Raw genomic sequence first — 60,948 nt, 5'->3', positions numbered from 1 at the left:
TGCCTTACTTTTAACACCATTATGTAGTTATGTTATTGATGTGTCCTCATCCACTTCATTAATACAACTCACAAACCTGTGATATATATTTTGTTATGATTCTTTACCATGTGATTTGTGTTATTCTGCTTCTTTTATCGCTTATCAATAAAATATCACAGCTACCAGCTCTCTTTTGTCACAGCTTTGTTTAACAAAACTCATTTTTAAATTGGTTTAAATACTTTTAATGTGTACAGACAGAAACAATCCTTCATTACTGAAAAAGAAGAAACAAAAAAGAGAGGAACAGTTTAGTTAAGGATGGTAACACATCCAGTGTTTAAGCTTGTCAGAGACGTAAAACACACAATCAGTATAACACAAATGTACACTCCTCTCTTATCAAACATGGAAGTAGATACTGAAGCTCCAAAGAACTTCACTGACAAGCTACCAAACATTTTAACAGCAATAATAACACAACATGATTCATAAAAGTGCATCACACTGCATTTGTGTGCCACATGATAACAGTGCAAGATCATATGTAATGCTTCCCATTATGCTCCCTTATCATACATGCAAAAGTTTTTTATTATTGAAAACCACTGCCATTTTGCGTTCTATGTTGTAAAAATTAAGAATTTACAACAGTCCCAGTTGCTCCCAGAGAGCAGGTTTTCCCTTTGTTTTCCTTCCTGAGCGACAGTCTGTATATGTCCAAGAGGCCAGTGGGCCCCGTGAGCTGAAATCCACTAATAAAAGAGAGCTGTTAAGCGTTGAGAGCTTTGGCTACATCTGTGAAGACCAGACGACTGGGCCTCTGTGTGGTCCCCTGGGAGGTTGTGAGCGTCTGCAGAGGAGACGGACAGCAGGACAGAGAGGAGATAAAACTGTTAGTGTCATGTAGATCACGTAGTGACTTCAGCCTGGTAGTTTTAAGAAGCTGTGATAACTGCAAGGTGTCCCATTATAACACTGGGTTATGTTGGCTTCAAAACAGATAGATTGAGTTAAGATTATCAGATATAAAATGTGATCAAAAACTGAACCAGAGAAATATAGTAAGAACAGGGACCACATGTATAAAACCAGAGTATGCAAACTGTTAAGGTTCCTTTTCTTCGCTCTGCAAAAAATCCAAAATATGTAAAAAAGAAAAAAATCTATAAATTAATTGATTGGTCATTTTTGTTATGTTTCACTTATTTAGTGTTACAATGGTCATTATTAAAGAGATTTTGTCTGCTTACCAACTATGAAACAGGCTTTCTCACTCATGTACCTCATCAACAAAATGGTGAGAAAGGTGAGAGCTGAAAAGTTACTCTAATCTCTCTACAAAACTGAGAGTTACAATTGTTATGTAAGTGCTGTTTACTCTGGCTTTCATTTACTAACCAACATTTTTAATATTTAACAGTGTATTTTGTCAACACTTTTAATAGGATGTGATTATTTGAAAACTTAACCAAAAGTTGATGTTTTGCGTACTTTTGTGCACATGTGGGACCTGAAATATTTGACACTCAGGTTTTAAGTTCAAGGTAAAAACAAGGAAAAGATGAAAGACAAAATAGATGTAGGTATGAAGGTTAAGACTGTAATGGTGTTATCTATTTTAATATAGATTAGTTATGATAAAATTGAGTCAGATTATGATCACTTACTAACATCTACCATAAAGTAGGGATGCACCGATCCAATCCTCGTATTGGATATTGGCTAGATCGGACTCAAAAAGCTAGATCGGATATCGGTGACAAAGGGCCGATATATAGTGCCGATCCATATGGCAGATCTATTCATCTCAGTTCTATACTTTTCTGTGTTTACAACAGCCATGTGCGTCTCAGCAATGGCCGGTCTGTGCATTTTTGCCCGGTGGAACATGATGGAAGATAACTACAGAGGCTCTGCAGTTTAGGTGCATGTCACACTTCTTTTGCTAACAACTCCGCTGGAAACTTGCAACATGTGCAGCGGTAATGTTTCGACGGATGGCAGTCGCACTGAAAAATATAATGGGAGCCCAAATGAAGAAGTTTACGTCAGCTGTAGCCTACTGCAAAGAAGCAAGAAACCTTCCATTAATGGATTCAAAGTGTGAAAAAATGGACAGGTTATTGGATTTAATTGTTTTGGATCCTTGAAATTAAGGGATTCCAGCCTCTGGTTTAGCACTTGGAACCCAGGTACAGTTCACCATCAAGTCAGAAAAGCTTGAAGTTGTCAAAACATGATTCTATCCTCACATTAAGGAATAGAGATTGTTAAATCAATACCAGGATCGGATCGGCTAGTATCGGTATCGGCAGATACCAAAGCCCAGGTATTGATATTGGTATCGGGACCTAAAAAGTAGGATCGGTGCATCCCTAACATAAAGATAATTGTTTGAGACTGAAATAATGACAGCATGAAAGAATGAAGATTGTGGGGGGAAAATAGGTTAATAGAGATGAAGTTAAAAAAAAACACAAGTGATACTTTACCATGCTTGTCTTTACCTCTATGCCATTGTCAAAACTTAAAAGAAATAAAAGCAAATAAAGATACATCATGACAATTACAGCTGAACAGCCAATAATGAAATAAAAGCAACCGACAGCATGCAACATCAGCCCTCGGTACAGGACAGATGAGATGTGAAATGGCTGAAACAGAACTTCCAACATTTTAACAACAAAGTATACAAAATATACAGACTGATGTTATGAAAACTACAATACACACCACAAAAATCTCTTCAGTGTATTTGAAGTGATATGAAATATATGGCATCATACTTTTTGCAATGTTAAAAGTATAGTGTGAAAATTGTATAAGCCATGACAAGAGACCTAATTTCTGTTCATTAGCATAGACAAATATTAAATAAGGCTGTCATGGAGAACTTTTACTCAAGTTAAGACAGTGTCCACAGACACGAATGCTTTATGTGCCAAACATTACACTTTCTACTGATGACTTTAGAGCTTACCTTTGCATTGGGACCTGTGAGGCTGCCTTCCCGGCCGTGGTCGAGTAGTTCCTGTTCCAGCAGGTCATCTTGTTCTTCAGCCGGGTCAAAGTTGTACATGGGCATGAGCTGGTGCCTCAGCTTCTCCAACCTGCATGACAAGAGGTTAGAAGGGAAGACCGTTTAGCATTTAGAAATTGAAAAAATTATACCTGATTGCAGTAATGGAGTTACTGAGTAGGTTTGATATGAGCAGGCATTCTGTGCAAAATGTATACATCCTGCTGTCTCAAATTCTCTTGAGGACTCTGATGAATCATTTTATCAAAGCAGCACTGTACAACCAAGCGGCAACCTCTGGTCTAAAAATACGAGTCCGGACGTGCTAAAAACTGCAGTTCATCGAGGATCCGCTTGAGGCTGGCTCCAGAAGTACCGGAAAAACACATACACACCAATTCAAAAAAGATGATCTTTACAGCAGAAAAAACATGTTTACAGCCTGGTACAAAAGACGAGTGTAGCCTGGATAGCTAATTTCTCAATCGGCACATACTGTACGAGGGGTTGAATTATTTTCTAACGTGGCAATTTTGAAGATATTGAGATTACGAGTCTTTCAATGAGAGGCACAATTGACTGCGGGAACACTGTAGCTGTTGGCTAGGAGGCTCAAAGCCTGCCTCTTCTTCACGTCACACTCGCTCGACAGCAGCAATATGGCTGCCACTGATGATTGGCCTCAAAACAGCGCTTCAGAAACAGATGGGTGACGTCACGGATCCTACGTCCATTTTTTAAACAGTCTATGTGTACAACCAGTGCTGCTTTGATAAAAATGATTCTAGAGCTGTGTTATTTTGAGTACAATAAGATGTACTATGGTTTATAAGTTCAAGACGTCAGCACACAGCAGTGCAGCAGCTTCTCTATCTCTTATATTGCTCACTATTAGTATTGGAATCTTCATTTACTTATTAACATTACTATTATTGAATTTAGTTCTTTTTAAGTAGAGTGTCCCTGAATTCTTACATCCTTGTGTCAACAGTGTAGAATAAAATACTGTTTTTTTTTTAAAAAGACAGGCACATACACAAGACACAGGGTCATTATGTCCTGATACTGCACAACTTTCTCAAGCTAAAGATCTCTGTTTAAGAGATGATTTGAGGTTTATAAAATCAACTTCTAGAAATATATTTTTTAATGTTTTTCCACATAAAAAAGGTAAAGATAAATCTGAAAAGGGGGTTTAAGCACATCTACTCTTTCTCCCTCTTTTAGAAATTCCTCACACGATCCTGCTCTGAACAATTACTGCTGTTAGCTTGAGGATGAAAATAGCATCTCTATCTAGCATTAGAGATAACACAGAGAATTCCATTTCTGAAGGCTGTCTGAGCCTTAGTCATACCCAGACTCAGATGAAGTGTCTGTTGTCCACCAAACCATCAACTAGCATGGATATTTTATTAGTCGTTTTAAATAGCTTTGTCTACATTGTTTTGTTAGCTTATTAGCCTGTAACTGGCAGTGGCTAACTCAGCGTTAGTGGTTTTGAAACATTTTTAATGGTTGTACAATGAATCTTTGTGGATAGTGGAAGAAAGCTCCAGGGTCTTGTTTATGTACAACTGCTCACACTGCCATGTTTGTTGTCAAAATGTTCATTATGCTAATGAAACTGCCCTGTCTCTGCTGAAGGTTTTATATTTGTTGATGTTGTCATGCATTAGACAGAGATTGGTTTTTCATTTTTTGTGCATACCAAAGCTAGCTGAATAGTTGAACATTTCAAACTCAGAACTTAGGGAAGTGCACAGACATATCCATCAACAGTTTGCAAAAATGACACTAGTAGAAAACCTAAAATAGACTACGCATCGTATTCAAAGTCAGATATTTTAGATAAATATAAGGTGGAACACTTTTAGATGAGAAGATTGAGTGCTACGTTTCATGGTACAAATACTGTAACAATTTTAAAATGACACATAGTAATTTATGAGCTCCAAGAATGGTTGTGCCCCGCAGATAAAAAAAATCAGTAACTTACCGCTTCCGTTTCCGAATATACAGCATCTAGGATTAAAGTAAAAAGATACAGTGAGAAAGAATATTATTGGTCAGACATAACTTGTCCAAAAGGTGGGTCTAAGTTTGCCAAGGTCTGATGAGTGTGAAGCAAACCTATATAACATGCAATATGTTAAGACATTCAAGTTAATTCAGAGAGAACCTATTTCCACTGAAAAAAATACTTTCTCAAAAACAGTACTTCCGTGATTCCTTACGATTGCCACTGCTAAGCCAATAACAGTGATGATGCCGAATGGCACGAGCACCATTCCCATTCCCGAGCTCTCAATAACCGCCTCTGGAAATGAGGTGGCATTGAAGCTGGTCTCATTCGTTGTTATAGTAACAGTCATTAATGTTGTTCTGGTGGTGATGTTGTCTCTGGCGCTCGCAGTCGTCGAGAGGAGGGAGGGGACTGCGGTGGTCGTGGAAGTTGTGGAGAGAAAACTTGAGGTTGTCTTTGCTGCAGTTACAGCCATGGTCAGGTGTAACTGTTTCAACTGAGGGATGTGTTTCCAGTCTGCGTGTGTGGATTCGGTTGTCGTTTCTCAGCCTCTAGTGCGTCTCATGATGGACGCAGCTGTCTTCCCTCTGGTTTGAGGTCTGCTGTGGCTTTGGTGGTATTTTAGCCATAAGATCATCAGGTGTATAAAACTGAAACAGAAAGACGGATAGTTGATGTTTAATAAATGATTTGTTGGTTATTTTTAGCCTTAAATATCAAAATAATAATTATTAACTTTATTATTATTGCTTATTACAAAAAACTGGTCCTAAGTATTTTACATGAAAAACAGAGAAAAAATAACAAACCAAAATCCATAACAAGCTAAGCAATTAAAGCATACAAAGAGTGAACATTTAAACAATAAACAAAAAAGTTTAAAGATAACACAGGTAAAGGTAAAAACCAATGTAGGGAGAAAAACTAAAGGTGTAAGGATCCTTAAATTCTAGTTTAAATGTTAAAATATCAATGCAGTTTCTGCCTCGGTGCAATGCTTAATGTTTTAAATATTTGAGTCAGAAAGTCAAAATAAAAAAGGTACATTTTGGCACAGCAAAACCCTCCTTTCATTCAAACCTTGGCTGACAGTGCCAGCAAGGTTGCGGTGGGTGTTTTGGGCAGGATGTGGGAAGCAAAGACACAAGAGGAAAGTGGCATAACAAACTTGATAAAATACCGAGGAATAGTAACCACTCAAACTGTAACCTGCACTGTGAGGAAATGTGTTGGCAGCGTGTTTGTACGTCAAAATCAAACCCACACACGTACACTACCTTACACACATTGCTTCCATAAATATCCACTGCATCCAGTGCTGGGTGCATGCACCTCCCACCCACACACATCCCATGAGAGTGAAGAGCAACATTTACATATATGAGGAGTTTTAAAACATGAATGTGCTTTTTATTTTTAAAACTGTTATATATACATGGTGGCTCAGGAAGCTAGTGAAAATAGACACATGAGCCATTCCTCTCCCCTTAGTACATCCTGTCTGCTTGTGCTCCTAATGAGGAACATGTGCAGCTGAGGCAAACAACCAATGAAATGCAAAGGCTGGATTTAGCCATTGCTGTTGTCTGGTTAAGAACCCCTGCACTGCAAAAGAGACAATGCCTGCACCGTTTTACTCTGCATCTTTGTATTTATCATGTTATGGCTCTACTTGTGTGTGTGATACTGAGACACAAATTTTATTTTTAGTCCAACTGTTGTCTCTCAGTTGTCCTGCACAAACAGCTGATCCATAATCCTTCCAACGTGACCAGTGCGTCCACTCAGATTAAAGATGCATACGTACCTCAACATACAACATGCATGGCTTCTGAGGTGAGCTGCAGCAGGCAGGCCGGGGTTAGCTAGATAAGGGAAAATATCATTGGAAGAGGCAGCATTTCCTCCAGTGGCTGCTCCTCCTCCTCCTGCTCTTTTTCCTCCTCCTCCTCTTCTGTTCCCCCCTTTAGCAGTGCAGGTAAAGCTCAGGCTGTTTACATTGAAGAAACAGCCATTTTCTCTGAAGATAACCTCCACATACCAGAGTAACCCTATCCCGGCAGACTCAGAGAGATCCCTATCCCGGTCTCCAGTTGCCTCCTGGCAGATACCGCCCCCGTCTTGCCCTTTCTTGTATTTCATACAACAGAGGCTGCTCCAGGGATGCTGCAAACAAGAGATCCGTGCAGCTAAGTCCCGCCCCTCCGCCCCGCTGATTGGTCTAACGGTTTAAAGATAATGCACGCGGTTGGCTCTCTATGCTGTCTGTTCGACTTTGCAGGGGTAAAAATGGGATTTAATGGCTCTGTTCAGCAGATGCTGTCAGACGCATGTGAATGACTGCATCCGGGTGGCAGGTCTGTGGAAGTTAACCCTGTGCTGTCTTTTCTCTGGAACTACTTTGACCTAAATTTGTGGTATAAGTTATAACAAATAAAAAAAATGGAAGAAAAAAATAGCAGAATATTCCCAGATTTTTTTTGTAAAAGACTTGTTCAGTTTCTTTTACTGATCACACAGATAAGTTAATGATTGCACACATCTCCAACACTGAACAACAAGAGATATGTTGGGAAAGAAAATTATTTAATGGTATGGAAATAATGCTTTATGGTACCATATGATAACAGCAGCTTCAGAATGTCCACAAGCTCAGTTTATCAAGACCCAAATCATCATGGACACAAAATCTGACTTCAAATCAGCAGCACCTTTTTTTCAATTTACTGTTGTACTTATTACCCATTATCATGTTTTTTAAATATTCATTTCAAATGCTCTAGTTATTGAAAAATGGACATTTTGTTTTTGTAAAAAACAATATATAAAATGTTATTTTCACATAAAAATAAACAAGAAATAGCATGAAGTTTAGTATGCATTTTATCTTGTAGTTTTTTAATTATTTTAAACTTGCCATTCAAATTAAGAGTGGACAAGACAAAACTTACAAGTATGTTACTTTTTAAGCAAGAATCACATTTTTTAATGATGGCTGTAGCATTAATAGCATATAATTCAACATTGTTAACCATTATTAAAATGTCTTGCAGTAAGTACATGTTAATAAGGCCCTAAATAGACCTTGAAACATGTTTGTTAATAACAGGTCACTTAGGTTTCTTGATAAGAGCTTTATTATTGTTAAACTTTTGCTAAGCTTTTTGATGCTTTACTAGAGTTGAAAAGTTGTTTTTTATTTCATTAAAGGTTAACTGCACTAAAGTGAGAACTGGAGGGATATCGTATGTGTTCTTTATGATGCAACACGTTTCTTATAAACACACATAATTTATGAATAACTAGATTTGATGATGCTTTTAACATTTATACAATCTTGTTAACAGAGTAATGTTTACAAGCATTGCTGTCATTACTCTCTGTTTGGCTAATCAATACCATATTATGCTCTTGCCGGGACCCTTGAATTGAGAATCAACTTTTACAGTCTGGGGTTGATATTAAATACACATCTGCAACCAAATTCAACTTATATCTGTGTCAGATGTAATTAAATATGCCTTTACTTTGACTTCAAATAGTTGAAACAAAATATCCTGATACCTCTGTTACTTAGTCCAACACGGTTTATTGTAAAGCATTTATTGTGGAATAAAACCTTGAATACCCAAAAATTCTCAAAACAGCACCTTTGTCTTTATTGTTTTGTCCATTATTTTTATTTTCTATTTTTCATAAGAAGATGCACAAAGAGTAAGGTTGGGAACAATAAGAAAAAGTAGATTATGTCCTCTAGCTTTCTTTTTTGTATGTGTGTGAGGGGATTTTTATTATGACCACAGTGATGCCAATAAACTATTTGTTGTTAATGATGGACTCATTGTTTAGACTAGCTGTAAATAAGAAAGAACATTAAACATATTGAAGTAACAACGCCATACTACAATCAGCTATGACTCCAGCTTGTTCAGTTAATTAGTTGAACTGGAGCGTGTGTATGTGTGATTATACGTGTGTGTGTGTGTGTGTGTGTGTGTGTGTGTGTGTGTGTGTGTGTGTGTGTGTGTGTGTGTGTGTGTGTGTGTGTGTGTGTGTGTGTGTGTGTGTGTGTGTGTGTGTGTGTGGTTAAGTGGTTGGGGACTTACTGTTAAATACATATCACACATAGTGAAATACTGACACCTAGTGACGAGGGAGGTAGCCTGCAGTATAACACAGTGCTGCAGTATTAGATAATATGCTTTTTATGCATTTAGGAAGATGTTAAAATGTAGCACATTAGAATCCACTTTGGAAAGCTTAGTCTTACACCGATTTTTTTTTCATTCAATAGAAAAGTCAATTAGTAGCAAGGGTAACTTACAAGTTTGATGGAGGATATATTTATCTTAACCTTATCAGGACAAAGGCCAAACATCCCCTAAATAAACCTTCCAGCCCACTACTTCATGTGAATGGCAAGCTTAATCTAATGTGAATGACTGGGCTATCATTACAGAACCCAATTAAGGACTTTAATTAGAGACTTGGTTCAGGTTGACCTTTGGGTAGATAAAGCATCTTTTTCCATCCTCACCTCCAAGTGCAGCTCAAAATATTGAAACCATTACTTACAGGCGTTTGAATGCATTGATAAACACAGCAAATTAATGTATATAAAAAATGTAATACACAAAGGCATCTCAATGTGCTTCACAAAAATTTAAAAAACATCAGAGGGAAGATTAAAAAAAACTCAAACAAATTGAAAGGCATTAAGAGGAATGGCTCAATGTACACAAATAGAAGCATCTTACAATTTAGAAGAGTAAAATACACTGTCCCAAGAGAAGAATTAAATCAACAGCTTTCTAACACAGTGTTATAGAGAATAAGGAATGTTTCAAAAAGACATACTGTATGTGGAATGATTATTGCCCTGGGATATATTTTATTTGCATATTTAACTTAACAAGTAGAAGTTCCAATGTGTTACCAGGTTGCATAATGTATCAACATCAAAAAATGTTGTGGACTCATGTCAAATGAACAGTAACAGATACGATAACGAAAAGCCAAAATATGGGGTTGCAGTGGACCATATTTTAATTTAAAAAAAAGAATAGATTAAATATAAAAAAGATATGTTCTCAAGGTATCCTTTAACCACAGATTGTGCTCACATCCATCAACTTCCTTGCTAACATTACTGTTTGAAGATATTGTGTAAAAGGATAGGAAAGGTGTATATACAGTACATTGCTATCAGAAATGTCAGTAGGCTTGTTGTAATGTTAGCTGGCCAAAGTTTATGTTTACAAGCTAACTACAATGCTAGCTAGGTTAGGAAATAATGATAAGGGTATTATCCCACGGGAGCCTATAATACAATTTTCGTTTTTTTCGTTTTACTAAATATGATTTGTATAATCAAGAAGCAATTTAATGATATTTTTAAAAGCTCATCAATTAATATGATTTGCAAATCTGAAATGCAGTTGTAGAACATAAAAACAGTTGAGTGTGTTATCCTGAGTTTTATGTTAGGAGAACAATCACTTTCTGAATTTGTTTGATAAGAGTTGGAATAAATGCTAAGCTCTTTCTTTCAAGGATTGATTCCAATCTCTATTTCCCTCTCTGACGCTCAACATTTTAAAACCTCCTTTATGCTCAGTGATCAGATATTGTATTAACTTGACCTGGAAGAAAACAAGGGAGTCTTGATGAGGGTTGCACTATCTAATATGTATGGGATAATGTGTGTTGTTATAGTGGATTTGAACCCTTATACTTTATAGGGGGCTCATCTTGAAAGGGGTCCTCCATTATAACAACCTGCTCACTATACATTATCCTGCTGATTACACAGCTAAGTAACATTGTAGATATCAAGTCTGCCTTGGGTTCTGAGAATAGCATCTTCATTTAATCAACTCTACCAAACCACTCATCTAACTATAATTGTGCTGTTTACTGTTTGTCAGTGAAGGTCAGTATCCAAATAATCCCCATAGGTAAGCAAATCCAACGCCAAAGTGCTATTAAATGTCTTAAGATGTACCTCTGTAAGCACTTTGTAAAAGATAGGAGTTATGACACTGGGATATCATCTCAGTTGAGAGTAGGTGTTACCAGAGAAAGGTGAACTGCATTAAGAAATGTTTATTTTCAAAATTAGCATTGTTAAATACTTGATTGTGATTGGTCTACCCAATGGTCTGTTATTTCTCTACCTCACATCATTACTAGGGATGTGGCTGATGGAATGGAATATGGGGGTGCTCCAGGACTGATAAACGGAAAAGAAAATATCACAGACTCTGAAAGAGACTTGGCAAAAATAACTCAATTATGTGCAGCACTGATACATGTGGTCCTGTCACCTTGCTTTCTTTCATGATCATTTGAAATGTTCAGATTAATGTGAGCAATAACAGTTAAATCAGAATCAGAATCAGAATCAGAATCAGCTTTATTCGCCAAGTATGCTTGAACACCAGTTGAACACACAAGGAATTTGACTTTAGTAAACTGTGCTCTCTTTGTACAAGGCATAAGAATAAGAATAAGAATAAGAACTACAATAAGGAATAAAAATAAAAATAAAAATTAGTAAATAATAAATTAGCTAATTTAAAGAGGACCCTAGAGTAACTATGGACCTGGCGGGCCAGGAGCAGGTGTTTGTGCACCCCCACGTTACGCTTGTAAACGCAGACAACCAAAGAAAGAGGCACTTAAATACAAGAAAAGATTTTCAACATAAAAAAAATAAATGCTACATTTGTTAAGAACAGAGCTATGAATGAATGTCATATGCACTCTGGCCTCTGTGATTTTTGCTGTGTGAATTAAAAACTAAGAAAAAGGGAAACTAGAACACATGCTAGCAGAGTATATTATTTTACTGTAAATATAGCAGTAAGCAAATCATTTAAACCCTGTATTAAATTGAAAATAGTGCAACGACAACATATCAAATATTGAAATTGAAAAATGTTTTCATTTAATGAAAATTTATGTTCATTTCAAATGTGATGCCAGATTTAAGAAAAAGTTTAGACAGGGACAACAAAATACTTTAAAAGTTGTGTAATGGCAAAAAATCACCTATGGGAACATCTCTTAACAAATTAGGTTAGTTTGCAACAGTTTTATAATTATGACTATGTGTAAAAAGGGCCTTCAGGCACCACTGAATGAAAAAAACAGACATGACTCCGTAGTGGAAATCGCTGCATTGGCACAAAATCACTTCCAAAAACCATTGTCTGTGAACACAGTTCGTCACTGCATCTGCGAAAGCATGGTTAAAATGCAATGTTACCATGCAAATGGGAAACCATATATGAATATGATCTGGAAATGCTGATAACTCTGGGCTCAAGCCCATTTATGATAGATGATGCAAAATGGAAAAGTGTCCAGTGGTCTGAAGAATCAAAGTTTGACATTCTTTTTGGAAATCATAGACCCTGTGTCCTCCGCTCTAGAGGGGTTACCCGGCTTATGATCTGTGCACAGTTCAAAAGCCAAGATCCATGCTGGTAGGTGGAAGCACAAATGCCTCCAGTGTTAATTACACATCTGGGAAAGTACCATTGACGCTGCACAAAGTATACAGGTTTTACAGGTTTTGGAGCATGCTGCTTTAAGCCAATTTCAGGGAAGACCTTACATACTTCAGCAAGACAATGCCAAACCACATCATAAACATATCACATCAACATGGCACTGTAGAAGAGTCTGGTCTGCTTGTAGTCCTGACTGCTCACCCATTGAAAACACTTGGCGCATCATAGCAATGAAACATTACAAAGGAGACCCTGAACGGTTAAGCTGTTGAAAACCTGTATCGGGCAAGGATGAGAAACAGTTTCACTTTCAAAACTCCTGAAACTGGTATCCTTGATTCCCAAAGGTATACAGGGTGTTGTTAAATGAAGAAATGATTCAACACTACAGTACACATGCCCTTGTCCCAACTTTTTTTTTTAAAAAACGTTGCTGGCATCAAATTTCAAATGAGTATATATTTTCCACAAAACAATCCTTCATATTCAGCATTTGATGAGTTATCTTAGCACTTTTTAAAAATTAATTTCAGGTTTAAATGATCTAAAAGCCATCTAAACTTGTTTTTCTTAACATTTTACAGTGTCCTGTATTTTTATCTTTTAAATGTGTCTCCACATTATTCAAAATTACATAGAACAGAAAAAGACATCCCCCCAAAAAAAGTTATAACTAAAAAAAATCAACAAGCATGATAAAAGAATATGGATATACATTTTTTTTTTAAAGAGACAGACATACATGGGCTGGGGGTCATTAACCCCAGAGTGTTGAAGATGGATAGAAAGGATTGCCACCTACTGTATAGCTTTTCAGAGTTACATCTCAGAGAATATTTTATCTTTGTTGGCTTTAGAAAGGACTTGACACCCTTGAGCCATTGAGTGCTTTAGTGGACTTCCAGGGAAGAAGGAGACGGCATCTCGCCAATAAGGAAGGGAAAGCTATAACATCTAATGCTTTGAGGAGTATCAATGGTAGTCATCAGGACATCTAATTATGGCAATACGAAGGGGAAACAAAGCAAAACCTAGATAATAATGAGCAAGAGTAAAACGTATGAGTTAAGTTGCAAGAAAAAGCATGGCAGTCAGGAATTATGGGATAAGTTAGTGACAAACACGCTTTAGAAAAATGAATCCTAAACAACACCTTGAATTGTATGAGAGTGAGACAAGCACAAATTCAGCTTGTGGGAACTTTTGCAAAAGCAGCATCACCACCAGTCATTCTTAAAATTCAACCTTCAACTCCAAGTCAGCTTTGACTTTAGTGGCTAATAAGTTGTTGCAAGAGAGGCATCTGTATTAAACCTTTTAGATAAGTGACTTTTGAATAGGGTTGAGGTTGAGAGGTTCATCCCACATTTGGCTTGTTTGATATATGTGCAAAGATACAAATAAAACCATTCTTGTAGAAATCTTTAAAGCTTGTTAAATCTTTGTCAAGGCATAAGGAAAAGGTTGAATCTGCCAATGCAGGCTTAAATAAATACCTTTCTGTAAAGGAGCTGAGGTAGACGATGAAGTATAGTTTGAAATGTCTATATGGTACCGGATTTCGAGAGTTACTTCGTTATAGCAAAGCGGGAGGGGATGAGCGGAATAAAAGAAGTAAGCAGGGATTATAAGGAGGATGATCATGTTTTTGCCTTCAACTTATACCAGGGGATCTGTTGCTTTTAATCAAAACACATTTTTATAGCTGTGTGCAGCCCAATTGAAAATCTGAGAGGGACAATCAACTATTTAATTTGACCCAACTGAGGTACATACTGTTTGATTGATGGATGATAGTTAAAAATAACATGAGGGATGTCCAGGACAAAGGAATCACTTCAGTCAAACATCATGCAACAAAACATTCTTAGCCTCATATATTTCTTTTTTTTACATGTTTCTGGTCCTTTTCATTTCCGCAATTAACCTGGAACAAATTAAAGATGAAGTTCAAGAGAAAATTAATTCGCCAAGTGGAGTTTAATACTGCGGCTACAATTCTTAAAAATATGAAAACATAAAAAACACTTTGTTAGGTGGGGTTGTTTTGTAATGTCAGTAAAACAAACAGTCTCTAAGAAAACAAGTTATAGTATAAACTTATGAGCACAACTGTAATTTGTATTCTAACTCAGTGCATGGAACTGGTAAATACAGGACAACACAAAATAATTAACACACTGTCCCTTAACCCTCCTGTTATGTTCGTTTCCCTGGAACTACAATAATGTTCCTGGGTCAATTTGACCCGGGGTGTATTCAAGATTCTAAAAGTGTCAGAACCCCAAAAAATCCCAATAAACATTTTTTTAATCTAATTTTTAACTCCATTACTAACCATTGAAATCAAGGTTTAATCCATTGGTGTTCTTTAGTTAGTTCAATGAGGATAACTCACTTGTTTTTCATTAAAGTTAATGTTAAACTTTTTTTAATGTACATTGGAAATCCCTAAATATAAATACAATAGTTTTACATGACACAGATTTTTGTGTATTTTATTTTACAACTTGAATTTTTTTTTTTTTTATGAAGTGATGATGATAAATTAACACAACACCTCTTCTGTCAAATGCTGCCAGTGGTGGATAGTAACAAAGTAAATTTACTTGAGGACAGAACTTCAGTACATTTTTTGAGTATCTGTACTTTACTAGAGTATTATTTTTGGAGGGTACTTATTACTTTTACTACACTACATTTCTATCAGTGCTCTAGTTATTCACTACTTTTGCTTTGAAGTCTCATCATGAATTTCCCTCTCTTTTCTGAAATCTGATCCCTAAGACAGTAAACTGTGTTTGTGTAGTTCTGTTTGTCTCAGTGGTTTAGCCGCACCTGTATATCGTGCAGACACAGAGCAGATTTCACTCAAATCAGTTCATGTAGAGGTGGTAATGATGGCTATAATTCTCCACCTGAGCACCCATGGCCATATCTTCAGCCCGTGTTAGAGGTTTTGAAATGAAGAATGATACGTATCGTTTGAAATGTTCTCCCTGTTTCCCACTCTGCACAAACATACAAACATTCACAGTCCAACCTGAGAAAGCGTGTTGAGCTACATAACATTTGTTTCATTCCAGATTAATATTTCAAACTAAATTGTCTGTGCTTGGAGTAACTTAGTTCCTGTTTTTATTCCATGGTATAGTTTTTAGAGATTTCAAGTAATGTTTTTTGGACAAACATGATGTAACCGAATGTACTTTTATGTACTCTTGACTACACTTATGTATTGTGACAATACAACGTTTGGAGATCTTTTTAAAAATACTTTGAATACCTAAGTATTTTTAAAAGCAAGTTCTCCAATAGTTTAACTCAAATAATAATTTGACAGAGACACTTCCACTTGTATTGGAGTAATATTTGACATGAAGTATCTATTCTTTAACTTAAGTAATGAAGCTGTCCACAACTGCATGCTGCCCAGATTTACATGCTGCATTTAGCTGGTTTGGAAGGCATATATTGCATAAAATACACTTTAAAAAGGGCCAATTTGACCCGCAACATAACAGGAGGGTTAATTAGCTAGGACGAGCTTGTGCTGTTGACACTGCTATTATTAGCTATGCTGAAATCATTAATATCACTTCCTACTTTCGGAGCCAAGACGATCTCTTGTCTTACTGACAAACTGACTCAGCCTTTTACATAGACAGGGGTTGAAAGAAGGAAGACAGACAAACGGACACCATGTTCTACTTCAATAAAATGCACATATAACATTTGAGAAGTGCTAATTAAACACGGTTTACAGAGAATGATAAGGTAGATAGATAGATAATACACCAATCGACAGTTCTCAACCCATCGCTGCTGCAGCGTGGGGTTTCCCAGCGCTGACTGCAGGGTTACCGCGCCCATCTCGTCGTTCGATGGCAGGACGAAAGTGTTTCTAGGGAAAGGGCAAATGTTAAGCTTTGCAAACGGGGTACAGTACACGGTTTGGTTTAATGAATTGTAGCGACTTTATAGATTAGCTTTTTTTTGTCTGTCTGAGCAGTTACATCAGTACAGGGCTATAGTGGGTGTGATCCCCCCCTCCTCCCCTCTCCGGTTGGTTGACTGAGGTTGTCAAGCTCCCTCGCTGCTGCTGCTGAGTTCTCGAAGGGCTGCTCCTCGGAAAAACCAACGCTAGCTGGCTAGCTAGTTAGTAAGCTAGCGCTGTGGTGTTCGTTGATGCGTGGATCGGAGGTTTATGCCGTCTTGTTTTCCAGTCAATGCCAAAACGCAAAAACAAACGCAGATTGAATCAGGTAAGGTGAAACAAAGTGATTATCGTGCTGTTTCTTCATCTTTCACTGTAACTGTTAACGCCATTAGCTGATGAATTGTGGCGGAATTGAACGGTCCGGGGGTGGGGTAGAGACTGCTAGCTTCCTAGTCGTTTAGTTAGCTGCGGATGGCTAACATTTAGTTAGCTGTTTTATGTAGAGCGAAGAGGAGTTATTTAAAAAGTGGCTCTATCAGTGAACCCTGGCGCTTATATATGCACCACATTGTTTCCAAACTTATTCCTACATAACTAGCTTGTGCATCCACTCAAGTGAAATAGGTGAAATACAGAAAAAAGCCCCGGCAGCGTTAATATCGGTCAGTAATGCTTGATATCAGTGATGGCCCAGCGGAGCCGCTTCTTGGCCTAATATCCACTACTTAGGGAATAAAAAAGTTTTTTTTAACCATAACTACACTTTAATGTAGCAGCTGAGACATATTAAGTTCTCTGTGGGTTGCTTTGTACTCGAAATGTTACACATACAGATACTGCTGTCAGTTGATGATGACACACTGGGTTGGGCTGGAACAATAAACGTCCCGTAAACAAATTAACAGCAAATATTGGTTATTGGTGGTTACCACAGCACCCTACATGACTTGTTGATTTAAAAAAAAAGCTCATTATCTTCATATCGTTGTAACAGCTCTACCTAATTAACGTGATGTATTGTAGCTGCGTTAACACCCTGTTTTCTTACTGAGTCGAACTAATATGTTAGCACATTGCTGCCTTCCTGCAACGACTCGGCCGCGCCGGTGCAACGCCTTTTACTTGGGTTAGTAATGGTAGTTATTTATCACCAGCTAGCTGATTGGAATGTATGCAGCAATGGATGAAGTATGAGCATCTACTTTGTCAAAACTCGCTACGGTGTATTATTGTGTATTTCCTTTAATTACCTTTCCTTTCCTTTTTTTTCGCTCACTGAGTTGAACAGGCCATCGCCGCCCGACCTTGCAGTTTTACAGGCTTAGTTACACTACGAGATTAGAGAAGCAAATAAATATACTGATGCGTCTTAATTAAATCAACCTTACTCTGACTGCTTTAACGAGATTGTTAGTACATAGGTAAGTGGATTTCTGTAGGCCAAGCTATCGCCGAGTTTCACACTATGTTGGCTTTAAAGCTAACTACATAGCACTCCATATAATTGCGGAAGAGCTGCTTAGTCCTCCCCTGAGTGGCTGTGGGTTCTTTGCATTAGAAGCGACTCTCTCCTACATTTATGTCTTGGTATTCAGCGGATCTTACGGAGGATCATCTTCGTACCGGGTATTTTTTAATGACTCCTTTTAATATTAAAAAGTAATTTGGCGTAACACATTTTTTGAATACTAACTCAGCCCTGCCAGAAGGCCCAGACAGTCAAGCCTGCTAGCAAGCTAACTAGCGGATAGCAGTCTGTAAGATGGCGTTTAGCTGCATCGTCTCAGATTTCCATCAGTGCAAGTCATTTTATCATTACCCTGCACGGCGTACAGTATATGCACAGATTAGATTAGACATATTCAGATACTAATATAATATGAGGTACTTAATGGCGACAATATTCTGCTTATTTGCAACAAAATGTCTCTTTAAATAAGACGAGGTCTTTGTAGTCCAATCTCCTGAACAAATTAGATTAACAAACAGACTGAAACAGCTATCCAGGGGCTATTCAAATCCAATGCAAACTATTCATCTGTTGTAGGCAAATCACAGTACTGCACACAGTGACTAAGTAAACTAACTCAGCTCCACATACTAGGCTGGATAAACCTGTGCAGACAGCACTTGGAATACATTCACCCACTGATCATTCCTGTTTACATTACTGGGTATGTTATTTTTCAACTACATTATTTTGTACACAAATTCCCTGGAAATGCAACTTACCTATGAAGCAAAGATGACACCAATTACACAATTTCTGGTTGCACTTGCTAAACATAGAGGGTCTGTAGGGGGCTTGTGATAGTATCAGCTGTGTTAAAATCCAGGCACTTACTTTAAGCATGTTGTGTGTAAAAGAATTAAGATTAAACTCATCCTTTTATGATTGGGGAAACATATTTCTAATGCCTGGGCTGGATCTGCCAGCTGTTTATGTTAGTGGACATGGATAGGATTAGAGACTCATTGACTGAGGATTTTAGCTTTTAGGATTATGGAGTTGCTCAGTGATATTGCTGGTTATGGCTTTTTCTATGATCCAGCTTTAGACCTGTGAAACATTGCATTATCATCCTTTAACAGTGCAGATAAGCTGACCTCCCCTTTGAGAACAGAGTGCAGAGTCAGGGGATTATTTTTTTAAATGTTAACTGTAGACGCAGGAGCCACCTTTGGAAAATAGCAGGCACAGACTGCCCTTAAGGGACCTGAGTGAAGCTAGTGAGCTCCAACTGTAGGCTGTTTGCCACTGCTCATTGTTTATCATGCAGTCAGCTGACCCTGATCAGGCGCTTGGAAAGCAGAAGTGATGAGGGAGAGGAACTCCTTGCTTGTAAGCATCCACAGAGGTCAATGGGAAATAGTACTTCTAAGTGTGGATTATGAAGGGTAGCTCTAAATATGATTCAAGTTTACACCACTTTTTATTTTACTTTTACTTTTACCCTGTGTAGAAAGATGGTTTAGGATGAAATGGTAAGGATAAAATGACTTGCATCTTGTAATGTTTGATTAAGAGCAACATTTAAATTGGATGTATAGCTGACAGTGTTTTGTAATGCGTAGCTCTTAAAGGTTGACCCTTCAGTTGAGACAGAAACCTGTCAACTTTAACTCATAGTAATAACCAGAACTGGTTTAATCAGATAGGACTATTATGCTGCTAACTCTTGTTGGAGACACAAGTGTGTATATTTCTGCTAAACCCAAACAAAAGTTACTTTGGATCCAGTCTTCACCTCTAAATACCAAAAAACACATTTAAACATGAATACATCTACATGTTAATCAAAAACTACCATGAGAATTAGTGAACTTCATCTGAAATTACAACCCAGCACAACTGAATCAACTTAATTTGAACCTATATACTGAAAAAATAATTAATATCTTTGAGGCAAGTGGTGAATATTTCTCTGAAATATCAGCTTTATCTTCCAAAGTTCAAGGTTAGAAGGAGATTCTGCTATCAGCTGATGATACTGCATACTAATTATATTCCATGACACGTTTATTTAGAGATTAATCAGGGTAAGAGGATAACCTGTGTTTAAAAAGGTCAGCCAATCAGAGGACCTAAAGGATAACATAGCAGAGGCCCAATGCATTGTGTGGCTTGTCTCTAAACCGCCATTGTCATAGGCCTACTGACTGACATACAGCAGGTAAGGTACCTGGGAGGGAGGTTGGTCATTTCAATGGGCTTTATCAGAGGTGCCTACTATCTTTATTTCTTTTTTACATTGCAATTATGCACATTGTGTTATATGCAACATGTTATAGTGTTTGTTTTTCCAAGATACAAAGCGGAGTTGTCTTTCAAGGTCTTGTTAAATATCTTTACAAAGTTGCCTTTTGAGTGTCCTGTTTCAAAAACGGATGTAAAGGTGTTGTTACCTTGCACTTTGGTGAAAATTTGCAAAATTGCATTTTTTTGTAAGCTAACCAGTTCTCTGAATGCTATGGTCAGTACCACAGAAACATCCCGTACCATTTAAACATGCACACTGACACACAATACAGTACAATCAAAAGTGTATGTACTTCTCGTAGACACTCTTAAATAATACATTAAATGGATCTGAGCACAAGGGTATCCATTTTCCAGGATATCTGCAGTTGGTAGATAAGTGACTATGTCTACTTAACCAGCTACAGACCTTATATTAAAAGGGGCTGGATATTTGTTGAACAGATTTACTTGCTTCCAGTATTTTGCATTGTGATACTTTCACACGATAAGTCCTGGACTGTGCATGTGTCATCAAACATTGGAATGATGTGTGTTAGTATGTAATACAAAAATTATAAGCAATTAAAACAACTTGAAAACTTGATTTCTTTGCGTGCCCTTAACTTTAACCTTTGTAATACATTATCTAAAACGATAATTTCCATTGAGTTTTTGGTCTTGCGTGTCCAAGATATGACAGTCGGTGTGAACAAAGTCATTGTTTTGTACAGACGAGTCATTAAAGTTGGAGTGTTTGCTGTCAATCTTCTAGGGCCCCTAAAATAACTGTCTTGAGGTTCCTTCAAAATACCATTGATCTGTTTGGATAAATGAGACTTAGTGTTGTCCAAGATATAGTCTTAAATTTGGGAGAATGCCAAAGATTTTAATTGTTATTTTATCACACAAACTTTTAGACTGCCTTGAGGCTATGTATAAATATAAGTGGCTTATTGATCACTCGGCTAAAATTCTGAGTATCCCTGGGATTGAGGTCAACAGGATAACGACTGCTTTTCGGATCATTGGAAAGTCTTGCCTTAACAGGATTTGTCTGGCAACCTTAACTGTGTGTCAGGATTATGTTAGCGACATTGAGGTGTGAAAGTAAGGTTGAACCATGACCTGTGTTTTACATGTGCTGTAGATAAAAATTAAAAAACAAATTAAACTGATTGGAGCTCCTCTATTGTTAGTCTGCTGTTAAAGAATCTGGTTCTATCAGGGCCAATTTGTTTTAGAGGTGTGTGGATGATTAATGTGCTTCTCTTCATTCTCTGTTTCAGATCAACAAGTGCCCTGGTATCTGGAGTAAGGTAATTGAAAAAGCAGGATAAAATGAGTGAACTGGACCAGTTGCGCCAAGAGGCAGAGCAGCTCAAGAATCAGATCAGAGTGAGTATCAAACACATTTTTTTCACATCATTCCACCCATCATCATTTCAATATCATTTATACTTAAAATAAAAGTTAAAGTCAAAACAATAGAGATGCGTGTGCGGTGAGAATTCCTATCTTAAAGATTTTCCCATTGCTTCCTTTAAGGATGCCAGGAAAGCGTGCGCAGATGCCACACTATCACAGGTACCTTTAAACACTGATTTATTTCTTTGTTCAAAAATCATTTGGGCTGAAATTAACCAGTATACTTGATATTTTGCAGATCACGGCTAATATTGACCCCGTTGGCCGAATCCAGATGCGTACAAGACGAACGCTGCGGGGTCATTTGGCAAAAATCTATGCCATGCACTGGGGAACAGATTCCAGGTAAATAGACTTATGAATGAGCCATGATGTAAAAAGACATATTTGTATATGTAGTTAAATATGTTCAAGACAAATGTTAAGTAAAGTGTGACTGACTGATTAATTAAATATATTATTAATAGAATTAGTCGCTTGTACTGTATCCTGTAGTCATTTTCTTTGGCCAAAATGGATATCTGTATTGGTGTTCTATAACACTGTTCTGATTTGTGTAGGCTCCTGGTCAGTGCCTCTCAAGATGGGAAACTAATTATTTGGGACAGCTATACTACAAATAAGGTAAGCTATGTAATTGACATGGATTAAGGAGGTCACAGTTGCATTTTCAAACTTGCATGGTTGTATTTTCTTTCATAACCAAAGTTATAGCAGCAGTATTGCATTAAGTTGTACTAGAATTAGAGGAAGAGAAATTAAACGTGCTTCATGCATTTGAAATAAATTCGAAGTGCTCCTGATAAGCTCATAAAGAGGCAATTGCTGTGTTCGATTTGTAGTTTCATGGATAGAAATGGTGCACAGTCTGTGTACCTAATAGGGAATGTGGCCTTTTCCATCACATGGTGAAAATTTCAAACAGAAAATCATGCCCTGTCAAGTCCGAGTGAAGTAAAGAAGCCTGCATACTGACACTTAAAATAGGTTTTCTTTGAGTTTGATACAGACAGTAATAAATCCAACTTGGAATTAAAAGATCAAAGATTCATTCTTAAGATGTATCTCTAGAGATTGCAGGCCAGATTGAGGTCAAAATTGTTTATGGGATACTTAAATGTATACAGAGTCTCACAAATAGAAACAGCATTGGTTTTCAGCCTTTGTTAAAACAAGCTTCCACATTGTGCTGCCTGTGAGTGCGCAAAGTACCAGCTTATTGATTGACATATGATATTATCCATCCAAATGGAAATGTTTGATTATACAGGACACTGTCTAATGCTTAAACAGTGCATGCTGTGCTCTGGGTCATTGATGCTTTAGTTTGTGACCTGGTCTGGATGTCTCTCTGATTTTTACATCAGAGCTGTTTTTTTCTCTTGTTTTTTTTACATAAACTAAAGCATTGAAATGGGTAAGTGGATATGTAAAAAGTAGTATGAAAATTAGTAACTGTTTTAAATACTACTTGGTCATTTTTTTTTTGTCATGCTCAAATCCACAGGAAGTAATGCAGGTTATGGCTATCTTACATTGTCAGATCATAATAGCACCCTGACCAACACATTTTTAGTGTTTCAAAAAAAGAGTTCTTTCCACAAAATAGATGAAATGTAACTGTCTTTTCTCTAACATAAAATTGGACTTGTAATTAATTGAATGTTGTTGTGTGCCCTTTGTGGTTTTTTTTGTTTTAGGTTCATGCCATACCACTTCGATCTTCCTGGGTCATGACTTGCGCTTATGCACCGTCAGGAAATTATGTGGCCTGCGGTGGCTTAGACAACATCTGCTCCATCTACAACCTGAAAACCCGTGAGGGGAATGTACGTGTGAGCCGTGAGCTCGCTGGACATACAGGTATGTGTACTGATCTCATTTTTCTATCACCGCACATGATATATCAAGCTTCACAATACAAGTCTGAACAAACTACAAAAGATTGGTTGATGTAATATATCATGGTTGACTTAAATTGATTACAAAAGTGTGATCTTTACTCCGTTTGCCAACTCTAAGTCATGTTAAACCAATACAAAGCCAAGCCTTTATATACTGAAAACTGATGTCTTACTGTACATTGAATATCAATCATTCAGAGATCATTTGAAGTCCATTTGCCCATTTGATATGTTCCCTCCATCATTTGTGATGATTTAGACGCTAGGAGCAGAGATATGGAAAATGAATGCATAAAGTCACACAGAAAGTGTACTAGGAGAGAACTAATAAGGCATCTGAAAGGGTGGGACCAAAATTAGAGTTAAAAATAGTGTCTGTTGTGTCAAAAGTAGCATGTGAGAATTTTAGAAGCTCAGTTCTTTCACATCAGCAAATGACTATACACAGCTAGATATATTCTAAAATAAACCTCCATGTCTTTTAACTCCTTCAATTTTGTTTTTGTTTTATATCAGGATACCTGTCCTGCTGTCGCTTTCTTGATGACAACCAGATTGTTACAAGCTCTGGAGATACCACTTGGTGAGTAAATGGATTGTCTGCATTATGGTGCTTTCTTGTTTTTCTTAATTTATTTTTTATCTAATCAACATTTTGTTGAAAAACTAGTTGGAGAATTGTCAAATCAAATTGTGTATTTTATTTTCTAGTGCACTTTGGGACATTGAGACTGGCCAGCAGACGACTACTTTTGCTGGACACACAGGCGATGTCATGAGCCTGTCATTGGCTCCTGATGCCCGATTATTTGTCTCTGGTGCTTGTGATGCCTCCGCTAAACTCTGGGATGTCCGAGAGGGCATGTGCAGACAGACTTTCACTGGCCATGAGTCCGACATCAATGCCATCTGTGTAAGCTACTCAGAAAAAATAGAAATTGCAAATTTGGAAGTGTTTGTTTTTTCGTATTGTGCATTAAAACCCCTTCATATTACATTTTCAGTTCTTCCCTAATGGCAATGCCTTTGCCACGGGCTCTGATGATGCCACCTGCAGGCTGTTTGATCTGCGTGCTGATCAGGAATTAATGATCTACTCCCATGACAACATCATATGTGGCATCACTTCTGTTGCATTCTCAAAGAGTGGCCGTCTTCTTCTGGCCGGATATGATGACTTCAACTGTAATGTGTGGGACACACTAAAAGCTGACCGTGCTGGTGGGTAGTTGAAGCTGAAATACTTTTGGTCCTTGATACAAATTGATCAAATGTACTTGAGGTTTGCTGTCTTGCGTTCTAACTTACAATTGTTTGACTTTCCTAGGTGTGTTGGCTGGACATGACAACCGTGTGAGCTGCCTGGGAGTGACTGATGATGGCATGGCAGTTGCAACAGGATCATGGGACAGTTTCCTGAAGATCTGGAATTGAAGCCTGAAGGTTTCCTTTTTTTTTAATTATTACCTACATTATTACTGTAGGCTTTTCCTTGTTATCTTAGTTTTACACCCATTTTTGTAAATGTTTGCTGAAGGCTCATGTTTTTCTGGGGCTGAAGTGGAAGCTGAAATGCTTTTTGTGTCACTTTGTGCCCTCCAAAGTGTAAAGAAGTTTATGTTTTAATGAAGTCTCTGTCTGTTTTTAGTCAATTTGCTGGGCTTTATTTTTTGACACACCTGTTAGCTTTAATCTCTGCATTCTCTTTTGACTTGCGTGATCAACGAAACATTCCTGCCCATACAATTTCAATAAATTTTAGGTCAATGTCAACATTGCAATTTGTGAAGCGTAATTTTGTATGAGCCTTGCTGTGTAGAGAAACAAACTTCCTGGGAGGCAGTTCACTGACCAATCGGTACAAGAAGAGGGCAAAATACCAAACCTAAAGAGACTAATAGAGTTTTGTGAGGTCTACCATCAGAACAAAGAATCTTACTCTTCAAAAATGAGGTCCATGATTTTTATGAATTGAGACTCTAACTACACTTGATTAAAGGAGAGACCCAGATGGCAGGCTCCCAAAAGGGCCAAAAGCTCTCTACAGAAGGCTGTAGCTGTAATGATATACATGTAATTATAAAACAGCCTCATGACAGCCTTTGAAATTAGATAGATGTTTATTTAAACTTGGCCCATTATGTTTGACAAGAGACCTTGATAGTGGGTCAGAAAACTAGACCAGGCTAGATTAGTTAAATTCTAAATGTCATCTGTCTTTGTTTCCTAGATGTTCTTTTAACTCCAAAGTTGACTGGAAGACCATTACAACTTCAGAATGTTCACAGCATCTTCTCAACACTGTTTAAACTGACTTGGACACCACAAAATCGAAGGGAAACCAATGCCTTTCCTACACAAAGAAGAGCACAATTGTTTATCACCTAGTTAAGAAAGGATCTCCTGTGGTATCAAATCAGAAACTTGTGCATTCCTTCTCGGACCATTTTATGTTACCTTGAAAGAGAAAAAGAAAAAAAAACAACACTATCATCCCATGCAAATGTGTGCGTCTAGAAAGCAAATGTTGGAGTGTAATTGTACAAATTATTTAACTTTTTTTTTTTTTTTTTTTTTTTTTAAGAATTCTATTCTGATGGTTTATTCTTGATGGCTTTTTTTTTTTTGTCATATTTCTTTAGTGGTTTTAGATATATTTGAATTACTGCTTGTCTTTCTAATCCAGTTAAATCATATTCAACAGATGAGAGAAAAACGTACAGCAAGTAATGCAAGTAAAAGCTTGGATCATATTACACGAGCAGCTTTCAAAATGTCCATGATGTATTTATATACTAGCTGTTTTTGTTTCATCACAGCCTTTTGCACATGAAGAAGCTTCGCCTCTCAACTATACTATGTTAACTAACCAAGCACATGCTCTAAGTTATGAATGCTCATTCCAGTACAAAAGGAGTTATTACGAGTAACTTATACAGTTAACCCCCTTAATTCTTGTACATGCCTTTAAATCTGGATGGGACGGGGTGGGGTAGCAAAGTAGGTGCTGAGATAATTGGGGCATGGCTGGATTTTATTATATGGAAGGGGGGGTGGGGGCGGGGGGGATTGTGTTTAGTATCCACTTTGAGTGAAACACCTCACCTGACTAAATAGACACTTCCTTTGCTTGGGACTGCAGTTGCAACTCTGTGAATGAAATGTACAAATCAATGTCTGAAAATAATGGTCTGATGTTTTAAGTTAAGACATTTAATTTTGTCTGCCATGAGTTAATTTAGATGTGCATGCTGTAGACTTGCTTTCAATGGTGCAAATTCCTAGATTTTTTTTTGTTTGTTTCTCAAAAGGAGAGTAACCTATTGATCGAACTTAATAGAAGCCAATTTTTTTGGCTCCAACTCTGCATACATCATGTACTAATACTGGTAATGCTATGCACCAGAGTGAGCAAGAGTGGAGAAAGAATTAATATTGATCGCATTCTTAGTGTACAATATGCTTACCAGTTCTATTGATGCCAATTTTTGTAATAATTATAACAATCATTGTGAGAATTCTATCCTTGACAAGTCCTTTTCTCTCCTTCAAATCTTCACACTCAATGGAACAAAAACGTCCTCACATACTGTCCATACAAAACTTTTGTACATTTTTTCTTGGTCTTAAATTGAAAATCAAGAGCATCTGAATGATAACATTTCACTGTATACAGAAGCACTTTTGTTAAAGTTGTGACATATTTTCACTTTTCCTTTTTTTCTGCGATGATGTACAATAAATGTGATGTATTTGTGTGTGGCCACAAGTGAAAATGCAATTCAACTGAGACAGATTCCCTTTTCTCTTTCCATTAATATTATAGAGCTCTGCACCCTTATGTACCTTTTCACTTTTTGTATTTCATTTCAGTCTGTTGGTGTTACACGGTGAGCTGGATGCAAGATAGATACTGTACTAAATTGTACTGTTATTGATTGAAAAATGTAATAAAAAGCTGTTTGAGATCTCTTTGTTGAATTGAGTCTAAAATCTGCACCAAACTGTTCATTTGTGTTGGATTTGATAATTGGTTGGAGTGAGTCATTTAGCTACTGATCTACTTTGTGGTCTGTAATGCATAATTAATCTGCAGAGATGGACCTTTATTTGTTCATGGAAGGCAAGGGCTAAATTTGGGCAAAAGAAAAACAGTTGATAGTAAGAGTAAACATTATTAAAATTTGGGATTGCTTCCTGTATTTTACTACAATGGCAACAAATCTTTTGTCGACTTACAATTGGCCACTTCTTTCTTGGCACTAGACCTCAAAGTTGGTGTTGCCATAAACTTTAATTTCAGGATATCTTCCATTTAAAATACTGTGCATTTTCATTACAAAAATCAATGTACTTACTACATAAGTATGGCTCAACTTCTCGTGGGTTGACAGATAGTTCAACTGAATTACACTGTTTGTCTCATCCCTAACACAGGTACTTCGAATCATTTTATTTTCTAAAAGGTGTAAAAGAAGATGACCAACAAATCAAACTACTTGAGCATTAGTTTTCTGACAGGATGGCTACTCTACTGTCAAATGAATTGATATAGTCCTATTAAACAACCCATTATAATGTCTTGGCATGCACTCAGGCTTATAACTCATCAAACATTATCCTTAACTTCACAGAAAACATGTGGAGTATTTTATTGGTATCCAAAAAATGTGTAACTAGATTACTATTACTTTCGGGCCAAACTAACCTAAGTGGTTGGGTGAACAATTTCAGGTGATGTTTACATTGGCATGCACCTGCACAGACCAATATCTTGAATCACACAGTGATGTTTTTGTTATACACACTCTTATGCTGTATTTAAGAAATTAGGTTGTCTTAAAGTCAAGGTATACTAATAAGGTTGAGAAATAAATCAAATCATCTTTATTAATATAGCACTTTACACAACACAGTTGATCTAAAGTGCTTTACAACAGAAAATAAGATAAGATATTACTTTAATGATCCCCTGGGGGGGAAATTCAGTTGTTACAGCAACCCAAACATAAACAATCAAGAAGAAGTTTCAATAAGTAAAATAAAATAAGATAAGTAAAAATAGAATAGATAAATAAAGCTAGAATACAATTTATATATATATAATGTTACAATGGAAATTAGATTAAATAGCAGTAATTACAGGCAGTATTAGAAATGATTCAGTAGTGACAGGTTGACATTTATTTATTATTTAATTTTCCTCATCTGTCATTACCAACCATAAATAAACACAAACAGAGGAAGAGAGAGGGAAAGAAGAGTGGTAAGAGAGCAATGTAATAAAAAATGAAATTAACAGTAATAATAACAGCAGTTATGACAAGACTACATACAAGGACTCTACCTCAGCTGCTTTTGCACATTAAACCATTTACTTTATCTCCATTACTGTCTGCACCTTAATATCATTTGCACTATTATCTATTTTCATTTGTTCATTTTTAAACTGTCACGGCACTGCACTTCCTGCACTGTGTACATCGGCTGTTTTTGACTGTATTTTATTAGAATTTTATTGTATTTTATATTTAAATTTTTGCTATTTTATTTGGAAGAGAGAAACAGCATCTCGATGTTCTTGTTTGCATTCGTACATATGGTGAAAATTGACAATAAAAACCTTTGAATCTTGAGGAAATACAATTAACAGTGCAGTGAGTATCTGAGCCAGTGTGGTTAGGGGCAGCTAATTAATAAATGTTCTTTTTGAGACGACTTTTAAATAGTCTCGACAGATGTGGAGAATCGGATGGTAGGGGTGGTGGTGGTGGGGGGAATTCCACCAATTTTGGGGCACAGAATAAGATCTGGCGTAATGAAGTACAGACTCCGTTCACTGTATATTTATTTCAGAGATGTACGGCCTAAGCTGCCGCCATCTTCCCATCCCAGCTCAGGGTAGTCAATCGAATCTGCTGTATTCTCTGAACCTGGCCTAGTATATTCCCTCGCAGGAGGGGAGGGGGGGGGCATGATATATGTATAAGCGATAAAATGTATTACATTTTAGTTTACAAATTAAAAAGCAAAACATATTTACTGTAACAACTGGATTAGTAATGCAACGTTTTCCGTAAGAATAATCCAATGAATGCTTGTGTGAATGACTTGCTCTAGACAATAATATCCCCACGGAATGAAATGGTTCAGTCCAGTGACGTACTTCCTTTTTCCGCTTACATGATGCCATTTTGGTAGGCCTCATTCAGTGGTTTCGTCTTTCGCCTCGTGCAAAAACATTGCATGTTGTAAGTAGAAATTATTTGATAAGAGACGACTCCAGTGTGTGGTTGACATTGTTCGCGTTTAGTCACTTCGGCAGACGCCATTCTAAGGAAATCATTTATGTTGGATTAGTTATCGCGGGACGTACGCATTTTGTATTACGCGGCGGCACAGTCGAACAGTCGTCGTCCAGTGTTGACGACACGGCTCCCAGCGAACAAAGGAATACTAAGGTCGATACATTTTCGTTTTTGCAACCACAGGATAGATATTGTTTATGTCTTAATTTAATGTTCAGCTTTATTTGATGTCATTTTGTATTGTATGTTGACTTGAGACGTTTATCTACCAGATTCAACAAACAAAATCAGCCGGACTCATTCAGTCCTTTGAGGGCTAGCCGATTGTGGACAATCAGCGAGCTTACTGCAAACTTTGGTTTTGTTTTGATACATCGAGAAGCCTTCCTTTTTTTAAAAAACAAAAAAATGGCTGAAGTATACATAAAAGTGGCAGAGGAGGAAAACGAGGAGCCCATGGAGATCCCATCCGAAGACGACGGCACTGTTCTGCTTTCAACCGTGGCAGCTCAGTTTCCAGGGGCGTGCGGCCTGCGCTTCAGGAGCCCCGTGTCTCAGTGCATGCGAGGAGTGCGTCTCGTGGAGGGGGTCCTGCACGCTCCAGAGAATGGATGGGGGAATGTCGTATATGTGGTGAACTATCCAAAAGGTAGATATCAACCCCATCGTTGTGTTTGGGGAACACTGTGTGCGATTATGTGACCAGATGTAACGTTATTTATAATTCATGGTGTAGCTTGTTGCAGCCTCTGAAAATAGACGAGAAGGACGTGACACGTTTTGTGACGCCCACAAATTCATTACGCTAATAAACAAAGCAGGACAACTGTTTTGATTGATAGCACTGGTATGTGCCTCAACAAAACAAGTCTTACAACAACTTAGGGACATACACTTGTTGAGACTCACCTGCTATGAATTGGTTTTTACTGATTCTGGACTGGAAATACTGCACAGAAAACTGTAAGATAAGATATACTTTATTGGTCCCCCTTTGGGGGAATTTCTTTTGTAAGATCAGCTTACAACACGGGACAGGGGAATACAACAATGTACTGACATATTTAAAAAATAATAATAGAAATGACAAAGGTAAAATAGAATAAAATAAAGTGAAATAAAATATGGCAACTATTACAGATGTATACACACTGTGTACACTTCTATCTGATTAATAGATAAGGTAAGTTAAGTAATATAATTTTATACGTAGAAAGGTGTAAGTACTGATTATCTACTTCTCTCCTGGAAACCCCTACTACAACTTTCATAATGTCAACTCGTTGTTCACCTGTCTCTTATCTCAATGTACGTCTAATTTCAAAATGTTGGTTTGTGTTGACATACCCCCAGACAACAAGAGGAAGATGGAGGAAATTGATGCCTCCTCTGCGGTGAAAATGAAGAGAGGAGACATGAAGACATCTGACCTGATAGTCCTGGGTCTTCCTTGGAAAACAACTGAGCAGGACCTCAAAGACTACTTTAGCACATTTGGAGAAGTCATCATGGTTCAGGTATAACAGTAAAAACTTTGATTGAATGGCCACGGTTACATGATGTTTTTTAATTCAGAATTAATTATTCAGAATTAAATAATTTGGAATTTGAAGTATTCTCCTTCGCGTTAACATGGAAATAGTAATTCCAAATTGAGGTTTACATGGAACACACATTTAATCGTCTTTATTCAATTCTGCTTCAATTCCGGTCTGGGGGTTAGGAAGGGTTCTGATTGGACAGGGGCGAGTGTGACACATTTTCGGTTACAACATGGAAGACCACACAATAAGTACAATTTTCGCTTTAATTTTGATGTATAGTTTTGAATAAGCAGCTCGACACAAACATACTGCTTCACTTTCGTCAGCTGAGGAGGAGAAGAGAGATAGAGGACCGGAGAAGGGAGGCGGAAGACCGTACTTTGACGAATCAAAGCCAGTTATTACAACAGCTGCTCTACCTAAGCCTGAAATATGTGCCCTCTAGCGGGGAATATGTGCGTCATCGCGACAGGACAAGGGAACGAGCTTGCGCAGAACGACCGGAATTAATTTAAAGCGGAATGAACGTATACATGATTGAGAGATTATTCTATTCGGGTTTGGTATCAGAATAAACCAGCAACTTACTTTGGATTTAAGTTTAATTCGGAATGGTCATTTTCATTCGGAATTAGGTGTTTACATGGTCATTTTTAATCTTTTAAAAGAGGATTTAATTTTAATTCTGAATTAAAAGTCTCATGTAAATGTAGCCAATGTACTTCTGCCAGGGTTATATGCAATGGCTGGATTGTCAGTGCTGAGTGGTTGTTTGTCTCTCAGGTTAAACGAGATGCTAAGACTGGCAACTCCAAAGGATTTGGCTTTGTGAGGTTCACAGAGTACGAGGCTCAAGAAAAGGTGATCTCCCAGCGCCATATGATTGATGGAAGATGGTGTGACTGCAAGCTCCCTAACTCGAAGGTGAATCTGGTAATGTCAATGCGTATATCCATCTCTTAACCGTTAAAATGGTTAAACACTCCACAAGAAGTAGAATTAATCTCCTCCCCGCTTCCCTCCCTCAGCAGGGACCAGACGAGCCGCTGAGGAGCCGAAAAGTGTTTGTTGGCCGTTGCACAGAAGACATGACCACTGATGACCTAAGGCAGTTCTTTATGCAGTATGGAGAAGTCACAGATGTCTTCATCCCTAAGCCATTCCGTGCTTTTGCTTTTGTCACATTCGCAGATGATCAGGTATGATGTTAAATGTTATGAAAGCACTTTCTGTTGTAGTGCTATCACTGCTTGGATGACCTGATTCATGTCTTTGTCCTCACAGGTTGCCCAGTCTCTCTGTGGAGAGGACCTAATAATCAAAGGTGTCAGCGTTCACATCTCAAATGCAGAGCCCAAACACGGCAATAGGCAATTTGATCGTACAACACGGTTTGGAAATGGTTTTGGAGCTCAGGCATTTACCAGCAGCAGAAGTAGTGGGTTAGGGAGCAGCACTAACAGTAGTTTGGCAAACTTTGGGTCCTTCAGTCTGAACCCTGCCATGATGGCTGCTGCTCAGGCTGCTCTGCAGAGTAGTTGGGGTATGATGGGTATGCTGGCTAGTCAGCAGCAAACATCCACCTCTGGCAGCACCTCCAGTGGAACAAGCTCAAGCAGAGACCAGAGTCAGTTTTCTAGTACAGGTAACAGCAACTATGGCACTAGCTCTGCTAGTCTCGGCTGGGAACAGGGTCCAACTCTACAACAAGTGGAAGTGGGTTTAGCTCAGGTTTGGGTCGAGTATGGAGTCAAAGTCGTCTGGGTGGGGTATGTAAGTTAAATGTTTGTATGGTAAGTATTGTGAAAAAGATGAGTCTTTTCAAAGTTTATTTCTGGTGTTGATGCGTATCTGAAAACTTAACACTTTTGTGGAAGATGTTTTGTACATTTGGAAAAATGCTAAAGATTTAATTTAGAACGTGGCGAATTGAGTTGTTTACCAGGATGTCTGACTAAAGTGCTATTTTTGATGTCTCATTCGTTTGTATCCATTTCAACTGGATTCTCTAATGCATGTATTGTAAAATGTGATATAACCATTTTGAAAATGCATGAATGTTTGTGGTTCACCATTATCCGGCTTTGTCATCGACCCAAAAGGCAATCTTGCATTGAGAAGAATCTGGTTGAAACCTAAATGTTTTAAGTGCAACTTTATTTGCAGTCAAGTTCTGTGGAAAAGCCTTCATTGAAATCTCTTCTGCAGTTCACCTCTCTTCCATTTTCCTGTGAGGAAGCTCCTCTTTGGCAGCATTCTTGGGGTGATATCGGTATCAATCTCCCTCTTCCCACCTGTAAATGCTATGCCATCAAAGAACGGCTTCACCACGCATGTTCTAAGAGACGGTGGGTGTTTTCACTTTTATCCACTTTTAATGGAAAGAACTGCGCAACTGACATTTTAAGAACTGATGAGTGCGATTGAGGATGGCTTGTGACGAAGAGTGAAGCGATGAGTGAGCGAACGGAGAGAGACGCGTGAAACGGACTGGTTGTGCGGTGAAAGAGCCCAATTTGACTGCTTTTTGAGTGTGTGAGTGGAAGCTGCAGATGCTACGAACGCCTCTCCTAACATGGACATTCTTTAATTAGTACTTCAAGATTTTTTTTTTAAGCTTTGCAAGTTTTTCCTTACTCTTAAGTATGTCGATCAAGTGCAGAAATATCAAAATGTAGTGGAATGTTGTGATGAATATTTGTATTGCTTATATTATCTGATTTGAATGCTGTATGGTGTGTGCTTTCATGTTATTGAACTGATCTGTAAGTGTGTTCTTGATGTGGATGACACCTGCTGAAGACTCTGGGGGACGCGAGTGATAGTGTGAGAACGTGGAGGTGTGTGTCCAATGGTTCCCAGTAGCTCTTGTTGTTTGTGGGGTGTTTATAAAAAATGTCAAATGAAGGGAGTTCTCTAATAAAGTTCATTTGAATAGATGCTTAGTTGATACTACTTGAGTCCATTTGTCAAATAAAAAAACATCTAATTCGATTCACATATCTAGGGACCTTGGGCTCTGCTGGTCGAGGTCTCCGTTTGAATCCTGACTGAGGTCTGTTCTGAAGAACGAAGACGGAAGTACCAACACTTTCAGTGTGTGGCCTTCTCAGACATGACATGGGGTAGTACCTGTCTTTTTGCTGCTTTTGATGGCTTTTAGAGTGAATTGTCCTTCATAGATCATTCACAGCTAGTTTTAAGGTTAGAGGATAGTTTTGTCTATATCTGAATCTTAGACACAAGCTCAGCGATGTGGAATTGCATATATCACTTCGTTATTGCTAATTTGGGTAAAGTATTCAAGTGATGTTTGTATAGTCTTAAACACCAAGTGGCCACTTTTAAGGACCACCTGTATGATCTACTACAGTGTAACAGTTGTGTTTACCAGTGGGCTATACTTTATATTCAGCATCACTGTGTTGAGTGTCTGATGAGCCTTCTTAGTTTGTCAAATGGCAACCAAAAGTTGTAAATTAAGCAAATTGTGCCTTAACCCTACAGGAGAGCTCCAACTTAAACAGGTGTTTTTTTATATTTGTGATTATCCTGTATGCACAGTTTTTTAATCAAACATTTTTAAAAATCAAAGTTTAGTTTTGTTAAAGGGAGCCCCTTTAATCATCAGACCTAAATGTTAAAACACAACTCAACCCCTAAATTGTCTTAAGCGGTGTAATACAGATTTTCTGGCAGGTGTATTAGATTGCACAGGTGGTTCTGACAGTGGCACATGTACTCTATGGTAAGTGGTAAACGCACCAACAGATCATTTTGGAGATTAATAGCAGGTATATTAGTTGTCCCAGCTTCTCTAATAGATTTTTTAGTTTGCATCAGGCTTTTTTGTAGTTACTGTGACTTAGAATGGACTTTATCAATAAAACAAATCAAAAAAAATCATAAGGCATTATTTTGTCTGGACACAAATGCCTAATGCATTATAATTTGACAGATCAGCAGGTCCCAGGGTAGATGACGCTTGAAAATGATTTGCTCAAAAATACTGTGATATGAAATAAGACACGCTGTGAATTTTATTAAAGTTTCAATGCATGCTTCCCATAAATTAGCGATCGTACTTTGTTAAACTCAATGTTATGTATTGGTCTGCCTTGATGTTGATTTGAATGTTGGGCTTCAGTGAGACACTGCTGGCCTGCCTGTGTCTTGTCATTCTCTGCCTTCCTCCTCAGTGTCTCTGCTCTTCCTCTTCCCGGTATTCTTCTTTTTCAAATCCCTCTGCTCCTGGTTCAGTTCTTCACTTTTATTTTGTATGTAGATGGACTGAAATAAATAAAAGCAAATTAAACATTACTTTTGCTGTCTACTGTAGAATATATATCCCTACACAGTTCCAGTACATCATTAGGATGAAACATGCTTGTGTTGTTTTACAGTGACTGGCATTGGTACATTTGGTTGATTTGACTTGATGTAACATATTGACAGTGCTGTATAATGTAATTCGGGCAACAGACTGGAAATAACTCACTAGTGTCTTGTTGCGCCGGGCTACAAGCTTCACATCTTCTGCAGACACTGTGCTTCTTTTAGCATGCCTGAAACCGATATGAGAATGTCAAATGAGAATGCAATGTGACAATATTAGTTCTGCTAAAAATTAAAGGTTAGTGAGAATGGTTGTTTGTCTATAATGAATCATGCCATAAAAGTACAGATTCTTACCTCGCAAAAGCCTCCAGGTCTTTGGCAAATATATCTGAAATTAGCAAAATAAGTTTGGACTGAAATGTGGCAATGCAGAGTAACATCATATTCTTTGACATAAGGGGTCAGAACATTACTCCTTAATAATTTTGAAGCACCTATCATACACTTAACACTACTTCTGCACCTTTTGTTGTGCTGAAAAAATGTGTCCCTGTGTCCAAATTGAGTTTTTCATATCAACTCATTCACCAGTTAAGCTGCCTTTCAGGCTAATTTCTCACTTAATTTTACTTAAAATAATATACATCAGATTTTTAACACGTTGCATCTCAGTTCAATGTCTTAAATCTTAAATGATCTTAAATCTTAAATGATACAGAAATCTCAGAACCATTTCTCATTTCACCTAAATTCCATTACTTTTTCATCTATGTTAAAAAAACAAATCAATGTATAGTATTTTTGAAAAATGTTTTGCAAAAGCAAAGTCAGCAACTAATGTTTGCAACCATCAATGAAAGCAAGTCCTTGATTACCTATTGGCCACTATTTGTGTGGCCTGTCTACGGTGGCCCTGAAGTGCAAATCACAACGGCAATTCAGTAAACACTACAACATTAACCAAACCGGAAGAAGTAGGAAGGTTTTCTAATTTGCCGTTGTGATTTGCAATTCAGGGCCACTGTATGAATCAAATGGGCTTACACTTACATTAATTTTAAACCCAAATTCTCATTGAGCAGATGACAGTAAACAAACAAAAATGATGACATTTTACTAAGTAGCAACTTGTTGAGAATCACAAGTTAATACAACAGTATATGTATGCATTATAAATGTCAATATGATGTGTGTCCCATATGACTTGTGGTGTAGTCTGCTGTATCTATTATTGTTTCACACCCACCACATTGTCTGAAAGCTGTCTCTGTTATCGCTGCTATGACCTGACGACTGAACTCTCTCCGGTTGTCCTCTCCGGTTCTCTGACACAGCCGACCCACTGTAAAATGCACGGCGGCCTTTAACCTCTGAAATGTCAACATGATATCACATTAAAAACACTAGTTACATGTCAACTTGTACAATATACAACACACACTGGAAAAACTCAAAATCTCAAGTGAAATTGTCTAACTTGTAGTCAAAATGTCTTCTCCCACTTGATTTAAGATACATTTACTTAACAAGTAACATTTGAGCAAGATAGAGGGACGTGTTTTAAGACAATGCATCTTAAATATCTTGTTCAGTCAAACATTCTTGAAATTATCTTGTTTTGAGTTGTAATGTAGAAGAAACAAGGTTTATTTTACATTTCATATATTTTTCAAGCTGAGATCTTATTTGTAGAAGACAGACACTCTTGATTTTAAACAAACACTTGACTTGATTTAAGTAAATGCATTTTATTGGAGAATCTATCAGAAAACAGTTCCATTGATAAAAGAAAGAAAGAAAGAAATAAAGAAAGGAAACTTTCAGGCACTGTTTCTTCTAAATCATATAAAAATATACATCCTCAAACTACACGCACACAATGAAACACCTACGTTTGAGCATAGCTGGCTTATCCTTGAAAAACAACATGACTGAATATTAGTATATGCAGCCAACTATGAGAAGATATTGCATCTCAAAATGCTCAAATTAAACTTTGTAATCTTATATCAAGTACAAGATGGTCTTAACCCTAGAGAAGTGCTGCTATAATACAACTCAAATTAAGGTGAATATATCTCAAATGAAGATGTTGACATGAAATGTATTGGTGCAAAAATCTTTTTTTGAGTGAAAAAATACTAATTGTTAGCATTCCTAGCTTATACTGAGACACTGAGCTTTAAAATACTAGTAAAATAAGTTTTCCCTGCTAATTTTAAGATCACAGTTTTCTAAATATTACGTCTTATTTTAACAAATCTTGCCTAGCAAATTTTCACTTGTTCTATTGGCAGATTTTTTGCTCATTTCAAGATAAAAGTAACTTGAAATAAGTTTTTTTTTTCTTGTTTTTGGAGGGGCATTTTTTTCCCAGTGCAGCAAGTCACATTTTTCTATCAGTTGCTTTCTGTCCCTACCGTTAATGGTTAGCTAGCCTGGTCATGTAGCCTGGTTTATTAGCTAACTTATATTTCTAACACAACTGACTGAACTGTTCTTAAAACAATGCTCTTAAAAAATGCTCTTACCTGCTGCGTCTCGTCCGTGTTGACAGACATTATATTGCGAACAAACTTGTCAACAACCACAACTTGTAGCGAAGACTACTTGGAGTTAAAGCTCGTGAAATATAGGCGTGAAAGTGGAAAAAACACAGGTTAATTCTCCAATGTTTGTTGTGTACTCTGAGTTGACCGCAGGCTGCAAAAGAAAACTCGCGGTAAAAACATTGAAGCAAACCGAAGACTGTTCAGATTGTATTTGTTAACATTTCTACAGAGCCACCTTGTGGTGTGGAGGAGATACTGCGGCTAAAAACAAGTCTATTCTTTGTGGCTTTAGTGACATGTCTCCTCTGAATTCAGCGTAGGGACTGTGATATATGTCAGTTGTATACCTCCATTGGGCACTTTGGTCGACAGATGCTTACCCAGCTAACAGGGAATGTTCTCACCACAATGGCTAACATTCCCTATGGGTTCTAATTATGTTTAAAGAGAAGGTTTTGAGTGTAATATTCAAAGAACATCTTAAGGATGTAATCAATTTAAAAATGTTCCCTTTTTGTAACCAATAATGAAAGAATATTTTGTCTTTAACATTCAGATGATGTTTTGATAATATTCTTTAGGTAACAGATAATGTTTTGAGTGTATCATTCAAAGAACATCTTAAGGATGTTATCAATTTAAAAATGTTCCTTTTTTTGTTAACTATTAATGAAAGAACATTTTGTCTTTAAGATTCAGATGATGTTTTGATAATATTCTTCAGGTAACAGACAAGGTTTTGAGTGTAACATTCAAAAAACATCTTAAGGATGTCTATCAGTTTAAAATGTTCCTTTTTTAACTATCAATGAAAGAAAAACATTTTGTCTGTAACATTCAGATTGTGTTCTTTAATATTCTTTGGGTAACAGATTATTGAATGTTTTCTATAAAATGTTCCCATAATGTTACCCAAAAAAACAAAAAAGCAACATCCTCAAAGCAACATGTAAAAAATATTTTCGGGATGTTCCTGACACCTCAAATCCCAAAATGTTTTATTTAAGCATTCTGGTGATATTTAATTAGCACAAAGACAGAATGTTTTATCTTTAACATTCAGATGATGTTTTGATAATATTCTTTCGGTTACATACAAGGTTTTGAGTGTAACATTCAAAGAACATCTTAGTGATGTAATTGATTTAAAAATGTTCCTTTTTTGTTAACTATTAATGAAAGAATATTTTTTCTTCAACATTCAGATGCTGTTTTGATAATACTCTTTAGGTAACAGACAAGGTTTTGAGTGTAACATTCAAAAAACATCTTAAGGATGTTTATCAGTTTAAACATGTTCCTTTTTTAAATATCAATGAAAGAAGAACATTTTGTCTTTAACATTCAGATGATGTTTTGATAATATTCTTTAGGTAACAGATTATTGATTTTTTTCTAAAAAATAACAAAAAAGCAACATCATCAAAGCAACATGTAAAAAATATTTTCAGGATGTTTCTGATGCCTCAAATCCTGAAAATGTTTTATTTAAGCATTCTGGTGATATTTAATTAGCACAAAGACAGCATTTTTTATCTTTAACATTAAAAGGATGTTTTGATAACAATTTTTGGGTCACAGATTATCGAATGTTTTTAGAGTACGTTATCTGAGAACAAATTGTGAACATAAAGAAAACTTCCCGCTGAGAATGTTTCAAGAACATAAGGGCACTGTTGCAACTTAACGTTTTATGAATGTTTACCAAACATTTTATGAATGTTTTTAGAGAATGTTACTAGAGAACATAATTTGAACACAAAGTATACTGCCCGCTGAAAACATTACAGTAACATTCTCTGTAAAATTAACAGAATGTTTTTAGAACAGAACATTACTAGCTGGGCAGTCATCTTCTTCTTTGAGTATTTCTCCTTATGTCATTTTGCACTTTAAATCTGAAATTGAACAGTTGAACTTGTCAAAATATTTTTTTTGTTGTTTGTGTGGTTTTTGTTAATCTCCTTTGGATTTTCAGAATTTGGCAGCAGAGCCTTAACATGGATCTGCTTTCTATAGACAGCATTACATGACTCGCATTCAAATTGCATGCCCTTCATAATGTAAAGACAATACATAATGTGGCTAGTCTTTGCTCATGTCATGAAGCGCCTTTGAACCCAACAACAAGACTACTGAGTCCTTTTGTAAATTTGCTTGCAGACTTGATCTTCACAAGTGAGTTCCTGAGGAGAGAAAACACCAGGTTGTAAAATGTTGCAATAAATAATAACACATATTGTGAAAGTTATCATGTTATTTAGTGAGTTGATGTATCAGTGTTTAATAGCATTTGTTCAGCATACCAGATGAAGATCATCTCCCTGAATCCAGTGAATCCACCCTCGGTTCTTCTTCTCTCCTCTCTGAACACACACCAGCTTATCATCTTCCCAGTTCACCACAGTCTGACCGAGAGACAACCACAAACAGGAAACTATGTATAAAGACTAATTGAGAAATGTGCAGCCCCACTACAAAGTATTTATTAATGATCACAGAAACATTGTATATGACTTTTAAAGTTTCTTTAAGTTTTTACCTGACATGACCTGTTGTCCATTCCTTTGGTCACTTCAATGAACTCTTGTCCAATTTTGAAAGAGGACTCATAGTTTCTGAAAGTGGTGAATGTCTTTATTGTGAAACTGTCTCCATCTTGAGTAATCACTTTCTGGGGCTTCAACATCGAGGCAATCTTTCGTGTTGCAAAATCAATGTCTGTATGCCAAATAAAAAGAGCATTTGAAAATGAGAACTTACTTGTATCAAACTCATGTCAAATTTACACTGCTGTCTTGCCCATCTTTGTGTTCCCTGAACAGACATTGCATTAACATTGATTTTCTGTGAACAATGACCCTCTTTAAGCCACTCAGATATTGGCTCTAAATAATTACTTAACTTTTGATTTTACATAAGGGATGCTGACGGAAAATTCTACATTCACAAATTATAAACCCAGTTATTACACAGACACACACACACACACACACACACACATACATGTAAAATTAGCAGTGACTTACTAAGTGAAACCATGTATCCCTCAAAGTTGACATTGCTGACCATGTCCCATGTTCCACTGTAGTCCACAGGCATTCTGGATGTGGTTTGACTCTCTCGGAGCAGCACAAGTAAAATGAATGATCAGATTTGAAGTTATTGGGTAGGATGTTGCATTGTGTGTCAATGTGGAGCAGGGGTGATATGCTACTATTTGGACACATTCAGAGGATGACTGTTGGTGCTGTTGGAGGGCGGAACAAGACTTAGCACACAAAGAGGAAACTATTGTTCCTGTTAAAGCAAAAGCCTCAGTGGAGGATTATTCTCAAATCTTAAAATATGAGCTCCATCAAATGTTCTGCCCTGTTGGAGCCAGCTTCAACCAAAATATAACCACCTAATCTCAGGATTACTTTAATGTGCAAATGCTCAGGTAACACAATACGTAGCCGAAGTCTGTGTGCATGTGCAGCGTGCAACACAATCCTTCCTCCTGCTCACATGTGGAGCTGCAGGCAGTTTCTTTGACTAAACACATACAGCCATCAGGATTAGTGATTAGAATAAGCGTGTGCCTGAACATCCATGTTCCTCTATATGCTAATCTACCTGGCTTATCACAGCAGCAGATGGATACCAAGGAGCAAGAGGTTAAAATAGTAAGTAATTCAAAGTTCACATCCAAATTCTGTTTGAAAACCTGATCTTCAAAAATTTGCATTTTAATCTTGTTTCATTTGCAGTCAAATTGTGAATGCAATGTTCACAGCGCTGGTTCTGGTCCCTCAGTTCTACATCATAGGAAGGTAACTAGAACACAGGGGATGGCATCGAGCCAAATAGCTCATGGGTCGTTTGCATGAGAGGGAATGTGGCCTTAATGATGATATGTGTTTGTGTTCAACAGGACGAAATCATCCAGGTACTGCAGTCAACCTCTTCTGAACAACCTGTCAGCATCCATCGCCTTGTCTTTCATAGCTGCAGGTACAGGTTTAAAAATGAATAGCATGATTTTCAGGATTGTACAATATCTTAACGGGTGGAGAATTAATTCTAACTTTTCCATACAAGGTCAGAGATTTGCTTGAAATCCAAATACACTTCTAAGAAAGTAGGGGAGAACGGGGTTGGTTGTCACACGAGTTGGTTGGCACACTCTTTATATCTCGCCATCTCTCTCAAATTGGGGTATGGACATTTCCAGAATTAGGATCAGAGCCCTCACCTACATAGTCTTCTCTGGAATAAGACAGCTGAACTTGAGGTGAGAGGACTTTTTGTGTTTTTCATGTCAAATTGTAAATGTTCAGCTCCTCAGTATTTTTCTTCTAGCTTTTAAACGATGGGTTTATAACAAACAAGTGTTACCCTTACAAAGTGTGAGGGGAAAGCTATAGTTTAGAGTTTTATTAGCTAGCTAAATAGTTGTTAGATGGTTGTTAGCCTTGATGCTAGCAAAAAATTCCAGTTGGGGTTGGTCGTCACATTCTCTTTGGGGTTGGTTGTCACATGAAACAACCAACCCCTATGTTGGCAAAATCATGCATGGTGAAATTAGTTAGAGTGCGCAGACCCTACATTTGCCATCACTGTAACTCAGACAGTGACTGCATGTAGCCTAGTTGAGTAGGCCCTTATTGTACGGCCTATTTGTTTTGTTCTTTATGTTGTTATATAGGCTGGCCTAAAGATGTGTTTCCTGTTCATGTCCCTTGCTCATTTTATGTTAAAATGCATTAAGTTATGTAGGCCTATCACTTGTCAGTGCAATTAAACTTACAAATTTAGTTCTGCCTTCTTGCCTTTTTTAAAAGATTTTTCCCTTTAAAATACCATTGAGACAACCAACCCCATAGTGTGTGACAACCATCCCCGTGATGGGGTTGGTTGTCACGATGTGTCAGAGTGTCTTTGATAGTTAATTGCCTCTTTGTTACAATGAGTTGGAAAATGAGTGGGATACACATTTCAAGCACACCTTAAGCTTCAGTTTAATGTAGGAATGACTATTGAAAGATGTCAACCAGTAAAAAGTGACAACCAACCCCGTTCTCCCCTACTTCCCTCAATTTGGGGCCAAAGCTGCACAGTCACAAATGTAAAATCGAATGTATTCAAATTAAACAGTCCCTAGTATTAACTGACGTTGAAATGAAAATGGGGCTTTTTTTTCTAATCAATTCCACATCTGATGTAAAAAGCTAGAGTTCTGCTTCCTTAAAAGTCCTTAAAAAAGGACTTATTTTATCAAAGTAGTTGCATATCTTGTAGTAATTTGTAGATCTATGTATAGGCCAGGCCAAAACATATTTGAATATATGTAAAATTAACTCTTCAATAGGTTTCTCAGTGATATTCACAGTGATAGATCCAGTTCCTCAGAGCTTGTGGGTGGCCTATCATGTGTTTGGGCTGCTGACATGTGGGCATGGACTGTGCACGACCGTCCTCACTTTGACAGCAACATCATGTGTAAGAAGCAGACTAAGACATTTTAACTAAGCTCTACATTGACACTGCAGCATCAAAATGACTTGTGTATGTATTTTTATAGGCCAAAACCACTCCTGAGCTGTACTACACCTCCCTTTTCCTTACAGTTGCTTCTATTTTCAGTACAGGTGAAGGTTTTTTGTCATTATTAATGTACACATACTGTAGCCATGCATACAAAGAGTGTTCAGTTCAAAGAAATAACAACTGCTTGTGTCTATTCAGGGTTTTTCCTGGTGAGGGGAGGAGTCAGATGGACTAAGAGGCCGTCTGTGATGGACCAGAACAGAAACAATGAGCGGTAAAGCAGTCCAGCTGTCCCATGTTGACACCTGATACACTACATATTAAGATTTCATGTGGTTTCCATGCCAGCAGAAACTTAAAACCATGGGAGCAGAAGAAAAAAGGAAGCAGGCTTAATGCATCTCACGTTTTGAAGCTCACTTCAGAAAGATACCAAAAGCAGATGTTTGTGTCTCCATCGTTAAAGCCGTTTCATTTTTATTAGATGTTGGACAATTTTACATTTGTTTCATATGCTAATAAATACACAGCAGATTCAGGGTTTTACTCATACAACTATAGATGTCAAATCTGTATACTCTTTGTGACATTTTAAAAGTAAAGTCACTTTAATGGATATTAAAAAAGGAGGAGGGGCTTCATATAGACTAGATCAGAATGTTTATGTTGTATCAAAAAAGTGCAGATTGTTTTCTTAAAAATAACCCTCAACAGGTCATCTTGTATCTGCTTTTTAATACATCAGAGTCTTCAGGTAATATGTAATCACCACAATCCAAGTTGAAATGTTCATCCTTTATGAGCCAAACTTGATATAAAAAGAATAAAAAGATAAAAGATGAAATATGGTTATGAAAAATATCACAGCATTTTTGAAAAGTAGTATAGACATAGCAAAGCTGATCAGAATTTCTGGGTTCAAACAAAAAGTCAGTGTCACGTGTGCCCACATTACAGTACGTAATAAACTTTTAGCTGGATTAAGTCAATGAATACTCAACAACAAAACCATGACGCAGGACAATGATACTAATAATGCTCATCATGGTGGGTACAACAGGCACAAAATGGCTGATGAAGCTCGCTCTGTAGCACCCTGCTGTGAGTCCTCAAAAACAACCTTAAGATCAGAGGTATTTAATATTGGAAGTGGAACGTGTGTGAATCCTGACAGAGCTGCTCATAAGTGAAGCATCTATATCAGAAATATTTCAGTAACAGTTGCCTGATTTAAAAAAAAACTAGCATACAAATATGACTCTTTTGGGATCGGTCACATTTTGGTGTTATTTTACGAATTAAATATTAAGTGGGTCACTACCACTCAGTAGAAAATGTACAGTCAAGAAGTTAGAAAATAAATCAGTACACTGCATAGAAACATTTCTAAATTCACCTGAGATCAGACAAACATGCTGATTTGTAAAAAAAAAAAAACAGTCATTGAAATTGGTTTCAGACATCAGATATGCATAAAGTGCTACAAGGTGTGCACTCTGTAAAATGCTGACATGTACATTGAATATGTATTTGTCCAGGTTGTCACTCATCACACACATTCTTAGGCCTTGATAAAATATAAAAGTTTGAATATGCACACTCTCACACTTGATTTTGAACTTTCTGTAAGATTATTTCAGTTTTTTCTAACCCATAAACTACAAATTCCCAATGCTTCACATTTCTGGCAACACATTTTCAGAACCCTAACTTTGAAGTTGTGTAATTCATGTGTTGAAAAAACCCCACTTTGACTGAGTATTGAAAGATGGCTTAATAGAAATCTGCTCATAAAAAACAGATTTCTATAATAAGATTACCCCTGATGTGCTGAACAGCCTCAATGGACTTTTTATTTTTATGAAGTGCTCTTAACAACTGCATGATGGCAGTCTGACACACAATATATTCACAGCATATGTGATTTTTCATCAATCATATAAAACTAGTCCTGGTAGTGCTGGTAAATTATTTTCCACAAACTAGTTTTTCAATTAAAGCAGCTCCCCAAAAAAACCTCTACCCTAAAAGTGCATCATAATCTAAATACCACACCAGTGTGCCATCAGAAGGCTTCACTCCTGTGACGGGCCATTTCTCTGGGTTATCCTTAACTCGGCTCAGCTGTGTGATCATCTCATGTTTGTTCTTGCCCATCACTAACAGAGCCACCCTGCGGGCTTGGTTAATGGCACTGTAAGTGAGGCTCATACGCTGGTGAGGTTTGGTGGGGCTCTCAGTCAGGGCCACCAGACTCTCCCCGTGTGGGTCTATTTTACTCCCAGGGAACAGAGAGGCTGTGTGTGCGTCATAGCCGACTCCCAACAGCACAAAGTGGAAGCTGGATCCGTTAACCAACTTCCTGATGTCTTTCTCATACTGCACCGCTCCTCCATCCTCCTCCACACACAGACGCTGACTCAGATGCACAGGCATAGGATGGATGTTGTAGTAGGGAATTCTCACATGCTGCAGAAGGTGGTCATGCAGGTTGCGGAAGTTGGATTCAAGTTCAGTAATAGGCACGCAGCGCTCATCCACCATCCACACGTGGGTGTCCCTCCAAGGGAAGGAGAAGTGGTGCATGGAGAGCCGGTTAAACAGAGCGAGGGGAGACGAGCCACCGGAGAGGGCGAGGTGAAAAACACCGCCCTCACGCACTGCTTCCTCTGCTGCTTCCTGCAGGTCAGCCGCAAGCTTCTCCACCAGTCCTTCAGCCCAAGCAGACACCATTTCAGAACCGCGGAATTTACCCTGCATCACATGGAACTCATTTGCAGACATGCCAGCCATGGGATTGTTGCTGATCATCACCACCTCACTGTTGTAGCTGATCTCTTTCCCCTTCAGGAGGACATCCAGTAGATCTCCGTTGTCCACTCCTCCAGGGTAAATGCGAGGAAATGACCTGCTAATGCTGTTGAGCAGAGGTGTCCACATACCCCAGGAGGCCAGCAGGTTTTCAGTACTAATGAAAGTGTCTTTACGTCCGGCAAAAATGTGAGAAATCAGTTCTGAATAAGCTTCTCTCTGATCTGCTGGGGTATGCACATAATAGTCTGAAATAGGCAAACCTAAAACACTGATGTCTTTGTGATCTGTCACTTCCTTCCACCCTGAGTCTTTTAAATCTGGCTTGAATAAGTTTTTACTCACAAGGATTGCTGGGTATTGAAGGCTGCCATGGCCAAAGTGGAACACTATCTGTTTGGGCTTGCAGTGAACGTTGTTATTATTCTCGAGACAAAAGAGGTCATTCTTGAAAAGAATGCGTGCATATCCGACACGTTCAGACAACATTTTCCCTGAGATCAAAAGAATTGGGACTCCTTCGTACCGGGCCTCATCGATGTGTGCCAATACCGCTGAAATGCAGAAAAATGATCAATTACTAGCAGAAATGTTTAATAATTTTCCACTCAACAGAAAATAATTGATACAATCCTCACAATCACAAAGAGAAGCTCTTCATTTCTCACCTGCAAATGTTGGTGTGATACTGATGTGATCTTTTGTCATATTCAGCTCCTGCTGAACCTGTGCCTTGTACGCTTGGTACTGGCCGATCACAGCCTGATTCTTCCCTATAGGCAGCAGGGAGCTGAAGATCTGCAGCTTGTTTTGGAGGACTTCCTTACTGCTGCTCAGATTCACAGGTAGCTTCATGGTCAACAGGGTCATGACTTCAGTCAGGTGGTTCTGCAACACATCTCTGATCACTCCATATTGGTCGTAGAAAGGAATACGACCTTTAAGACAAAACATGAAGGGACACCGTGAACACATGATGGTATCTTTCTTTCTTTCTAGGGACACTGATACATTTTTTCTTTCCTGACATGGGTCCCTATACATTAACATACCTCTCCTACACTAGTGTATGAAAGAAGTTTACCCCCTGGGGGTGCAAAACACAGTTCTTTTGATTTTTTGCAGCTAATTGGTTTGTTACCAGAACAGTGCATTGACTTGCCAATATAAAGAACCGCATTTTAGGCTGTATTGGATGCTGAAGCTGATACTGGTACTCTACCAAATAACCACATAAGGCGTTTTTCAACCCGAGGAACTTTACCCCGGAACTACGTGCGTTTCGACCGATGGACCCAGGGCTAAAAAAGTAGTTCAGGGGTAGATAATCTCCCCCCTAAAAAGCCCCTGCTAGGGGGGTAGTACTTTTCAAAGGTTCAGGGGCTTTTGGGGGGCAGGGCCTGCAATGCTGAACGTTTCTGATTGGTAGATTACCTGCAGTGTTTTTAATTCCACCCGCCGTCCACAATAACATCACACACATCTGTGATTCACTTGATTTCTCTTTCTTTAATTTGTTCTATCTTTTTTGTACGTGTGTACGTACATTTTTTAAAAGAAGACGCTGTGATTCACTTGATTTAGCAGCTTGTAACAGTAGTCTTCTCTCAGCCCACCGCAAATGCATCTCTCCCAGTGTTATGGTTTTAAAAGTGACCTTCAGCTGAATGTAACGGTGTTTGTGGAGTTTACACAGTTGCTGAAACAAAGAGTGAGTTTTAAGATTCAATATCCTCATCAGATAAGTATTTAATGATCCATTCAAAAAAGCCAACCTTTACAGTAAAAATATACATGTTTACAGTCTGATTAAAAAAAACGCAATTAGTCTTAACAGCTCATAGCTGTAGCAATAAGCAAAGAGGCTAAAGGCTTGCCTCAACTCCACCTCTATGCCTCATACTAGGTCCAAAGTAAGGTTAAGTCAGCATTTCCAACATGGCAACTGCCAACAATAGGCTCAAAACTCCTCTTAAGAAACAAATGAGTGATGTCACAAAGACTACGTCCATGTATTATAAAGTCTATGGTTCACATATTTACCTTTCACATCCAGGGTTTCTTTTAATACAATCTCCACTCTCTCAATGTGGTGCTTGTTCCAGATAGGATCCAGGAACTTCTTGTTCTCTGTTCTGAATGGAAGAATCTTTGCCACCACCTTCACACACAATAAGAAACACACACTGTGAATTCAAATATCTCATTAGTGCAGCCATTGAAGAATGTTATACTCTGTAGGATTTTCTTACCTGCTTTCCCAGGTAATGATCAATTCTGTACATTTCTTCATCCGTCAAGGAGCCCCCCAGCTGAGTTGCGAGTACCTGAGCACTCCTGAAGTCATGCCCAAAAGGTTTCTCTAACACCACCCTCAACCATACGCCACTGGTTGGCCTGCAAGTGCTGTTTATCTTCTCAGCGATGTCTGCATAAGCAAACGCTGGCACTGAGAGATAGAAGAGCCTCCCTGCCTCAGTTAGTCCCTCCTGCCGAAGCTGCAGCTCAATGTGCTTGGACAGATCTTGGTACTCCTCCAGAGTCTTCAGCTGCCGGTACGCAGAGAGCCTCAAGAACTGCTCTTTCAGCAGAGCGCAGCGCTCCTGTGACACATCCTTCGGGCACGTCACCGCCTTCAGGATCTCAAAGAAGACAGGGTTGGCCTTTTCAGGAGGTGACAGTCCTCCAGCGTAGAAGGAAAAGGTGTTTCCACTGCTAACGTGGTTGATGTACAGCTGGAAGAAGCCCTGCCACAGGTACTTCTTCGCCAGGTCACCTGTGCCTCCTACTATCACCACGGAAACATGGCCAGGTCTCTGTGCATCCTCCCCACTTCCTCCCTGGGCACACAAGGTGACCAGGAGCAGGACCAAACACACCAACATACTCTGGTCCTAACTGTCCAAACACCTGTATGAACACAACAAGGGAAGACATTAAACACAGTAGATCATCCGGCAAAGAGACAGAAAAAGATCAAGTGAGTGTTTATTACATAATAGACAACAGGCATTAAATTACAAACAAAACGATGCAGCATTGAGACCTGTATATGTTTTAATCTGAGAACACTGTTTTTCTTTTCTTGATTTATTGTGTGGATAAAATGTGTCAAAAATGTGAGGATTGCCTATTGTAATTCTGGGTTTGGGTATCTGCTGGTACCGACACTGAACCGATCCGATCCCGGTATTGATTTAACAATATCTAGTCCTTAATGTGAGGATAAAACAAAGAATCATGTTTTGGCAACTTCAGGCTTTTCTGACTTTGAAACCACAATAAAATGAACATTTTTAAACTGACAGTATCACTATTATTAAGGATTATTGCCAATCTGTCGTCTTTGATGAACATTTCTTTTTTAGATATATATTCTGATAGATTAGATGTATATTGACATAGAGTGGGCTAGACCTCCTATGTTTGCAAAAGCGTCTTGGGATAACGTTTGTTGTGATTTTGCACTATACAAATAAAGATTGATTGATTGATTGATTTATATTAAAGAGATTATAAATATGTACCAGTAGTTTGGTGAGTTAATCTTCATAACCAACAGATATTACAATTCATCTGTAAACCTCAGCAGTAGATAAGAGGAATTAAATATTCTTTAAAAAAAAACTGCTTCAAATGAGAAAATTAAAATATGTCAACATAGTGTTTCCCACAGAATGACAGTGTACCTGTGGCAGGGAGGAGGGCTATTAAAATCATTGAATACATTATTACTCTCCCCAGCTTTGCCCTTACTGTTTCCCTTCTCCACGTCGGATATTGTGACAATATTAATCAGCAGCACATTTTATAAAGACGTCCTAATCACACAACTGGTGTTTCTGTAATCTTTCACTCGATGCTCAGTCATCACAACAGGAGATCTGTGCGCAAACGAGGCACATTCATGACGAAGCGTTCCGTAACGATCCCAAACTAAGATTAATGCAGAAGGACATCGACAACAACGAGCTGCACATAACTTTAGAAACAGCGGTATGAGAAGGTTTCAATTTAACATGAAATGTCATAATGCACCTGACCGACTGGCGTTAATGACGTAGGAGATGCACATGGATGTTATAAACACAGAAAAGCATAGTACTGAGATAAACAGATCTGCTATATGGATCGACACTAAATATCACCTCCTTGTCACCAATATCCGATCTAGCTTTTTGAGTCCGATCTGGCCGATATCCGATACCAGGATCGGATCAGTCAATTGTGATTGATAAATAAAGTGATCCAGTATAAAAACAGGTGTTCCTTCTATTCTTTTTGATCAGCAAATTAAATAGTAATCTACTTGACCTGCCAAGGGACTGCAGATGTAAAATTAGCTTTAAGCTAACTCTGGTACAATGCATCAGATGGTGACATTTATGTTAAATATTGTACATGGTCCCTTTACAAATAAATAAAAAAAAAAACCACAAAAAAAAACCTTTTTCAGCCATACAATTTCAGCACATACAGCATGAAAGATCAGCCTTATCCCAAAACTTAATGGAATTAAAAGAGAAGCAAATTAGACTACAGAGTGAGGACCAAAATCATTAAATATTCTACATCTTTAGTAGTGTACAAATGCAAAAGATACTCCCAAACTTCATTCTTTTTCAGTTCATGTGAATTTTGCTCAATTCAAATTCAAACATCTAAGAGCCCAAAACCAGCTAAACCTTCAAGTTAAGGGATTATTAGCTTTACCTTAAAACACACTGGAACTCCAAGATCTCCAAAAACAAAAGAGATATTGAAAATCGAATAGAAGAAATAGATAACTCTGCAATGTTTCTTTCTCCTGTTCTTCTCAAAGCCTCCTCAGAGCTGATGGTCGTGCCTAGCCGTAAATGTCATGAGTATAATGCTCAATGGATGGCGGCGGAGCAGCAGTAAAGTCTTTGGACTTTGCTCGGGGGCAACAAGCTTCTAGTACAACAGATCGACTCTTGTTGAAATGCTAGGAAAATAAAACTGATTTTCTGGTGATTTTGCAATGACAGAATTTCATTTATTTAGACTGATAGGCAATGCTCCAATACAATCTTCAGCCATGCTTTGGGAAGGGAACACTGGGTTTGGGGGCTAGTTGAAAAAAGACACTAAACTAGTGGGGCTGATCTGATATGAGGCTGTATCCAGCTCCTGTTTGTATCAAAATGTGTACATATTTGACACAGTCTCAAAGGTAATGATTCTTTTCAGTCATTCCCAATAAATGGGCTTTGGGTGATAGTCTATGTCTTACAAATCTGATACAAGTTTCTGATAAATAAGCTCCCTCTGCCAAAGAAACTTAAAGATCATTATTTTATATTGAAGTCAACATTCAGTTTGGCTTTAAAGCTTCTTTTCTTCATCTTTAAAACAAAATGTTATAAATAAAACCAGTAATTGGTTCAATGAAGCACCAAATTCTGATTTTGTGACAAGCAACAAATTTGTCATGGATTTAAACTATCTTAGAAAAGTATTTAACTACATAAAAAAAGAAGAATGCAGGCATTTGGTGAAAATATGTGTGTGGAAAAATCTAATTTCTGTGGTGTTTCACAGCACTAATGTAGCCTGAAGCGGGAATAAGGGGAGGGCTTTAGAGGTAAGCTAAACTCACTTTTTTCTCACTGGTAGTCACCAGACTCAACCCATTAAAACTTAAGTGACACCACTGGAGGCAATTTATGCGATTTTACGCAACATTCTCTGGAGCCACAAAAGGCTTAATACAAGATTATTTTTTTTCCATTGCAGCATCACATCCCTTGAACATCCCCTTTAAACCACATTCTGAACACTGATGTCTGAAAAGGTCAAAACTTCTCAGGGAAAATTGTGGCACACATGATCTGTGCTGCAGATCTGAGACCCCGGGGAGAATAAAGTATGACTTTAAGGTTATGCATGTAAAAATTAGAATACTCATGGTTAGTGAAAAATAAAAAAAAAGTCAATACCATAAGGATATAATCAGTCCAAATTTTGATGTTATCATTTATTTTCAGTCATGCCTTGTGTTTTTTGACTTTGCTTCGATAGTAAGCTGTGTTTCATTCTGTTAGGACTGTCAAACTATCATAAACGTACAGTCAATGCGTTTACATGACATTAAAAAAAAATCTCTTTATTGCATTAGTCTGACTAAAACTGGACTTTTATAATGCTAACATGTTAGCATTAGAGATGGGACATGATTTTGGAATGTTCAAATATTTGCTCACCTAGTAAAAATCAAAGAGTTAATGCGAATTATTAAGACGCATTACAAAGGAAAAGAAGAAAACATTGGCGACAGTCACTGCAATTTCTAAATCCCATACCACTACACGTGTATTTCCAGAGACTGAGCATGGCTGTAAAATGTAAACATACACGCCACACTGCTGCGTCACGGAAACATCTGCGTACAGATCGAGATGGATACTGTCAGTGCCCGCTATTAGCAGCACCTCGTCCTGCCGCTGGTTAACGTGACTGCCACACAAACGGACCGTTAATGGTAGGGATGCACGATATTGGATTTTTTGCCGATATCCGATATTTTACAACTCATTTAGCCGATTACCGATACCGATATTTTGTTCCACACACCTAATTGCAGAGTTCATCAATTCTCTTCTGTATTGGAATTGGCGTACAGTATTATGGTGATACTCTTATCACATTTGTTATGTAATATTAATTTCTTGTGCAAAATAAGAAAAATACTTAAAACTGCATATCTATTTATGACAATTGCTTTCAAACAAAATTCATACAAACAGATACATCCTACTTAAAACTTGGATGATGCTCTCACTGAGACAATCATAACAATACCCACAACCAGGGCAAATTTGGACAATTTCACATTTGCCATCTTACGTAAACCTAACCTCTGTTCACCGGGAACATGTGAAAAATAGGGATGCACGATAACTGTTTTTTCCACCGATACCGATAACTTCCTGCTTCTCCAAACTGATACCGATACTGATGACCAATATCAGTTTTTTAATAGTGTATATATCTCACCTGACGGAAAGACATGCTAGGATGTAGTGTGCAAAGATGAGTTCAACATCATGGCTTTGCCTTTGACCTAAAAAAGTTATGTATCCAATATTACTATAGCTGTAATCACAACAACAACAGTTCAGTCTCCAAAAAAATAAACATTTATTACAGTTTCAAAAAATCAAAATGCATCAGTCAATACACAAAATAAAGTGCTTTAGTCTATTCAAAATTCTAAGTTTATACAAAACAACAGTCAACAGAAAGGGACCGTAATCAGAGCAATCTTGGTTTATTTGAGTCTGCTCTTGTTATCGGCAATTTTTTTTCAATATCGGACTTATCGATGTGACGTAATTTTTCCCAATATCGAAACCGATAATTAACGGTTGCCTATAATTAATGTGCATCCCTAGTTAAAAGTGCAACTGTACAGCAATTAAACCTACATTAAATAAAAAGGTTTACTCTTTGACAGTAAATATGCCTAATGAGTCAGCTACATGTACCTTACAGACTGCTGCTTAAATTCAAAATTAACCTAAAACACTGAGCCAACATGTGTGCAGCAGCCCATATTTTATCGGTTAATTATATTGGCGGCTATCGGCGTGTTGGCCAATATCCGAATATCCAATATCGTCCGATACCGATAATATCATGCATCACTAGTTAATGGGACAGTGTGTGTGCGTGGGGAAAATAGTTGAAATAATCATAGTTAGCACTATGTCAAATTTCTAAGAGTCTTGATTTCTATTGGTTGCTGAAGAAGTCTACTGTATTGTACTAAACGCATTAGTTTTATTAAAAATAGGTGCTAACGGTGCAAAAAAATAATAATGCTGTTAGTGGACACGACTTCAATGGCAGAAAACTTTAACCACCAAAAGGTGTAAACTTAAGTAAAATCTAAAATCCAGTCATCTCATATCATCATGTCTTGATAAGGATATTACATCCTTATTGCCCCCATGATATTTATGGCGTAAAAACCAAGGCACTAAATGTCAGTAAAGATGTATTATGCAGCTGCTGAGTATAATGGAGCTAGTGAAAGTCCAGGCACAGATTCTAAAAACATATTTAATGACAGAGAGCATTTTATTTCCTCCTCTCTCACTGGGGAGTCTCAAAATTGTACATGTTGACCAGAACATTCATGATGCTCATTTGGTGACTGAGTGCAACATCTGGATTCCCGGCATGCCACAATCATGTTTACACAGCAGCAATGCAAACAGCTAAGACCGCTGTGTGAGGACGCACTAATTCAACAACAGCTGAATTTTAGTTCTGCTGTACTTTGTCCAGAAATAGTGCAGTCAACAGACAGAACAGCTGTAGAATAGTAAATTGAAACACACTATGTCATTCCTATCTTATTTACTTATGCTCTTTATGCAAGGGTTTAAAGGATCATTTCAAACCTCCTTTTGTGAATAAACCTGTGCAAACACTTGTGAAACTTTGCACTTGCATCAGAAGTTGTGTAAATTCACAATCGATATTAATCTGGATGGTGCACAATGGTTGTACTTACATGAACTCATCCTAGGCCATTAATTCAATCAAATTCAAAGTTGGGTAGAAAAGACCATGACCAATAAAAGTTATTCAAAACTGTTGCAGTTCACCCTGACACAAAGGTGAGAGGACTAGTTAGACACCACTTGCAGCTTTAGTTCCTGGAATGACTAGCTGTTACTTTACCTGATTCTCTCCCCAAAGTATAAACAGAAAAGCATGCTAATCTTTATTTTGTATAATCCTCATTTAAGCTTTGATGTAATTTCAGTGTATTTTGTCACAAATGTCTTTTCCTCATGTTTAGAAGTCGTAATCTCAATATCTTAGAAATTACTGCATTCGAAAAAAATTCACGCCCCGTACAGTGTGTGCCGATCAAGAAATGAGCTATCCAGACTACATTCGTCTTTTGTACCAGGCTGTAAACATGTTTATTTCTGCTGTAAAGATCAGCTTTTTAGAATTGGTGTGTATGTAGTTTCCGGTACTTCCGGAGCCAGCCTCAAGCAGATCCTCGATGAACTGCAGTTTTTAGCACTTCCACATTGGTCTCATATTTTTAGACCAGAGGTTGCCACTTGATCGGAACATTCTGTATGAGGGGTGAATTTTTTTACATCTTGGTATTAAGACATTAAACTTACAAGTTTTGCCCAAATAAGGACATGGCTGACTTGATTGACAGGTGGGCACACTGTAGCTGTTAATGAAAAGGCTAAAGGCCCATCTCTTTACCTCACATCAGCTCGGACTATGGCTGTTTTCGAAACTGTCTACTATACAGTACATACTGATTTGGCCAAAATTCAGTATGTAGTAAGTAGTATGTGAACAAGAGCAAAATCTGCAGTATGCCAAAACTCCCCTGATGTCTACTGATTCGGGAAAACTTCTCAGCATGCCTCAGACCAGTCTGCCTCGCGTACTGTTTCCCACAATGCACCGCTTTTTCTTTACTGTTCTTTTTTTGACGGGGGGAACTTAGTTTTTATGTGCTGTGAAAAATATTAAATTCCATATAAACCAATTCCAAACTTTTTAAATCATAAGTGATGCTAAAGAAGCAGTTTCACAGTCAGCTTGGCCGTTGTTTACTTCCGCTTTCCGAAACTCGAAATTCAGTGACATCTGGCCCAGTGTACTGCAACACAGATCCAACAGAACGGCCATACTACAGACTAAATTCAAACGCAGTATGTAGTAGGCAATACCTACTGCCTACTACATTAGTAGATAGTACGTAGCAGGCCGTTTCAAAAACAGCCCAAGTTTGGTTGTGTTCAGCATTTCCAATATGGCACCCGCTGTCGATTGGCTTCAAAACAGCGCTTCAGGAGCAGATGGCTGACGTCAAGGATACTACGTCCATTTTTACACAGGCTGTTTCCGAAACCGCCTGCTACATACTACTTACTAATGTAGTAGGCAGTAGGTATGGCCTACTACATACTGCGTTTGAATTTAGTCTGTAGTATGACTGTTCTGTTCAATCTGTGTTGCAGTACGCTGGGTCAGACGTCACTGGATTTCCGGTTTCGGAAAGCGGAAGTAAACAACGGCGAAGCCGATAGAGAAACTACATCTTTAGCATCCACTTATGATTTAAAAAGTTTGGAAGTGGTTTATATGGAATTTAATAACCTTCACAGCACCCAAAAACGGATTTCCTTCCGTCAAAAAAAGAAGGAAAAAGATAAAGAGGAATGAGCGCTGTGCATTGTGGGAAACAGTACGCGAGGCTGACTGGTCCGATGCATGCTGTGAAATTTTCCCTTAATCAGTAGACATCAGGGGAGTTTTGGCATACTGCAGATTTTTCTCTTGTTCACTTACTACATACTGAATTTTGGCCAAACCAGTACGTACTGCTAGTATAGTAATCTCTTTTACACACTACAAGAAGGTTAGAGACCCCCCCCCCTTACCCTACACTGTGTGTACGCCACTGCTCCACAAAACAACACTACACACTCACACCTCCAGTTTAGAAGCATCCAGTCCTGCACGTGTTGCGCTAAATTCTGTTACCCATGCAAACTGATTTCCTGTCATTGAGGTCCCCTCGGCTCTCGCCAGACAGGAAACAAAAAGCCACTTAAAAAGATCTGTGGGTCGTTTCTGGGTCTAAGACCTCGCAAACGATGTAAAACACGAGGTAATCTTCAAAATAAAACCACGTACGTTGACAAAAGTCACAGTTAATGATTACATAGACCACACAGTAGATGGGCTGTCTGATTACACCTGCTAGCTGTCAAACTTCACTCACGCTAGCATTGAAACACATACAATGCGCTGAGATACCTCTGGTGCGCCAATAACAACAATATCGCCTCAACGTTAAATAGCCCAAACACAAATATACACATGTAGCATAAAGGGGGAAACATTACAAAAAGTGACATGTGGATACGAACCTGTCCCGGGGTGGCATGTACTACCCTGCACAGTCAACAGCTTCCTGCTCTGGTCACGTGACACCTTCCTGCTATTATTTACAGTGCAGCAGGCTGTTGATGGAGGTTAGTTTCCTCATATTTCTAAAACTTTATACCCACTATCACTGGTTAAATGAAACAAAATACATTCACGATGTGAACAACTTACACACAACGGTGTTACTAAATGTTTTCTATTTTTTAACCTTATTTATTTAATTCAAACTAATCAAAAATATTGTAGCTTACTTATTGGCATATTTAACTATTGTTTGTCTTTTATCTTTACAGTAGTTACTTTCAGATTATAATTTCAAACATTTCCATTTCACCATATAAATCATGCAATGTTGAATGTAAATAACCAAGAAGTGATGGTCCCTGTGAACTGAAAAATTCTCCTCCTTTTCTTTTGTACACTTTAAATAACTAGGGTACCTTGGACTTGCTGAAAACAGGGCTGTTTCTTCTATACTCATAACATAGTTCAGACTTGTAAACTAACCCACTGGAGCAGTACAGTACACCTTAAACGTTAATACAACGTTGATGCAAATGCACAAATGAAATCATATACTACAGAAACAAAAAGTCAATATGAAATGAGTATACTTTTGTTGATACTTAAATTCATTTTTAACCAAAAATAGTTCTCAATTCAGGACATTAACTTGTAACAGAGTTTTTTTTCCCCTGCATGGTTTTGCCTTTTTTGCTCTAAACTGATCCAGTGGTAAAAATGCAGTTTGACAACAGAGTACAGTGACAAGACAGATGATTGTTTGGAACCACTATCACCAACGGCCAATAGGTGATTTACACCACCTTGTTCTCTTGGTTAAAGACAGCAAGAACTAAAGCTGCACAAGATCAGTGACAGTTTCTGTCCCTAGCTGTTACCTGTCACTTGGGGGCAGCTGGAGACTGCAAAGTTTCATCCAAGCAAGAAGGACCTCTAGTGGTTCATTAGTATAGCTGCTTACTGTCTGCTTTGCACAGCCATTATACTGTCATCAATTATATTTGTCAACTCTGTATTCTCCATCTGATACTTAAAAATCCCAAATTAATCAGAGTATGCAACACGTTTATTTTTTACACAAAATCCTATTTTCTACAATCACAGACGCTCTCAATGCTGATAGTGTATCAGGTACCTTCTTCAGGTAGAAAAGGCCATAACTTGATGTTTGGAGTCTTTAGTTATTCTATAGTATTATTTATTTTTTGAAGCAACTTTCAGACAGAATATACAAAAGATGCCCTTTATCAGCCACAGCCTACTGGTCTATATATAACTTTTAAAAAGTCAAAAATCGGAATAATACAAACTGCTGACTTTTAGAGGGTAAACATCAGCTCCTGTTTGCTCAGCATTGTCCAGCTGTCTCATGTCATCACTCTCTGGATCCAGGCCTACCTCAAACAAAGCAGGTGCCCTTTTGGCTAAATAATGAACTGATTGTTGTTGACCACACTGCCAGTCGGCCTCTTTGGTCCTCCCTTTTTACTCTCCTCAACAGGCGCTGGTCATTTCAGCATGTTCCTTGACTCAGCACCTCCGTAGACCTACCTGATAAAGATAACGTTTATTAGCATTCATTCTTTTTTTTTGTTGAGAAACTTTAAATTCTGAGATTGAATTACAAGTTTTTATAAGCTAAGTGAGCAGCCACCCTTGTTGGTTAGGTACAATCCAAACTTCCAGAAAAGCTGCAAAATACCTGGGAGTGAATTTGTTTGATTCCAAGATTAATGACCAGCTTATAATCACTATCAGAATTTTACATTTTATGTAATTCTTCGTACTAACATTACTAACACACACACACACACACACACACACACACACACACGCACGCACGCACGCACACGCGAGCACGCACGCACGCACACACACACACACACACACACACACACACACACACACACACACACACACACACACACACACACACATACACACACACACACAAACACCATACCCTCCACTACCTTACAAACAGCTGTAATGCCTGTGATCATGTTGAGGAGCCCTCCCAAGTTGGTGGGCCACTGTGAAGTGTAAACAGTAAACAGGATGGAGCATCCTGTGTGTGTGTGTGAGTGTGTGTGTGTGTGTGCGCGCACGTGTGTGTGTGTGTGTGTGTGTGTGTGTGTGTGTGTGTGTGTGTGTGTGTGTGTGTGTCGTAGGCAGGGGAGGGGTTGGCTGCTAAAGAGAGAATGAGCCCATGCAGAGTGTGCTAGCCCAGCTGTCACTGCTATAACTTCAGACTTGAGAGACCACAGGACACAAGCAGGAGGGCCACTGTGTGTGTGTTTAAGTGTGAGTGTGTGTTGTCGCCCCACAACGCCCCCCCCCCCCACAGACATTCTCCCCAGCCTCTGGCTTCCTTCCTCCCCTTTGTTAAGCCTGCGAGGCAGACTTTGTCAAGCTGAGCACACAATCAAATGCATATGAATGTGTGCTGTCATCTTTATTAGGCCCCCTCTGCCAACAGCCATTACATTTAACACGGCTCTTTACTGAAGGGGATTTCACTTTCGGGCTCCCATTCGTACTTGCCAGACGAGGAGGATTAAAGTAGTCTCAGTGTGGAGTAAATTTGAATACACAATCTGTTAATAGAAACATAAAGCCCACAGCAAATACTAATCTGTAAATAACTCTTAGTTTCTTGGAGGTAAGTTGTGGCTTATAAACTGATATATTTTTATTCACCAAACCAGTAAATTTGATTATTTATTTACTTTTTTTTTTCATTTAAATAACATTGAGTCACATGCAAACCTAGGCATCCTGTAAATATTGACATATAGTTATAAGATGCTTTAAAATTAATTTACTTTCATTCAAAAAGTAACATTTTACATGACCTTTATTTGAAATGTATTCATGTTTCTTTTGCATTCCTAACTAATTCCTTATATGCTAATCTTGTTATTGTTTCATATAAAAATGTGACTATTTACATTGTACATACATGTTAATTAATTTGATATATATTTTTACATAAAGGCCAGTGCACATCAGCTCAAAGTTTTGAGTTACCGTTGTTGAATTTGCTGTCCTTGTTTTTATTTTTAATATTTTTTCAAAGATCTTTTTATTTAGATTTTAACACATTAAAAACAAAAAATCAATGCAAACAATTCAAGGAAGTGATGTTTTTGCATAAGAAACACAATAAGTAAATTAATGAAAAAACAAGCCAATAATATGTGATAATAACTTAAAGTAAAAGATTGATAAGTACTTAAGCAAGAAAGTAAAGAATAGTGAAACCATAATAAGATGAGTAAGTGAATATCAAAAAATAAATTATTGGAAAAGGTAA

The 60,948-nt window shown here is 37.8% G+C and overlaps 7 protein-coding genes across 16 annotated transcripts; 3 read left to right on the top strand and 4 right to left on the bottom strand.

Annotated features, from left to right (window-relative positions):
* Positions 1 to 203: 203 nt before the first annotated feature.
* si:ch211-161c3.5 (uncharacterized protein C3orf18 homolog) lies at positions 204 to 7,228 on the bottom strand. 3 transcript variants are annotated; one of them, XM_034692459.1, is made up of 6 exons: positions 6,838 to 7,228; positions 5,242 to 5,680; positions 5,004 to 5,029; positions 2,966 to 3,095; positions 2,493 to 2,511; positions 747 to 835 (listed from the first exon to the last, which is right to left on the bottom strand). In XM_034692459.1, the coding sequence occupies exons 2-5, from the start codon at positions 5,503 to 5,505 to the stop codon at positions 2,506 to 2,508; spliced, it is 426 nt and encodes a 141-aa protein (XP_034548350.1). In that variant the 5' UTR covers positions 5,506 to 5,680; positions 6,838 to 7,228; the 3' UTR covers positions 747 to 835; positions 2,493 to 2,505. The 3 variants fall into 3 exon arrangements, with proteins under 3 accessions (XP_034548206.1, XP_034548350.1, XP_034548280.1); XM_034692389.1 differs by having other exon boundaries at positions 754 to 835; positions 2,478 to 2,511; XM_034692315.1 differs by lacking the exon at positions 2,493 to 2,511 and having other exon boundaries at positions 204 to 835.
* A 9,139-nt stretch (positions 7,229 to 16,367) lies between these two features.
* On the top strand, positions 16,368 to 27,526 carry gnb1b (guanine nucleotide binding protein (G protein), beta polypeptide 1b). Of its 4 annotated transcripts, XM_034680207.1 has the most exons (11): positions 16,368 to 16,812; positions 21,516 to 21,624; positions 21,775 to 21,813; positions 21,893 to 21,999; positions 22,215 to 22,278; positions 23,355 to 23,517; positions 24,075 to 24,141; positions 24,270 to 24,471; positions 24,563 to 24,779; positions 24,886 to 25,001; positions 25,789 to 27,526. In XM_034680207.1, the coding sequence occupies exons 2-10, from the start codon at positions 21,568 to 21,570 to the stop codon at positions 24,990 to 24,992; spliced, it is 1,023 nt and encodes a 340-aa protein (XP_034536098.1). In that variant the 5' UTR covers positions 16,368 to 16,812; positions 21,516 to 21,567; the 3' UTR covers positions 24,993 to 25,001; positions 25,789 to 27,526. The 4 variants fall into 4 exon arrangements, with proteins under 4 accessions (XP_034536098.1, XP_034536090.1, XP_034536107.1 ...); XM_034680199.1 differs by having other exon boundaries at positions 24,886 to 27,526; XM_034680216.1 differs by lacking the exons at positions 16,368 to 16,812; positions 25,789 to 27,526 and adding an exon at positions 17,483 to 17,613 and having other exon boundaries at positions 24,886 to 25,335.
* Positions 27,527 to 29,741: 2,215 nt separating this feature from the next.
* Positions 29,742 to 35,730, top strand: tardbp (TAR DNA binding protein). 5 transcript variants are annotated; one of them, XR_004631811.1, is made up of 7 exons: positions 29,742 to 30,019; positions 30,139 to 30,515; positions 31,220 to 31,383; positions 32,194 to 32,334; positions 32,439 to 32,609; positions 32,695 to 33,758; positions 34,418 to 35,730. XR_004631811.1 is itself a non-coding variant. In XM_034687112.1 (6 exons), the coding sequence occupies exons 2-6, from the start codon at positions 30,275 to 30,277 to the stop codon at positions 33,190 to 33,192; spliced, it is 1,215 nt and encodes a 404-aa protein (XP_034543003.1). In that variant the 5' UTR covers positions 29,742 to 30,019; positions 30,139 to 30,274; the 3' UTR covers positions 33,193 to 34,355. The 5 variants fall into 5 exon arrangements, 3 of the variants coding, with proteins under 3 accessions (XP_034543003.1, XP_034542997.1, XP_034542981.1); XR_004631806.1 differs by having other exon boundaries at positions 29,743 to 30,019; positions 31,208 to 31,383; XM_034687112.1 differs by lacking the exon at positions 34,418 to 35,730 and having other exon boundaries at positions 32,695 to 34,355.
* cenps (centromere protein S) lies at positions 35,423 to 38,535 on the bottom strand. Its single transcript, XM_034687138.1, has 5 exons — positions 38,280 to 38,535; positions 36,995 to 37,118; positions 36,103 to 36,136; positions 35,909 to 35,975; positions 35,423 to 35,700 (listed from the first exon to the last, which is right to left on the bottom strand). The coding sequence occupies exons 1-5, from the start codon at positions 38,307 to 38,309 to the stop codon at positions 35,587 to 35,589; spliced, it is 369 nt and encodes a 122-aa protein (XP_034543029.1). The 5' UTR covers positions 38,310 to 38,535; the 3' UTR covers positions 35,423 to 35,586.
* A 1,198-nt stretch (positions 38,536 to 39,733) lies between these two features.
* rbp7b (retinol binding protein 7b, cellular) lies at positions 39,734 to 41,528 on the bottom strand. The gene is made up of 4 exons (XM_034687126.1): positions 41,330 to 41,528; positions 40,843 to 41,021; positions 40,607 to 40,708; positions 39,734 to 40,486 (listed from the first exon to the last, which is right to left on the bottom strand). Exons 1-4 carry the CDS (start codon positions 41,400 to 41,402, stop codon positions 40,433 to 40,435), a joined length of 408 nt encoding a protein of 135 aa, XP_034543017.1. The 5' UTR covers positions 41,403 to 41,528; the 3' UTR covers positions 39,734 to 40,432.
* Positions 41,529 to 41,730: 202 nt separating this feature from the next.
* LOC117815646 (probable intracellular septation protein A) lies at positions 41,731 to 44,477 on the top strand. Its single transcript, XM_034687468.1, has 6 exons — positions 41,731 to 41,968; positions 42,053 to 42,115; positions 42,217 to 42,296; positions 43,654 to 43,784; positions 43,867 to 43,933; positions 44,031 to 44,477. The coding sequence occupies exons 1-6, from the start codon at positions 41,895 to 41,897 to the stop codon at positions 44,108 to 44,110; spliced, it is 495 nt and encodes a 164-aa protein (XP_034543359.1). The 5' UTR covers positions 41,731 to 41,894; the 3' UTR covers positions 44,111 to 44,477.
* Positions 44,278 to 57,652, bottom strand: h6pd (hexose-6-phosphate dehydrogenase (glucose 1-dehydrogenase)). The gene is made up of 5 exons (XM_034687080.1): positions 57,590 to 57,652; positions 48,896 to 49,553; positions 48,687 to 48,804; positions 47,312 to 47,581; positions 44,278 to 47,197 (listed from the first exon to the last, which is right to left on the bottom strand). Exons 2-5 carry the CDS (start codon positions 49,526 to 49,528, stop codon positions 45,852 to 45,854), a joined length of 2,367 nt encoding a protein of 788 aa, XP_034542971.1. The 5' UTR covers positions 49,529 to 49,553; positions 57,590 to 57,652; the 3' UTR covers positions 44,278 to 45,851.
* Positions 57,653 to 60,948: the final 3,296 nt, after the last annotated feature.

Source organism: Notolabrus celidotus, chromosome 1, assembly GCF_009762535.1.
Source record: "Notolabrus celidotus isolate fNotCel1 chromosome 1, fNotCel1.pri, whole genome shotgun sequence".
Lineage (NCBI taxonomy): Eukaryota > Metazoa > Chordata > Actinopteri > Labriformes > Labridae > Notolabrus > Notolabrus celidotus.
Note: the sequence above shows the minus strand (reverse complement) of the source record. Positions and strands in the feature narration are given on the sequence as shown.

Bases quoted from the DNA above. Each gene is read 5' to 3' on its own strand.
- cenps (XM_034687138.1), bottom strand. From the start codon at position 38,309: ATGTCTGTCAACACGGACGAGACGCAGCAG. The intron at 36,137-36,994 runs GTGGGTGTGAAA...TGCTAATTTCAG, and splicing joins GACAGCTTTCAGACAATGTG to ATATATTTGCCAAAGACCTG. The intron at 35,701-35,908 runs GTGAGTTATTTC...TATTTATTTCAG, and splicing joins CCCGGCGCAACAAGACACTA to TCCATCTACATACAAAATAA.
- LOC117815646 (XM_034687468.1), top strand. From the start codon at position 41,895: ATGTTCCTCTATATGCTAATCTACCTGGCTTATCACAGCAGCAGATGG. The intron at 42,297-43,653 runs GTACAGGTTTAA...ACTCTTCAATAG, and splicing joins CTTGTCTTTCATAGCTGCAG to GTTTCTCAGTGATATTCACA. The intron at 43,785-43,866 runs GTAAGAAGCAGA...GTATTTTTATAG, and splicing joins CTTTGACAGCAACATCATGT to GCCAAAACCACTCCTGAGCT.
- h6pd (XM_034687080.1), bottom strand. From the start codon at position 49,528: ATGTTGGTGTGTTTGGTCCTGCTCCTGGTCACCTTGTGTGCCCAGGGA. The intron at 48,805-48,895 runs GTAAGAAAATCC...TTGTGTGTGAAG, and splicing joins ATCATTACCTGGGAAAGCAG to GTGGTGGCAAAGATTCTTCC. The intron at 47,198-47,311 runs GTGAGAAATGAA...TCTGCATTTCAG, and splicing joins TATCACACCAACATTTGCAG to CGGTATTGGCACACATCGAT.
- gnb1b (XM_034680207.1), top strand. From the start codon at position 21,568: ATGAGTGAACTGGACCAGTTGCGCCAAGAGGCAGAGCAGCTCAAGAAT. The intron at 22,000-22,214 runs GTAAATAGACTT...TGATTTGTGTAG, and splicing joins CACTGGGGAACAGATTCCAG to GCTCCTGGTCAGTGCCTCTC. The intron at 22,279-23,354 runs GTAAGCTATGTA...TTTTTGTTTTAG, and splicing joins ACAGCTATACTACAAATAAG to GTTCATGCCATACCACTTCG.
- tardbp (XM_034687090.1), top strand. From the start codon at position 30,275: ATGGCTGAAGTATACATAAAAGTGGCAGAGGAGGAAAACGAGGAGCCC. The intron at 31,384-32,193 runs GTATAACAGTAA...TTTGTCTCTCAG, and splicing joins GAGAAGTCATCATGGTTCAG to GTTAAACGAGATGCTAAGAC. The intron at 32,335-32,438 runs GTGAATCTGGTA...TCCCTCCCTCAG, and splicing joins GCAAGCTCCCTAACTCGAAG to CAGGGACCAGACGAGCCGCT.
- si:ch211-161c3.5 (XM_034692315.1), bottom strand. From the start codon at position 5,505: ATGGCTGTAACTGCAGCAAAGACAACCTCAAGTTTTCTCTCCACAACT. The intron at 5,030-5,241 runs GTAAGGAATCAC...CTTTAATCCTAG, and splicing joins TTGGCTTAGCAGTGGCAATC to ATGCTGTATATTCGGAAACG. The intron at 3,096-5,003 runs GTAAGTTACTGA...CTTGTCATGCAG, and splicing joins TATATTCGGAAACGGAAGCG to GTTGGAGAAGCTGAGGCACC.
- rbp7b (XM_034687126.1), bottom strand. From the start codon at position 41,402: ATGCCTGTGGACTACAGTGGAACATGGGACATGGTCAGCAATGTCAAC. The intron at 41,022-41,329 runs GTAAGTCACTGC...TTTGGCATACAG, and splicing joins GGGATACATGGTTTCACTTA to ACATTGATTTTGCAACACGA. The intron at 40,709-40,842 runs GTAAAAACTTAA...TCTCTCGGTCAG, and splicing joins TGGACAACAGGTCATGTCAG to ACTGTGGTGAACTGGGAAGA.